Genomic DNA, 72,089 nt, shown 5'->3' on the forward strand with positions numbered 1-72,089 from the left:
GAATTATTATACATAGGTCATGCTCAGCATAGCTTATTCTTATGCTTTTGCTTCTTTTTTTATTTCTCCAAAATTACTTCATGGGGAAGTCTCTTTTTACTGCTTTGGTTAGAAGTACTTTTTAGAGGTCAAAAGCATTTTTTTTAACATTTTCCAAACACTTTTTGAAGAAGTTTTTGAGACTTAAAATCTGGTATTGACGCTCAAAATCCATTTTTGATTTTTTAAAAACTATGCCAAACAGGACTGTAATCTTATATTGCATATATTATAAGAAATGAAAACTAAATAAATTATAATTTTTCAGATTTCTTTATTATGCTTTTTTATAATGTTAAATGAGTTTGGTTTAGTGGATATACATTTTAAACCCACACCCACCCATAAAATCATGGGACACCTTACCTCCCTCCTTTTTAAATTAAAAAATGTTATAATAATTAAAAAAACAAAAAAATTGCATGTAATTTGTGTATATATATATATATATATAAAATATGATATATGAGAAAATAATGGATTTTACTAATGAACTATCCCAACTAAGCGGATTTTAATGATAGAAGTTAGTAGAAGATATTGATTAATTGCCAATGCAGGTGAACAATACAGGAATCGGAATACTAATACTGGATTCTGATGCTTTTGCTAGAGCTTGTGAGGATGCTGGTGGCTATGTTCGTAATTATAACTATTCTTCAAATTCTTAGCTTTAACCGCTAGTTATTTGTTACACGAAGTCATTAATTTTTTAGACAATTTATTACAAGTAAATTAAAGATTTCAACAATGTTATGCACAAAAAAGATTGGTCAAATATATTGCAATATCTCTTATTAACAAAATTACGAAAATACCCTTTTTCAATTTATTTTTATTGTAATGTCATCCATTTTTAACATGTATACGAATATTATTATTATTTTTGGTTACTAGTTAATTAGTATGGGAAAACAAATTAATCAATCAGTATTTAAATTTGTTTTTTGCTTCTTTTTAAATAATATTTTTGCAGCCAATGGGAGGCGAATATTGGGATAAAATAGCAGTTCGAACGTATATATGGACGGAAGAATGCCTATAAATAAACAATTGTGGTGCAAGAAGAATGAATGGTTGAAGCTCTTCTTCCTTTGTTGCAATTATCTCATTCAACAAGTATGGTTAATGTTACCTCGTTTCTAGGATTGTTGGAGGTATGGATTTTTATTATTTTTAATTGATCTTCCTCCTGTATATTAGCAACAAAATCAACACCATACATACTTAATTATTAAATTATTTTGAGAGATTATTACAAATTAATTTAAGTTGTTATTGAAAATTTTTCTCAACTTTGCTCCAGATTAATAGGGCATTATATTAGCAATAATATTAAAGTCATCAAAATGTTTACTAAACAATGTAGTATATGATGTAGTAATATTTATGTGGTTTATTTTTTAATTTATTTATCCATTTAAATGTTTATTTTTGCATATTTAGATTATAAAAGTATACCAGTTAATAATATTTTATCATGTGTTAATTAATAAATAAATTTGATGAACATTTTTATACTTAATCCTACTAAAAGTTTTGAGTTCAACACTAACGAGAAAATCACTTTCTAAAATACCGTTTCCTCTCAAATATTCATATAAAAAAAGAAATTACAACTATATTTTTTTTTTATGAATTTAACCTATTCCCAAATATAAAAAAAAAGCCCTTTTTTCCCCATGAATTTTGCTATTTTTCTTCTTTAATAATCATCATGACGAACATCATTGCATATGATAATTGATAATTTGGTTTTATTTATTTTTATTTTACTTTTTAAAATTAAAAATTTAATATGTAAAAATGCACCTAAATAAATATTTAATTAAATTCTCATGAGCACACTTATGGATGCCATAATTATTAATATTGTTATATTTATTACTTATTAATTTTCATTCAAAAATATTACTTAATTTGATTAATGATTTTTTTTTCATTTCTTTTATCATTGTTTCTTTTAATTTGATGGTATTTTTGTACTTATATTTGATTAGTTGATTAAAAAAAAAAAAACTCATATGATTGCTAAAATACATAAAAATAGATCCCATCTAAATGATATTTTGGTATTTGTCTTGCTTGTAATCATCATAAGTCAAAATTATTACAAATGATAATTGATAATTAGATTCGTTTATTTTTATTTTTAATTTTTTCTTAAAATTAAAAATTAAATATAAAAAAATAAATTCAAAATATAGTCAATTCAATTATCCATGTGACAAAAGCATTTTTCTTTGTTTCTTCTTTAGCAAATAGAAGGTTTTATTTATTTATTTGGGTGAAAATAGAAGATTGATTACAAAAGTAATCAATTATTGTATATGCTTGTTTGGATTTTATTGGCTTTACCAGATTATGCCCACTGAATGGCAAAGAAAATACTCAACGGTGTTAAAAGGCTGACAGAAAGAGAGGCTCGATGAGGTATTAAATGAGTATGTGAAAGATTTCAAACAAGTAAAAGGGATGGCCAACACATATCTCAGCCTAAGTGCTCTCAAAAGCTGCTATAGATACCCAAACAGGGAATTTGGCCAAAAAGTTCCCAAATTTCTGTATCTATAGCATTTACCCCGGATACGTCAAAACTGATATGACTTGCAATGCTGGCCTATTGACTGTTTCACAAGGAGCTCAAATTATTGCCACTACAGCACTCCGGCCTCTCAACGACAAGTCGCCTGGCCTTGTTATTTCTTGTCGAGTAGTCTGGCCTGAAAATTACGGCCTCAAAATTATCTTAGCTTAAAGCGAACTTGCTAATAATTGCAGCCTAAACTATATCCATTTTAAAATTTTACATTTGAAATTTCTTTTTATTTTTTTGGACATTGTGCATTCTAAATTTTACTTTTTTTTTTTTTGCATTTTACACTTTCTTCATTTTTATTTTAACTTTTTAGCAGCATGGCTGATAGTAAAAAATGAAAGTACAAGATGCAATTTTGTATAGTTTGGGTGCAACAAGCAAAAATTTTCAAATAAAAAAAATAAATTAAATATAAAAAAATTATTAACTAATGCTATTATATTTTAAAGAAGTTTGTAAAAAAAAAAATTAAAAGAAAAATTTAAAGCGTGATTTTTGAAAAATAAAAATAAAAATCTTTAGACGTAATATATTTCCTAAAATAATAAATAAATAAAAACCAATAAAAAATTTAAACAAGCATTAAAATTTTTTTTTGCAAAAGAAAATATTTTATATAATAATAAAAAATATTAAAAGTTTTTTTTAAAATAATAAATATAAATATAAACAATACATAAATAAATAAATAACATATTTTGAAAAAGTAATCTTTCAAAGTTTTCTTTTAGATTTTATAATACTTAGATTAAATCTTTTTATAAGTCTTTTTTAATCTCTATAATATATACATATTAATATTTTTTTCAAAAGTTACATTTGTATTCCTTTAAAACTTTACTAATTTATTAGGAGAGTAATAATTCTTTTTAATTAAAAAAATTTATTAATTTTTTATTTAAAATTTTTTGCATTTTGCACTCTAAACTATATAGAATTACACTTAAAATTCTTATTTTTGTCCCATGTACCGGTTGTATGACAAATTAATTAAAAAGTTAACTAAAAAAAAGAAAAAAAAAAAAAAAAAAAACAAAACAGAGAAGGGGGAAAGGTGCCAAAAAAAGTGAAATTTAGAATGCACAACGACAAAAAAAATAAAATTTAGATTGCGAAGTACAAAAATAAATATAATTTAGGATGCATTAGTGCAAATATCTCTTTTTTTCAATTAAAAGAAATAGCATCATGCATAAATATTTTCTCCATATCATTTTTAAGGCTCTTCACAACCATAAAAGTACTTGGGAAAGAAAGAAAAAGTTAAAAGGGTGAAATAGCAATAATGAAAAGGTAGTTAGTATATATGAAAGATAATATTTCTATATATATGTGCTTTTTTTTTTCTCAAAATACATATTAAATTAGTTGATATGGTTATGCAAAGTTGCAATATGCATTTATATTTTTAAAATAACAAAAACACCCCCTTACAATTTATTTTTTTAATTAACATATCACCCATTTAAACATAGTTTTGTGACCGAAGTATTTTTTGTTTTTTTTTTTTCTCCTGCTTCATATATATATATATATAGATATATAATATTTATGTATTTTGCTTCATATATTTTGTGTGTGTATATATACATATATATATATATATATATATATATTTGCAGCCAGGGGGAGCCAAATATTGGGATAAAATATGCATTCGAACATATATGAATTGGCAGAAGAATGCCTGCAAATAAACTATTATGGTGCAAAAAGAAAGGTTGAAGCTCTTCTTCCTTTGTAGCAAATATCGGATTCACCGAGTATCCTTACTGTTTCCTCATTTCAAGGAAAGTTGGAGGTAATATTTATATGAATCATCTTTTAAATTAAATTAAGTAAGCTCTGATAGTATTTGCAAATACACACACACACACACACACACACATATATATATATATATATATATTTTTGTAGCTTACTTTCTCAACCGTGCTCAAAAAGGTAAAGGTAATCTATTTTAATCTAGTAAAAGTTTTTGAGTTTTGTTAATTTTTAGTTTACTAAGAAATAGTGACCTTTTAACTTATAAACTTTTTATTATCCCCTTCAATTGATGAAATAATTAAATATCATGAAATATATGAATGAAATAAAATTTTGTTGATGCTAATGCTGCATGCATTTTCTGTTTTGCTTTTTTTTTTTTTTTTTTTTTTGGGGTGAATGTTAATGGTCTATCGATATATATTGCATATATATTCCTTGGGCCATCTAAGTATATTAGGTTCCATTTTCTATATATAGATTTGAATATATATTGCATATATTTTCCTTGGGCCATATAAGTATATTGGCTAGCTTCCATTTTCTATATATAGATTTGAATTAAATATTATTTTTAAACTATAAGTAGGAGAAATTTTTCCTAGGAATAAAACCCTAAAACCACCTTATATCTTTAACATATATAAAGTATTTTTCTTATCAATATTTGAGGATTGGGGGACTCAAACTGGAATTATTGCCGAAGAAACTGATAAGTTAGCTACTGAAGCTTGTCTTAAAGCAGCCATGTCAGCAGAGTCTTCACAAGGTCAAATGCAACAGAGGATTACTTCTCCGCGTCTCCTACTCCAATGTGATAAGAAGTATCCTCGTGATATACAAACTGGTGAAGGATAGGCATTATCCAGTGTTAAAGCTTTGGTGAAGCTGTTATACTTATAAGATATTCTTCTTGTAACCAACGTGTATTCGTAATGTTCTGCAAGTATTGTATAAATTAATGATTTTGAAAAAGAAAGCAATGAAGAAAAAAGAAAGCAATGAAGTGAAGAAAATTCTTATTCACTCTTTCTTGACTTAACAAGATGTTCAACCAAGTCTTTATACAAAAGGTCAATCTTCGTAAAAGGAAAGAAACAAAGCAACAGTATAAAATAATAAAGGGAGCTATAAACATGCAGTCCCATGAAAGATGTTTCCAGAATATATATTGCCATATGTAACCTTAACAGCTAGCTAGAATGGTTGACTTCCTCTGTTTCCTTTTTGTTGCCGTCATGATTGATGGTTGATTGGATATGTGCTTCATTAGGCCCCCTCAAGCTAGCGAGGGAAAGATTGTAAACTCCCAGCTTGATTCTAAAGTTTTGGAAAGAATGTTTTGGCAGTGGTTTTGTAAGCACGTCTGCAACTTGCTGCAATGATGATATGAATTTAGTTTCAAGTGCACCAATTATAAGCACGTCTGCACCAATTATGTTTCATTTGAGCATGGAAAACAGGGTTTTTAGTCATGTGGAGAGCACTTATATTGTCATTAAATAGTTGAGGGGGATGCAATAAGCTGGCACCAATATCACAAAGCAAATAACTAATCCAAGTTAATGCAGTTGCAGTTGAGGCAAGAGCACGATATTCAGCTTCGGCACTTGAGCGAGCAACTGTGGGTTGTTTTTTTTAATACCATGATACACAATTTGAGCCAAGATAAATGTAAAACCCTGTTGTACTTCGTCGAGTGAGAGAACATCCAGCCCAGTCAGCATCACAGAAACCATTGAGAGTTAAAGCACTTTGGGAGATAATACGAAGGCCATATGTAATTGTGCCTTTGAGGTAGCGAAGTATGCATTTGATAGCACAAAAGTGAGCAAGAGTTGGCTGGTGAAGATGCTGGCATACTTTGTTGACAGCATGAGTAATATCCAGCGTAGTGAAAGTGAGGTATTGGAGAGCCCGACAATACTACGAAAATCCTTTTCATTGACTAGAGTGTGATCATCGGCTAATGCAGGCGACTTGACAGCTATAGGTGTGGACAGAGGAGATGAGTGCATCATTTGTGTTCGAGAGAGAAGATCCCAAGTGTATTTTTGTTGGCAAAGAAAGATACCACTAGAAAAGTACTTGACCTCAATTCTTAGAAAGTAATGGAGAGGACCAAGATCTTTTAGTGCGAACTCACTGCTTAGTTTGTTAATGAGACATTGGATAAGTCTTGAACTACTTCCTGTAAGAAGTACATCATCAACATAAACAAGAAGTAAAATAATATCGTTGTTTTCCTTATAAATAAATAAAGATGGATCAGTTTTGTTGCATAAAAAACCAAGAGTAAGTAAGTATTGAGATAATCTATCAAATCAAGCACGAGGTGCTTGTTTTAAATCATAAAGAGACTTACGTAATAAACAAACATGGTCTGGAACTTTTGGATTGATAAAACTTGGTGGCTGTTCCATATAGACTCTTTCTTTAAGAAAACCATGAAGAAATGCATCCTTGACATCTAGTTGTCTAATAGACCAATTAGATGTTACAGCAAAGGAAAAAATAAGTCATATGGTAGTCGGCTTTATCACGAGGCTAAAAGTTTCTTCATAATCAAGGCCAGGAACTCGAGTAAAACCTTTGGCTACAAGACGTGCCTTGTAGCGATCAATAGAACCATCTTCTTTATATTTAATTTGGTATACCCATTTTGATCCAACTATATTTGTATGTTGAGGACATGGAACAAGACTCCAAGTATGGTTTTGACGAGGAGTTAATAATTCTTCCAATGAGGAAATTTGAGTGCTGTTTTCAAGGTTTTGGGTTCTTGAATGGGGTAGTTTTGTGTCATGACAAGAGCAGTATTGGAGGGAGAAATATGTTGGCAGACATAGTCACTCAAATAACTAGGAGGTCGCCGATTACGTGAGGATCTAGATGTACACGGTAGCTGGTTATGATGTGCTATTTCTTGAAGATTATTATTGTCTATGGTGGCATCTTCATGGCTTGACTTAAGGGGTTGCTCCTGAGATGAAGTGGTGATGACATCATGATTTATAGTAGTGGGAATGTCAGGAGGATTGATTTGTTCAGGACAGAAAGTAAAGGACTTTGGTTGTGAGGCACCAATAGGACCATTGTATGAGGTCTCCTTGTGAGATATAATTGAGCTACTTGATGGAGAGAAGGAGGTATTTGATTTGATGTACCACTCATCTTGATTAGGAAAGGTAGTGACAGTAAGTTCCTGCACATTATTACTTGGAGCAGAGTTAGTAGAATAAGGAAAAATATTTTCATCAAAAACTACATGGCGAGAGATGTAAACTCTATTAGTGGTGGGATCAATACACCTATAGCATTTGTGATTGGGACTGTATCCCAAAAACACACATGGAAAGGTTTTCTTTAAAAAACTTATTTTGGTTTTGATATCTCAAGTAAGGAAAACACTTGCAGCCCAAAACTTTTAAACCATTATAATTTGGGTGCTTTTTATATAATTTAAAAAAAGGAGTTTTCATGTGAAGTGATGAAGAAGGTAGTCTATTAATTAAAAAGGTTGCTGTAAGAAAAGCATCAACCCAAAATTTAAAAGGTAAATTTGCAGGGAAAATCATAGTGAGGCCAGTTTCTACAATGTGACAATGTTTTTTTTTTAGAGATCCCATTTTGGTCTGGTGTACGTGGACATGATAATTGATGAACTATTCCACATTGAGTAAGATGGTTAGTGAAAATAGAATTTGTAAATTCCCTTCCTCCATCACTTTGAAAAAAATTAATTTTTCTATCAAATTAGTTTTCTACCAATTTTTGAAATTTTAAAAAGCATTCATAAAAATCTGATTTATACTTAAGAGGATATAGCCAAGTGTAATGAGTGCAATCATCAATAAAAATAACATAATAATGAAAATTCTGTATAGAAGAAATAGGAGCAGGTCCCCATAAATCACAATGAATTTTTTTCTAAAAGAAATTGACAAATTTTATTAGAATCAAAGAATGGTAGTTTGTACCATTTGCCTAATTGACAACTAGTACAAACTAAATTTTTATTAAGCCATTTAGAGATGCCAATGACATTATGTATTTTTTAAGGACTTGTAAAAGTTTTGAATGAGGATGTCTCGATCTTTGGTGCCAGAGATTTGATGGAGCGTCTGTATGTGTTTTGATAGTAGCAAGGGCCTCCACTTGTGGTTCTTCAAGGGCATATAACTGTCCTTGTTTACTCTCTCTCTCTATAATCTTTTGGTTTTGGTCCTTTATCACAAAGTCGTTTGCATCAAATTCAAAAATGGAAGCATTATCATGTGTCAATCGACTAACTGATAAAAGATTTTTCTTTCGCTTAGGAACAACGACCACATCTTTTATTTTTAGATTACCATCATATGTTTTTAAGGGTGCATTTCCTGTGTGTGAGATAGGCAGTTTTGTTCCATTACCAACATAGACAGCATCATAACCATGATAAGAATGTGCAGAGACTAGCTTACCAACATCATTGGTCATATGTGTTGTTGCTCCGGAGTCAGCATAGAAGGTTGGATCATTACCATCTTGAATGGTGAAGGCAGCAAGAGCTTCAGGTATGTTTTCTTCTTGGTAGGCGTAGTCAAATCTATGAAAAAATTTGAGTGCAGTATGATTGTTTAGTCCACAAATTTGACATCGTACCTATCCTAAATTTCCTCTAAAAAAGCCTTGTCTGCTGACTTGTGGGTTCTGCCAGTTGTTATTAGAGCTTCCATATCCCTGTGTGCCTTTGTGTGGATGAGGATTGGAGTTCTCAGACCGTCCAGTGGGAGGAAATCCTCGTCCTCTTGAGTTGAATCGACCACCTCTATTATTTCTTCCTCGTCCTCTTTGCCCAAAAAAGGCTTGGTTATGATCAATCTCTTTCTTTTCTTCCTCATTTTGTGTAGCAAATATTTGATCATGGTTCTGTAAGGAGAGAACAAACTGATTAAGTGAGGGATATGGCGGTTTACATAGCATTGCAATTCGAAAATTTTGATATTTGACACCCAATCCACGAGCAAATTGAAAGACTTTTTCAGTTTTTGAGATTGGTTTGTTGATGGCAGCAGGACTATCACAGATTCCTTTAAATTTCCGCACATATTCATCAGTAGAGAGAGAGCTTTTCTTCAAGGCAAAAAGAGTCTCTTAATAGTGCTTCCTTTTCAATGGTGTTAGTGTAACGGCCTAGTCCACATGCATCAAGATATTGTCCTCTTTGGCGCAGGGTTCACTCCTTCTCTCCCCCCTGTCCTCAAGGTTTTGTCAAAATGCGTCTTAATGGTTAGAGGTCCCACCTCTTTAACCTGCCAGTCCCACTGGTCCGGGCCTCCCAGGCCCAATCAAGATATTGTCCGCTTTGGAGTATTCCAGGCTGTAGCCCCCCTCACGGTTTTACTTTCCCTCCCAGGAACGCGTCTTGAAGGGAGAGTTGTCCACAGCCTTATAAAGACCGCTTCGTGCCCCTCTCCAACCGATGTGGGATGTTACAATCCTCCCCTCTTGGGGCCCAGCGTCCTCGCTGGCACACCGATCCGGGTACTGGCTCTGATACCACTGTAACGGTCCAGTCCACCCGCATCAAGATATTGTCCTCTTTGGTCCAGGGTTCACTCCCTCTCTCCCCCCTGTTCTCAAGGTTTTGTCAAAACGCGTCTTAATGGTTAGAGGTCCCACCTCTTTAACCTGTCAGTCCCACTGGCCTGGGCCTCCCAGGCCCAATCAAGATATTGTCCGCTTTGGGGTATTCCAGACTGTAGCCCCCCTCACGGTTTTACTTTCCCTCCCAGGAATGCGTCTTGAAGGGAGAGGTGTCCACAGCCTTATAAAGACCGCTTCGTGCCCCTCTCCAACCGATGTAGGATGTTACAGTTAGGGAGCAATTGCTCCTCTAGACTTGTCCAGATTTGTTTTACTGTGTCTTCTCCATTGATCATAGTAAGTGTCTTCAGAGTCATTATACCAAGAAGCCATGTTACAAGTAAACCGTCATTGTTTATCCATATCTCATATTGTGGATTTTCCTTGTTCATGCCATCTTTTTCCAAGATTTCTATTGCTGGTTTCCCGTGTGTGAGATGATGGGCTATTCCAAGACTTCTAATCAAGGGCAAAACCTGTGATCTCCATAATAAAAAATTAGAGGGGTTAAGTTTGATAGAAATAAGGCTAGCACATTGATGGAAGGATTGGATTGTAAGCTTTGGTTCATCATGGCAGCTCATTTCAGAAACAGTGGAGGAAGGCTCTGATACCATAATGATTTTAGAAAAGAAAGCAATGAAGAAAAAAGAAAGCAATGAAGTGAAGAAAATTCTTATTCACTCTTTTTTGACTTAACAAGATGTTCAACCAAGTCTTTATACAAAAGGTCAATCTTTGTAAAAGGAAAGAAACAAAGCAACGGTATAAAATAATAAAGGGAGCTATAAACATGCAGTCCCGTGAAAGGTGTTTCCAGAATATATATTGCCATATGTAACCTTAACGGCTAGCTAGAATGGTTAACTTCCTCTGTTTCCTTTTTGTTGCTGTCATGATTGATGGTTGATTGGATATCTGCTTCATTATAAATTGCATCATGTGAAATATGGTACAGGAAGTGAAAAATATCTGTAACGAAAGACAGAAAATATTTTTAACATATTTTTAACCATTTTTCATCAGAAACAATGACTTTCACAATTGAGCAAGTGTTTAAATATTAAAAAAAAAAAAAACAATTTACAGTTTAATGATTTCCACCATATTTTTTGAATAATGATTCTGAATTCGAATCCATATATTATATGTTGAATGGATTAATAATTATTATTGATTTGCAGTTTTATATAATATATATAGGTACGTATTTTTTGATTGTGGAATTTAAGTAGTATATATATATATATATATATATGTTTGGATGTGATTGGCTCAGAGCATACCAATAAATGGGCAAAGGAAATACTAAGTGATGTTGAAAACTATCAGAAGAGAGGGTGGATGAGGCATTAAGTAAGTTTCTTAAAGATTTCAAACAAGGCAACTCAGAAGTAAAAGGATGGCCAACATATCTCTCAGCGTGTAAACTTTCAAAACCTTCCATGACTGCCTACACAAGGATTTTGGCCAACAAGTTCCCAGATTTCCGTGTTAATAGCATTTCCCCTGGATATGTTAAGACTGATATGACTTGCAATACTGGCCTCTTGACTGTTGAACAAGGGACTCAAATTGTTGTCACAATAGCTCTCCACCCGACGACAAGTCGTGTAGCCTTTTCATTTCTCATCAAGGAGTCTCAAATTTTTGAATTTGTTGTAACATGTATTCTGATTGGTCTCATATCGGCAGACAAATATTTTTGGAACCAAAGCCTTAATCAGGGGATTTTAATATCAAGCCTATAACTCAAGATCTGTACGTTTGCATGATTGATCACTGTTATATAGACTGTTCTAATGGAATTTTAATGAAGTAGTTTTTCATTAATTAACTAGGGTCATAAAAAATCAATAAATAAATAAATAAATAATAGATAATATCTATATTTGAATTAATTTGCGTTACTAAGTGATTAATTATAATTTATATAAGACAAAAAAAAGTTAATGATCAAAAAATAAGATTTGCAAGTGAACAAATTTGTCTCTTGAAGTAAAAGAGATTGAACATCTTTTTCCTTTTATTTTTTTCTTTTTTTAAATCTTTGGTGCTGTAATTAAGTTACCTATGTGTCTAGCAATAAATGAATTTCTAATTGATAGTAACATTTATCAAGTGAGATTAATACAGTCATATATCTTATGCCTTTCACGTTCATATTATGAGATCATAATTCGAAACATACCTTCTTCCCTTTTAGAATGTATATTATTATAATATTATAAAAAAAGAAAAGAAAAGAAAAGATAGTAGCATCAAAGACAACAGAAAAAATAAATAGGATTATAGAGTTTACCTTCTATTCTATGAGAATGTTTTAAATGATCTAATTTAAAAGTTATGATGACATTTTCAATATTTTCAAAAAAGCAAAATGAAACATTTAAATATATGGGGCAAAACAATATATTATAAAAGAGTTTTGCTATTTTTGTCACCATTAAGACCATTGCTAATTTGTTGCATTTAATTTGTATTGAGTTTTTGTTATTAAAAAAACTAATTTAGAAAAGTGAACAGTTTTGAATATTAATTTAAATTGTCAAATAGAATATAGATTCTAATGGTTACTAATGTAAAATAATATTTTTCTATAATAAATTATATATATATTGCCGCAAATGCAATGGAGATAAATCCACCACTAAAATTAGACGAAAAAGTTGACCATCCATAAGTCAATGACATATGGTGGACCCTATTTATAAAAAAATATCATATTATTTACATATAAGGATCATTCTATAAATTATATATAAGAGAATTTTTCTATTATAATATTATAATATTTTGATGGATTCTTTCTTAATATTTGAATTGTGAGAAAAAAATTATTTTTGAAATTTAAATAGGCCTAAACAAAGTTTATTTTACCTTTCGAATTTTAGTATATCACCTAATTTATTCCATAAAAATATTTTTAAATCTTAATTTTTAAAATAATTCAAAAATTTATTATAAAAATTTTAATAGTTTTTCATCAAAACATCCTCATAAAAGCTGATATATATATATATATAGAGCTACTGCTATGGATGAAATCGGATATCACATAGTGGGTGACATCTATTCAAAACTATTTGTGCTATCTGATAACTGTGAAAGTCTATTATCCACTAAATGATGGTTTTTTTTCTTCTTTTTTTTGGGTATATTCTACCAAGTGATGGGTTGACTCCTCTGCATTGTATGTATATATATATATATATATAAAAGATTCACTTCGGCATCATTTGGTAAGATTTTTGTGAAGCCAAAAACAATTTTGGAAGTTCAAAAATCGCTTTTAAAAGTATTTAGGCAATTTTCAAATATTTAGGCTTTTAGTTTTTAAATATACTTCTATACAGAATAAATAAAAAATGACTTGTTAAAAAAAATAAAAACAAAAGTAAAAATAAAAGCCATGTGAAGCAAAATGTGCTAACGGCTGACCGCGTAACATTGCAATTTTTTTAATTAATTTATAAGACATTCAACTTGACACGTAACATTTGATGGTTGCACAAACTTGTTTTCGGTGAGAGTTTAAAACGACAAAGTCGTCAAAATTGACTAGAAAAATTATAAGGACCTTACAATTATTCAAAACATCTTATCATATAAATCAGTATTCAGGAAAATCATTCAATTTTTACATTTCTAGATTTGAAAGTTAAAATTTGAATTTTGATAAGTTTCATTATTGTCTCAGATGATCCCATGCTACAATGCTGCAAGACACAAAAATACGATCTGATACTTATAATATTATTAAAAAATATTTTTTTTGTTTCACTAAAAAAAAAAAAAAAACTTCTTATCATATGCATATAAGAATTTTATAGTATAATTGGTGGCATATTTTATCATATAAATATTCATAAAAATGATGATTTGTATAGTACACACGGTGACATATTTTATCATACATATATTTATAAAAATAATAATTTTTAAAAAAATTATTATTTTTATATAAAATATTGACGATCATTTTTTAAAAAAATGTCTTCTTTATAAATATCTGTACAATAAAAACTATGAGGATATCTACATTGTAGAAACACCTTATATATATAAATATTATAAATAAAGAGAGAGGAAGAGAAGTTTTTCACAGAAAAAAAAGAAAGAAAAGAAAAAGTAGTCTCTTTTTCCTATAAAAGGCCATATAATAAATATATATAATACCCGCTACTAACTAATATTCTAGCACATTTTCTTGTTCTCAATAGCCAAAATCATCCATGATGTCAGGAGCTAAAGATAGCCGGAGGTATGCATAGCTACGATATACTTGCTTCCTCCATGGTTAAATTTTCTAAACACTTTTAAGAGTTAAAAAACCATAACCCTTTAGCCATATTTACATGTATAAACACTATGGTTGATTGCTTCTTTCTTATTTTTTCTTTTTTTTTTTTTTTTGCTTATAATTTGTTTTTATTTTGGTCTCTCAGGTGTGCAGTAGTAACGGGGGCAAACAAGGGGATTGGGTTGGAAGCTGTGAAGCAGTTGGCCTCCAATGGAATCAATGTGGTTTTAACAGCTAGAGATGAAAATAGAGGTCTTGAAGCTGTTGAGAAGTTGAAAGAGTTCGAGCTTTCTGGTGAAGTGCTTTTTCATCAACTTGATGTGGCTGATCCTGCTTCCATTGCTTATTTGGCAGATTTTATCAAAACCCAGTTTGGGAAACTTGATATCTTGGTACGTTTAAGTATGATATTAATTTGAATTCATTTCTAAATTTGGAAATTGGAAAATCTTATTTGATTTTTTCTTGACATATACACAAAAACGAGTATGAAAACAAGCACAAAATTAGGTGATTCGAACATGTAAAACAAAGCGCAAAAGATGTAGCTAGCCAGTCTATCCTGTTTGTGTTTCTTCGGTTTTTTTTTTAATTTTTTAATTTTTTAATTTTATTTTTTTATAAATTTTTTGATAGCTCATGGTCTATCTGGTAGATAATTCATGATGATAATGATGTTAAGCTCTACTTTCTATAAGTTGGATTAAGCCTCCAACTAAAAGTTCCTCTTCTCCCTAGTAAATAATCATATTGTCCAAGAAAACACATAAGTCTGCTTCTAGTTAGTACATATGAAGTTTATCACATCCACATGAAGTGCAAGTAGCCAATTTCTTTTTTTTTTTTTTTTTTTCGCGTGGAGACAAAAAAGAAATCAAGTGTGGGCCACCCACTCCTTCCAAACTGTTATCTCCTCCCCTTTTAGGGCACTTCCAAATATTTTAAAATAAAAATAAAAAATAAACCGAGTATTGGGCCACCGACAATAAGATACCATATCATATATATTTTCATGAAATCAATTGTCAACATATGTAAATACTTTGCAAATGGATCCACTGTATGCAATTTGTCTAATATTATATATATTTACCCTTTTTCTTTGTATTGAATTTTTCTTCCTGTTGTTCACCCTTTTTTTTTTTTTCTCCTTTTTATTTTAATAATTATTATCTATATGACATAAAAAAAAGTTTTATATTTTAAATTATTATATATAATCTGTATCGCATATTTTATAAGAAATGAAACCTACATTAATTATAATTTTCAAGATTTCTTTTATTTTACATTTTTTGGCCCATTAAACTAAACTTCCTGATTCCGACTGCGCAGAGAGACAGCATGTAATCAGTATATATTTATTATGGGGGCCTTTATACTGAGAAAAATACTATAATTTGACAAATAATCGCATATAGATACTCTTCACTTTCTATGATTTCTACTGAAAAGAAAAATCTATTAATTTATCATGAGTCATATGGTACTATGTATATTTGCATAAGTTCAAGGGACGGTTAATTTGCATTTTGGTTTTCATATAATATTTTCTATACATCGAGTATTTCGTTAGAAAAATAAAAGAAATATAAAATAAAATTATTTGATGAGAGAAGTTATATATATATATATATATATATATTGAGAAGCAAGAATTCATATTCAAATAATTATCTGATGAAACACTGGATTTTGCTGTTGGACTATCCTTGATAATGGATTTTAATAAAAGAGGTTAATTGAAGAAATTAATTAATTGCGCATGCAGGTAAACAATGCAGGAATCGGGGGATTAATATTGGATTCTGATGCTTTTGCCAGAGCTTGCCATGACGCTGGTGGCTTTGTTCGTATTATAACCATTCTTATTTGCTTGCCTTCAAACTTTTAACCTTAACGGCTAGTTATTGGTTACAAAAAGTCATTTTTCAACTTAACAATTTATTACAAGTAAATTGAAGATTTCAACAATATTGTGTACGAAAAAGATTTGTGAAATATATTACGTATATCCTTTTAATAAAATTACAAAAATAACTTACAATTTATTTTTATTGTAATGTTACCCATTTATAATATGTATACTTTTTATTTGTTTATTTTTTTGTTTCTTTTTTTTATGGTTATAGTTAATTAGTATGGAAAACAAATTAATCAATCAATATTTAAATTTATTTTCTACTTCTTTTTTATATAATATTTTGCAGCCAATGGGAGGCAAATATTGGGATAAAATAGCAGTTCAAACGGATGAATTGACAAAAGCATGCCTGGAAATAAACTATTATGGTGCAAGAAGAATGGTCGAAGCTCTTCTTCCTTTATTGCAATTATCTCAATCACCAAGCATCGTTAACGTTTCCTCCTTTCTAGGATTGTTAGAGGTACGCATTTTAAGTATTTTTTATTGATCTTCCTCCTCCATCATTCATATTAACAACAAAATCAATGCTACTATATATACTTAATTATTAAATCAGTTTTGAGAGATGGATTATTGCATAATATTTTAAGTTGTTCTTGAAAAATTTTCTAAACTTTGCTCTAATTAATAGGGCATTCTATGCATCCTACTAAAGAGCTTTAAGTTGGCAAGTTTTTAGTCAAACACTATTGAGAAACACCTCTAAAATAGTACCTTTTCCTCTGTAATCTTCACATAGAAAAATGAAAATAAAAATATACTTATGTGCCACATGCATTGCTTATAATAAGATGAGCAACAGCAGTTTTTTCTCTTATGAATTCACCCTTTACCCCCAAAAAAAAAAAAAAAAAAAAAAGAAAGTCATTTTTTTAATAAATTTTGCTCTTTACCTTCCCTAGTAATCATCATAACTGAAAATTATTGCCCATGATAATTGATAATTGATTTTTATTTTTATTTTTAACTTTTCAAAATTAAAAATTTAATATGAAAAAAATGAACCAGATAGAATGCCAATTATAATTTCATGAGGATATGTATGGATGCCATAAGTATTCTTATTTTATATTTATTACTTAATATTTCCATAAAAAAATTATTACTTAATTTGATTAATAATTTATTTATTTATTTTATTATTGTACTCTTTTAATTTATTTGTATCTTTGTACATCTAATATTGTTACTTATATTTGAATAATTGATAAAAAAGAAAGAAAAAAGAAAAAAAGAAAAGAATTCATATGATTTTCAAAATACATAAAAATAGATCCTACTATTGTCCTAGTAAGAACCATTAAACGAAAATTATTGTACATAATAATTGATAAATTAAAAATTTAATATGGAAAAGTAAATATAAACAGCAGCCAATTAAATTGCATGTGTGACCATTATTGATGATGTGACAAAAGCATTTTTGTTTGTTTCTTATTTGGCAAATAGAATCTTGATCACGAAAGTAACTAATTATTGTCTCTGTGTTTGGATTTTTGGGGCTTTATCAGAATATACCCAATGAATGGGCAAAGGGTGTACTAAATGACGTAGAAAGACTGACCGAGGAGAGGGTAAATGAGGTATTAAATGAATTTGTGAAAGATTTCAAGCAAGGCAATTTAGAAGCAAAAGGATGGCCAACACATATCGCAGCCTATATACTCTCAAAAGCTGCCATGAATGCCTACACAAGGATTTTGGCCAAAAAGTTCCCAAATTTCTATGTCAATAGCGTTTGCCCTGGATATGTTAAAACTGATATGACTTGCAATACTGGCCTCTTAACTGTTTCACAAGGAGCTCAAATTATTGTCACTACGGCACTCCTGCCTCCCAATGACAAGTCATCTGGCCTATTCATTTCTCACCAAGGAGTTTTAAGCTTCTGAATTATAATATAATATCCATATTTATATTTATTGATGATTAGTTTCATTTTATATATATATATATATATATATGGAACTACAAAGCATTAATCAATATGGATTTCTTGTAATTTAATAAAACATCCTAAGGTTATATCCTTCCCAAAAATATGAGTGCTATGTTCTGTTTGTCGTGTCCAATGTGCAAGGAATTGAAATTGAAAATGATGAATTTTTGTAACAACAAGATCTCAGTCAGCCATTTCAGTATTAACAGGGAAAAAAAAACAAAAAAAGAAAAGAAAGAACGATGATCGCTACATAACCATTGTTTTTAAATTTTAATTGGGCTAAAACCTCTGCTTTTAAAAGAAAACTACCAAAAACAGAGAAATTATAGCAAAAGTCCTCATAATTTTTGTAGCAAGTATTTTTACCATTAGTAAATATGTATATCAAATTTTGAATATTACTTGATGTGGTAATATTATATTAGTCGACAAATTGATATAACCGAATTATTAATTTTGCTGTGATTGGTTTTTTAACTAGATGACATCGTAGATTAGTAAATACAACAAAATATTGGCATGTATATTGGCACATAAAATTTAGCAAACTGAGTTGATGACTCTAATAAATGCTAGAATGATTTAATAATATTGCTACCAAAATTAATATTTTGATTATATTAAAATAAAATAAAATAATCACATGTATGTTGGCACATAAAATTTAGCAAATAGAGTTGATGATTCTAGTAAATGCTAGATTGATTTAATAGTAATGCTACGAAACTAAAAGAGAAAAAATCATGTGGACATGGCATCAACTATTTCTACAAAGTTTGTTCACTAAAAGTTTTGATAAGTGATAAAATAGATTATGGGATTTCAAAATATCTAAATAATTTTTCTCCGATTTATAGTTTTAATTTAAAAGTTCCGGCCGTTAAAAATTTTCCCCAGTTACATGTTCGATTTTTTTTTTTTTTTTTCATTTTTGGACGTAAGACTTTATCCGTTTGATTTTTTTTCCCCAGTTAAATGTTTGAATTTTTTTTTTCATTTAAAAAATAAATGTGTAAATTTGTTTCCAATTTTTGCCATGTTAAAATTGCTCTACATTCAATTTTTTTTTCCCAATTTAGTTTTTTTTTTTTAATTTTTTCCATTCTTACTACGTCAAAATATTGTTTTTCCCAATTTAATAGATGATTCTTATATTTTATTTTTGCCTAGTCAAATGTTCAATTTTTTATTTTTTATTTTGCATTTTTGCCACGTATTCATATTACTTAATTTGAATAAGTATTCATATTTTCATATTTATAATTTGAATAAGTATTCATATTTTCATATTTATTGCATAATATTTCTCATTCAAAAATATTACTTAACTTGTTTAATGATTTTTTTATTTCTTTTATCATTGTACTCTTTTAATTTGATGGTATTTTTGTGCTTATATCTGAATAGATATTATGACGGGGCCCGTCCCAGGGATCCTACCAGGATCTCCCATATGGTCCGGCCTAGTGGAATCCTACTGGACAACTTCCAGAGAATATCCAATAAAATCTTACTTCAAAACATAGACAATGAACACAAGCAATATCAATAATACCTTAAGATATATATATATATATATATATAATAAATCCACAGCAGTACAAAGTCCATAATCGGTCTATTGTACCACAGGTCATATCTACACGCATAAGTAATATGGTCTCTAATGAGTCCAATAGTTAGATTAGAGCATTCTAAAAGTGTTAATAAAGTTTAGAAGTACAAATAAGTAACAAACGATGTCTGGAAAGATAAAGATAAGATAAAGAAAAGCTAATACTGCTGTTGCTGTGAAAAGAACGAAGTAACAAGCTGTACACACGGTAGACTGCTACTGACTACCTGGACCTAGGGGAACAAATTTAAAACAATAAAACGTGAGATAAAAAAATCTCAATGAGTAACATAGTATAATATTAAAATAACAATTTATTTCCGTAAAGCTTTCTTTCAAGACCTCTCGTTCTACTCGTTTGAAAAATTTTCCGTTTAAAAATCATTTTGTAAAATCCAACTTTTACCCCAATTTAATCTTATAAAAATCCATGCTCAAAAGTATAGTGTGAACGATCAATATAATATTACAAAACATCTTAATAAAGATATAAATATTGATCATAAAATATTATAAACACAATTGCATGAAATAAGTGCGAAAGTGCAGTAATAGTCAGAACATTTGAAAACCAATAATATAATCGAAACATATACAATATACCAATCGATGTACCAAAGTGTAAACCGTGGGATATACCCATCTCATGATCCTTAATATACGAAGGGCATCGTGGAAAATAATAAACCGTTGAAACGTACCCAACCTCATAGTCCATGACAATAAATAACCTATAGGATGAACCCAACCTCGCGGTACCGTGGCAACAATAAACCTATGGGATAAATCCAACCTCACGGTCTATGGCAATAAATAACTTGTGAGATGAACCCAACCTCATGGTACTGTGGCAATAATAAACCTATAGAATAAACCCAACCTCACGGTCCATGGTAATAAATAACCTGTGGGATGAACCCAAATTCACTGAATCGTGGCAAACCCAATGTGCTGTAATATAATACTGAATCAAAACTCTGGTACTATATAGTACATCAATTAAAAATAACCAATACAGTATTCTTAAAACAATCTTGTAAGATCATATATACTTTCTCAACAATACTGTATCATAAATCATAATTTAATATTTAAATTCCACCGCTTATTTAATATTTCAAAATTTTCAAATCATCATTTCATACGAAAACTAGAAATATTACAGTTAAATATATTCACCATAAACCGATTATAAGCATCTTAAAATTTATAAAATATGTGAACATGCTTAAAATCATATAATTTTTAATCTGCTTTATCAAATCAATTAATTTTCAAAATGACTTAAAATCTCAATTCAAATACCAAGATATTTAAATACTACAAGTTCATTTATGAACTCATTAGAATTAGAAACCATTTAAAATATTGTAAAACATCACATAAAATGATAACATATATATAAAAAAATAGATATTTACATATGCATAAACCAAACATTTCAATCAATGGTATTTACGTAAAATATTCAAAGCACATATATATTATACTATATACTCAAAACATTTTAAAATGATATAACCACTCACAGTACTGCAGATGCTCACTCATGCTCCTTTGCAGAATAGCCTTCAGGCTCAACTCGAGTGTCTGTAATATAATAAAATATTTTTCAGGCTCTAAATAACTAAACCAAAGACATTTGTAGGGCTTAAATTTCTTAAATTGATTTATACTACTATAAAGTTACGTAAATTGGACATTGAACGGTCCAATTATATCGCGTATTCTTAGGATCCAATACCCAAAATTGGAAAATTTTGCCTCAAGACTAATCTTTCGAAATTGAACCTCCTAATAGGTCCTACTAATATTCAATTTCACTAATCCAACTTCAATTTTAACAATTTGACCAATTTTGTCCAAACACAATTCGAATTTATCTAATAATTAACTAATTGACCCAAAATGGAAAATTATCAAACGACCTACAAAATTCAAAACATTTATATCAACGGAAAGCCCAAGAGATAAGGAACCCAGCAGTATGCTCACCTCAGTCCAAAAGTTCCTCCGTTGACCAAAAAACTTGGTTGAAGCTTTAGCCGAACTTCCCGTTCTTGTATCTCTCAACCTGTAACAACCCAGTCCACCCACATGTGATATTGTTTGCTTTGGGCCCTGCCCTCATGGTTTTAAAAGGCTTCACAAGGGAAAGGTATCCACACCCTTATAAGGCATGCTTCATTCCCCTTTCTAACCAATGTGGGATCTCACAATCCATCCTCCTTGGGGCCCAACATCCTCGCTAGCACACCAATTCGAGTACTGGTTCTGATACCAACTGTAATAGCTCAGTCTACTCGCATGTAATATTGTCCACTTTGGAAGCTTGCCTTATAAGGAGTGTGGATACCTTTCCCTTGGGACACATTACCGTCTCTAAGAGACGTGTAGAAAACCGCTTCCCGTTCTTGTATCTCTCAAACTGTAATAACCAGTCTACCCGCATGTGATATTGTTCGCTTTGGGCCCCGCTCGCACGGTTTTAAAAGGCCTCACAAGGGAAAGGTATCCACACCCTTATAAGGCATGCTTCGTTTCCCTTTCCAACTAATGTGGGATCTCACAATCCATCCCCCTTGGGGCCCAGCGTCCTCGCTAGCGCACCAATCCGGGTACTAGCTCTGATACCAACTGTAACAGCTCAGTCTACCCGCATGTGATATTGTCCACTTTGGAAGAAAGGCGGTGAGCCCAAACCTTCCCCTCATGGTTTTCTACACGTCTCTTAGAGACGGTAACGCTTCTCAAGAGAAAGGTATCCACACTCCTTATAAGGCAAGCTTCATTCTCCTTTCCAACCAATGTACAAGGGAGAGACGCATTTTAAACTGTGCAGGCGATGCCTAAAGTGGACAATATCACATGCGGGTGGACTGGGCTGTTACAGTTGGTATCAGAGCCAGTACCCGAATCGATGTGCCAACGAGGATGTTAGGCCGCAAAGGAGGTGGATTGTGAGATCCCACATCTGTTGGAAAGGGGAACAAAGTATGCCTTATAAAGGTGTGGATACATTTTCCTTGTGATGCGTTTTCAACCCATATGGGTGGGGCTCAAAGCGGACAATATCACAAGCAGGTGGGCTGGGCTGTTAAATAAACAGTGAGGAATCGGGGCAAAAGAATAACGGAAATGAGTTCAAAGGGTCTAAAAATGGTAGGATAAGTGTATGGGTTGGTTTGAAAAGGCTGGAAAACACAAAAATCCAGCAACCCACCTCACCGGCCGTCGCCAATTTAGTCTACCATATCCTGGCTCATGTAGCCGCCGATTTCACAGTGAGCTCACCTTCATGTGGGTTTCTTCCCTGGCTGGCGCATGTAAGAGATTGGTGGCTGGAATGGACAAAAACGGCTGTGACCCAATTCGATGTTAAACAGGTTCGAAATGACCTAGTTTGGACACACGAGTTTGGGGAGGAATTTCTCAGATTTTGGGGATGAAATTGATATTATGGGATTCGTTTCTTGTTTGGAAAGCTTACTGAGGTTTATATAGATCATTGGGTCACTAACATACAAACTGGAACTGGTTTGGATACTGATATAAAACTTATGCTTAAAATTTCTCAGAACCATAACTTTTTATCCGTAACTTGAAATTTGACGTGCTGCCAGTCTAAGAACTCGTATCGATGAGATCTACACAATGGTACCTTAGTCAAACTAAAAATATTGACCATTGAAAAAGTCAATTTGGATCCATATATTGTTCACTTGGTCAAACCTAGTCAAATTTAGTTAAACTTGTAAAAACGTGTGTATTTTGGTACAGGTTGTTACATATTACTTATATTTGAATAATTGATAAAAAAATATAAAAATATAAACAAAAAACAAATCATATGATTTCCAAAATACATAAAAATAGATGTCATCTGAATGATTTATCTTCCTTGTAATTGATGAAAAACAAATTTTTAAGAAATTAGCTTGTAAAAGAAAAATCCCTCTGTTTTTATGATGCAAAATAGAGGTGAAGAATCTATTTATGTAATATAAAAAAAAAAAAATTCTTTGGTTTTATTCAGTCACACCACGTAAACATGCACACTTACTCTCTCACTTTTTACAAGCTGTGATAGACACATTTATATACACGTCCACAATGTTACTGATAAAAGGAAAATAACAAAAAATAAAATAACAACATCTATAAACCAAATCCCTATCTAACTACAAGCCTATCAAGATATAAACCCTTGGATATGGCTTTACAAGTGATTAGTCCTTGTAGAACAACATTTGTCTTGTGCTCATCTTTTACTAACATATTTGACTTGTTTCTAGATGATGATAACTTGGCCGATTCTGCTTGCTGAGGTGGCTATCCATGTGTTTGTTGAGTTGGTTGTCCACATATTCTATCAGGCCCCCTCAAGTTGGAAAGTGAAATGGGATGAACTCCCATCTTGAACCAAAGGGAACAATAGAGCTGACGAGACAGAGCTTTAGTAAATATATCTATTGTTTGATGTGAAGAAGGAATGTGTTGTGTAACCAATGTTCCATTAGCTACTTTTTCTCTCACAAAATGATAGTCACTGCAATGTGTTTTGTCCTCTTGTGAAAAACTAGATTGATAGTCATGTAAAAAGGCACTAATATTGTCATAAAGAAGCTGAATGGGTTTCGTATATAAAAACCAATCTCGTGTAAGATATAAGACAACCATGTTAACTCTACAGTTGTTGCAGCCATAGCATGATACTCGGACTCAACACTTGATCGAGCTACTGTGGTCTATTTCTTTGAAGCCTAGGAGATGCAATTTGCTTCCAAGTAAACACAATACCCTGATGTGCTCCTTCAGGTAACAGGACATCCGGCCTAATCTGCATCTGAAAAACCAATTAAAGTAGATGAGCTTTGTCCTAAGAGACAAAATCCATAGTCTAATGTTCCACGAAGATACCGCAATATAAGCTTGACAACTTGAAGGTGGAGCTTGGTTGGACTTTGAAAGTGTTGGCATACTTGATTTGTAGCAAATTGAATATCAGGCCTTGTAAAAGTTAGATACTAAATAGCTCCCACAATACTTCGATCCTTTGTATCATTGATTGGTTCCTTAGCATCATAAGAAATTGGTGGCTTGACAAATACTGGTGTAGTCATAGAAGTTGCTTCAAGCATGTAAGCATGGCTTAGGAGATCCTTAGTGTATTTAGCTTGAGATAAAAAGAGTCCTCCCTTAAAGAATTTTACTTCAATACCTAGAAAATAATGAAGAAGCCTAAGATCCTTTAATGCAAATTGGCTTCTTAACTAATCAATAAACGTTTGGCATAACTACTGTATCTGATCTAGTAATAATTACATTATCAACATAGACTAAGATATTGATTAAGTGCTTACCATTATTATAAACAAACATACAAGATTCGTCTTGGCTGCAGAGAAATCCAATTTGCGTTAAGCAATTGGAAAGTTTATCAAACCATGCTCATGGGGCTTGCTTTAAGCCATATAAGGACTGTTTAAGATGACAAACATGATTATGATTGTTTGCATCTTGAAAACCCAATGGTTGCTCCATATATATTGTCTCCTTCAAGTCACCATGAAGAAAGACACTCTTTACATCCAATTACTTAATTTCCCAGCTTGAAATTAGAGCAATAGATAAAACAAGATGTATAGTTGGTGGTTTAACTACAGGGCTAAAAGTCTCATCATAGTCAAGACCTTCAATTTGAGTAAAACCTTTGGCAACTAACCTTGCTTTGTAATGATCCAAGCTTCCATCCTTTTTGAATTTTGTATTGTAAACCCACTTTGAACCAACCACATTTGCATTTGTTGGTCGTGGAACCAGCACTCATGTATTATTTTTATGCAAAGTCGAGGGTTCTTCTTTCATTGTCGTGACCCATTCATTTGATTTCAATGCTAATTTCAAGGATTTTGGTTCAGGAACTATTGCAGTGTTGGGTTTGTAGACAAGGATGAGTCCAATTCATTTGCACAATTTGGATGCAATCATAATTGATGTCTAGTTAACATAGAATGTATATGGGCTTGAGTTGTGGAGGTTGCTAGGTCGTTTGATATAGGTAGATCTATAAATAGATGAGATGAGATGTCAGGTAGGTTTGGTGAGGTTGAGTTGGACACTATTTCATGATATTTTGGTGAGGTTGAAGTGGACACTTCGGGTGAGCTTATGGATGAGGTTTAGATGGTTTCTTCTTGTGTTAGTGGCATTGGAAAATGGGATTCTATTGATAATGGGGCTCCTTCAATTGATGGCATGCAACAATCAACGTTAATACATTGAGACATTGCTATTGCTTGTATCAACTCATCAACATCTAGAAACTTAGTTCGAGAAAGTGAGTCATGCACATTATTACAAAGAGGTTCTTTAGTTGATGCAAAAGGAAAAACATTTTCATTAAAAACCACATGTCGGGATATATAGATTCTGTGTAATGGGATCAAGACATCAGTAGCCTTTATGTAGAAAACTATACCCAATAAATACACAAGGATAGGTTTTCTTAGTGAATTTCTGATCACATTGTCTTCTCAAATGAGGATAACATAAGCAACGAGAAACTCTAATGCCATTATAATCTGGAAACCATCTATATGATTTGAAAAAGGGTTTTTGCATTTTTAAAAACACTTGATGGCCATGAAAATCTAGTGCAACCATCTATAAAAATTGCATAATAATTAAAACCTTGATTAAAAGATATTAGAGCTGGCCCTCATAAGTCACAATGGATTTTTTCTAAGGGAAAATCCATTACATTATTTGAAATATTAAAAGGGAATTTGCATTGTTTCCTGAACTGCAACTACTATAAAGTGAGTATTTTACCCATTAGAAATTGAAATAACTTGGCTTTTATTTAAAACTTGCAATAGTCTGGAGTTTGGATGCCCTAACCGCTCGTGCCATAGTCTTGGAGAAGCTTTTCCACTTTATATTGCATTTAACTCATCAAGATGTCCATTATCCAGTGCATATAAGCTGCCTTTTCGAATCCTTTTTGCCACTATCTGCTGATTTTGATCCTTTATCAAGAGAGTTAAACTCAACAGTATTTTCATTGTTGGAAGTTAACTTGCTCATTGACAACAAATTCTTTTTCAATTGAGGAACCACTAAAGCATTATTTAAATGTAGCTTAGATGGTTTTGTATGAATAATGGCTTCTCCCGTACGAGTAATTGGCAAAGAGTCTCCATTACCAACAAAAATTCTATCATGTCTAATATTAAAGCCTTTTTTTAAATAAGATTACCTTATTCTATTATCATATGTGCATTACCTCCTAAATCTGCATATATGGAGTTGTCCTATGTATTTTCTTGGAAAGTAGTGAAGGCTTCTTGTGGTTATCTAGATTTATCAAAGACAACATACTGATTCCAACATTTGTTTGCTGTTTGGTATGACCTGGTACATATTTGACAATAAATAATATTGTCAATACCTGCTTTTGAATCAGAATGATTATCTTTTGCTTGACGATTTTGAGGACTAGTATGAGGCTTCCAAGTATTTGGACAAGACATTGCAGTGAAACGTCCAACAGGTGTAAATCCTCTACCCCGAGAAGTGAAATTGTTTAGTCCTTATATGTGTTTCTATTTTATTTTATTTTTTGGATGGAGTTGTTGAGTTTTTGAACTTAGGACTTCTTGGATATCTAGCTTTGATAACAAATTGAAAAACAAAGCCTTAAGAAATTAGTATGTAAAACAAAAATTCATTCATTTTTATGATGCAAAACAGAGGTGAAGAAACTATTTATGTAATATAAAAAAAAAACTTTCTTTGGTCTTATTCACTCACACTACGTAAACATGCACACTTACTCTCTCACTTTTTACAAGCTGTTATAGACATGTATATATAAACGTCCACAACGTTACTGATTAAAGAAAATTGACAAAAAGTAAAATAACATCTATAAATCAAATCCTTATTTTGCTACAAGCCTATCAGGACATAAACCCTCGGAGATAGCTTTACCAGTGGTCAGTCCTTGTAGAACAACATCTGTCTTGTGCTCATCTTTTACTAACAAATTTGACTTGTTTCTAGATGATGATAGCTTGGCCGATTGTGCTTGCTGAGATGGTTGTCCATGTGTTTGCGGAGTTGGCTATCTTGGTGGCTGTCCACATATTCTATCAGCATTCATCATAAGTCGAAATTGTTGCACATAATAATTAATAACTAGCTTTGTTATTTTATTTTTTTAACTTTTTGAAATTAAGATTTTAATATAAAAAAATAAATTCAAAAAAAGTCAATTAAATTGGCATGTGCGATGCCATTATTGATGATGTGACAAGCAATTTTCTTTTGTTTCTTATCTAGCATAGAAGGTTTTTATTTTTATTTTTTGTTTTTTTTTTGTGAAAATAGAACATGATCACAAAAGTAGTCAATTACTGTATATGTTTGTTTGGATCTTATTGGCGTTATCAAAATATGCCTACCAAATGGCAAAGGAAATGCTTAATGGTGGTGAAAGACTGACAAAAATGAGGGTAGATGAAGTATTAAGAGTCCGATTGATTTGAGTTTTTTTTTTTTTTTTTGTCTTAAAGCTTTACTTAATAGCTAAATTATTTTTTGTTTGAAAATGAAAATATTTGATAAGAATAGATAAGTACTTGTTGGTCAAAAAACAGTTTTTTTAAGTTGTTAAAAAAATTATTTTAAAAAAGTCTAAATTTTTAATTTTTAAATTTTTTTTTTTAATTTATGTAGGAAACTCAATAAGTATTTAATGCAGTTTTTTTATTTACAATCAAATACTTATTAAACTTTTAACAAAATTTTTAAAAAAAAAAATGCAAAACTCTACAGTTAAAAACTTTACTTTCTTCAAATATATAACCGGATACTAAGTGAATTTGTGAAGATTTCAAACAAGACAACTTAGAAGCAAAAGGATGGCCAACACATATCTCAGCCTATGTACTCTCATTATCGATCTTTTAGGAGTGAAATTCTATTATTTCGAGAGTTTGTACTCTCTTCTCTGATACATACAAGAAATCCACGCGTATTAAAGAAGAGAATACATACTCCTATTTGTATAGTAATTTTTTTTTTTTTAATCTTTTAGATAACTTAAGAAAATAATAATCACTATCATCGATTTTATGCTTTAATTAGATTTTAAGGTCCATAGGTGCCAAACTGAAATTCCCCCTCACCGTAATTATAATATGGACGCGAAAAAAGAAAAAAAATGCAAAGAGAAAAAAATTCAACTTCTGCTTTATATATAAATTTTATCACATCCAGAGACCCAAAGTAGCCAATCTTTTTCGATGTCGAGACAGAAATGGGCTGCCTGAGGAACCATGTTTCCCCGCTCCTTCCAAACCTTTTATTATGTTGGCCCCTTTTATGGTACTATTAAATATTTTATTTTTACTTTTTACTTTTTAATCTAATATTTATTTTGGTATTTTATATTTTTATTTATTTTAAGTTTGGGTATAAAAAGTATTTTTAATTTTTGATCGATTAAAATTATTTTTATTAGATCAAAATTCTAATTTTAATTTTTGTCCGATTCAGATAAAAAATATTTAATTATGTTTGTAGGTATTTTAAATTAAATAAAAAATAATTATACAAATTTTCAAATAAAAAATCATAAATATAAAATGGAAAAATAATAAATGTATTCTTTTCAATTTTTTAAAAAAATATTTTTTTATTATTTCTAAAAAATGAATTACGATGTTAGCATAATATCAGCACATTAACTTTAACAATATTGTTAGAAATTGAACCAATTTGCATTGAATTTTAAACTTGAAGGTTAAAGTACTTAAATCGAAAAATTAAAGTTTAAATCTTGTCAACTCTAAACTCTATGAAACTAAAATACAATTTTCCCTGTTTAGAAACAAAGAAAAAAAAAAAAGTGTTGGATGTAATATCATATATATATATTTTCATGAAATCAATTGCTAGTGTATATAAAGATTTTGCAAAATGGATAAACTATATATATATATACATAGTCAGTCTTAAGTAAAATTCACCTTATTTTATTAAATTAAGATTTACCCTTGATAACTATTAGATCAAATTAAGGGCAATAATTTAAAATTTAAAAATTTTAAAAATAATCAAATATGATTTTAGTGACATATTAAAAATCCCATTTACAGAAAGTGAACCATGTTGAAATTCAATAATTAATAAATATAATTTTTAATCTCAACCCTTGATGCAATTCAATGATTAAGAAAGGAAGACCTCGTTTAATCCTCATATTAAGTACCTTATTTGAGCTCGGGTATATATATATATATATACATGATTAACATCAATTCAAGTATTCAATATCAAAACTAACGTAAGAGTTTCCTTTTTCAGTCTTGGATCACATCAAATGTTTAAATTTAAAATTATACTTATTAATCATCAAGTCCGAATAAAATTCATTTTTTCTAAATAAAGTTTTAGTATGTTAAATAAATCTATATTTTACCATTGTTAAATTTTAAATTCTATCTTGAATATGATTTAAAAGCTAATAAAGGAATACTTGATATTAAAACTATCAGGTTGTCATGATTTGAGCCTTAAATCGTATATTTTATGTATTTTTTTCAAATTTTCTTTATGTTGAATTTTTTTCCTTCCTGATTTGTACCCTTTTTGTCCATTTTATTGTGATAATGATTATTTATACAACATAAAAAATTTTATATTTTGAATTATTATATATAGGTCATGTTTAGCATAGATCATACTTATGCTTTTGCTTTTTCTTTTATTTCTCCTAAAATGATTCAGGAGGAAGCTTTTTTTTACTGCTTTGGTTATAAGTATTTTTGGAGACTAAAAACATTTTTTGAACATTGTCCAAACACTTCTAGAAGAAGTTTTTGAAGCTCCAAACTTGATTTTGAGGCTCAAGCTGTTTTTGACTTTTTAAAAATATGCCAAACACAACTATAATTTTGTATTGCATATTTCATAAGAAATGAATACTAAATAAATTATAATTTTTTAGATTTTTTTTCTTTTATGTTTTTTATAATATTAAATGAGTTTAGTTTAGTTGATATATATTTTACACACACACCCACCCATAAAGTTGTGGCACACTTTATGTCCTTTTATTTTAAATTAGAAATTGTTATCATAATTTAAAAAAGAAATTGCATGTAATTTGTGTAATGGATTTTACTAATGAACTATCCCTGTTAAGTGGATTTTAAAGATAGAAGTTAATAGAAGATATTGATTAAGTGCGAATGCAGGTGAACAATACAAAAATCGGGAGACTAAGGACTCGTTTGGTATAACTGATGAAAGTAGAACTTCAACCTATAAAGCTTTGTATAATAGATCTTTTTAAAAAAGAAATTTTATTAAAAAGCTAATGAGTATTTGGTTGTAAATAAAAAACTGTATTAAATGTTTATTAAATTGCATTAAATGCTTATCGAGTTTCCGTATAAGTTTTTTTTAAAAAAAAAAAGAAGAGTTAAATCACAAAATTTAGATTTATCTAAAACAGCTTAAAAAAGCTGTTTTTTTTTTTTTTTTTTTTTTTTCTCAAGAAGGCTTGTTGACTTTTGTAAAACATCCTTATTTTTTAACAAAATAGTCTTTAGCCTTCAAATAGACCTTTTGGCCCTTCAAAAAAACCTCAACCAAACAGACATTAAGATTGGATTCTATTGCTTTTGCTAGAGCTTCTGAGGACGGACGCTGCGGGCTGTGTTCGTAATTATAACTATTCTTCAAATTTTTAGCTTTAACTGCTAGTTATTCGTTACAAGAAGTCATTTTTTAGACAATTTATTACAAGTAAATTAAAGATTTCAACAATGTTATGCACAAAAAGATTGGTCAAATATATTACAATATCTCTTATTAATAAAATTTTAAAAATACCTTTTTCAATTTATTTTTATTGTAATTTCATCCATTTTTAACATGTATACCTTTTATTATTATTATTATTATTATTTTGGTTACTAGTTAACTAGTATGGGAAAACAAATTAATCAAGCAGTATTTAAATTTGTTTTTCGCTTCTTTTATATAATATTTGTGCCGTCAATGGAGGCAAATACTGGAATAAAATAGCCGTTCAAACATATATATTGACAGAAAGATGCCTAGAAATAAACTATTATGGTGCAAGAAGAATGGTTGAAGCTCTTCTTCCTTTGTTGCAATTATCTTATTCACCAAGCATGGTTAATGTTTCCTCCTTTTTAGGATTGTTGGAGGTATGAATTTTAATTATTTTTGATTGATCATTCTTCTCTATATTAACAACAAAATCAATACTATACCCAATTATTAAATCAGTTTGAGAGATTATTGCAAATTAATTTAAATTGTTTTTGAAAATTTTTCTCAACTTTGCTCAAAATTAATAGATCATTCTATTAACAGTAATACTAAAGTTACCAAAATCTTCACTAAATGATGTGGTAACATTTATTTGGTTTATTTTTTTAATTTATTTATTCATTTAAGGGTTCACTTTTATATATTTATGTTATATAAATGTACCAATTAATAATATTTTATCACATGCCAATTGATAAATAAATTTTGATAACATTTTGATATTTAATCCTACTAAAAGTTTTGAGTTGGTAAATTTTTAGTCAACACGAATGAGAAAATCACCTTGTAAAATACTTTTTCATCTCTAAAGTTGATACAGAAAATTAAATTACAACTATAATTATGTTCCACATGCATTGCTCAAAATAAAATGGGTAAAAGCTGGTTTTTTTTTTTTTTTAATTTATCCTTTTCCCAAAAATTTTTTAAAAAAATCCTTTTTTTTTTTTACTGAATTTTGCTATTTTTCTTCTTTAATAATCATCATAATCATAACTGGACATTACTGCACATGATAATTGTAACTTGGTTTTATTTATTTTTATTTTTAACTTTTTAAAATTAAATATTTAATATGCAAAAATAAACTTAAATAAGTAGTCAATTAAATTGTCATGAGCACACTTATGGATGCCACAGGTATTCATATTTTTATATTTATTACTTATTATTTCTCACTAAATAATATTACTTAATTTGATTAATGATTTTTTATTTCTTTTATCATCGTACTCTTTTAATTTGATGGTATTTTTGTACTTATATTTGAATAGTTGATTAAAAAAAAAAAAACTTATATGTTTGCCAAAATATATATAAATAGATCCCATCTAAATGATATTTTGTTATTTGTCTTACTTGTAATCATCATAAGCCCAAAACATTACAAATCATAATTGATAACTGGATTCGTTTATTTTTTTTTTCTAAAATTAAAATTTAAATATGAAAAAATAAATTGAAAAAATAATGAATTAAATTGGGTTATTGATGATGTGATAAAAGCACTTTTCTTTGTTTCTTATTTAGCAGATAGTAGTTTTTTTTTTTTTTTTTTTTGGGTGAAAATAGAAGACTGATCACAAAAGTAATCAATTATTGTACATGCATGTTTGGATTTTATTGGCTTTATCAAAATATGTCCATTTAATGGGAAAGGAAATACTTAATGACGTTAAAAGGCTGACAGAAGAGAGGGTTGATGAGATATTAAATGAGTTTGTGAAAGATTTCAAACAAGGGAATTTTGAAGTATGGCCAACATATATCTCAGCCTACGCACTCTCAAAAGCTGCCATAAACGCCCACACAAGCACTCTGGCCAAAAAGTTCCCAAATTTCTGTAGCAATAGTATTTGCTCTGGATATGTCAAAACTAATATGACTTGCAACGATGGCCTATTGACTGTTTCACAAGGAGCTCAACTTATTGTCACTATGGCACTCCTGCCTCCCAAAGATACGTCGTCTGGGCTTGTTATTTCTCATCGTGTATCTTTTTTTAAAAAAAAACAAAAAAAAATTAATAACAACTATAAATATAAAAAATACATGAAATAAATAAAATAACATATTTTGAAAAAGTAATCTTTAGATTTTATAATACTTAGATTTTTTTTAATCTCTATAATATTTGCATATTATTATTATTTTTTCAAATATTACATTTGTATTCCTATAAAACTTACTAATTTATTAGAAAATAATAATTCTTTTTAATGAAAAATGTTGATTAATTTTTTATTTAATTTTTTTTACATTTTATACTTTAAACTATGTAGAATTACACTTTACATCTTTATTTTTGCCCCATGTGTCAGATATATGATAAATTAGTTAAAAAGTTATGCAAAGAAAAGTAAAATTTAGAATGCATAATGACAAAAAAAAAAATATTTAAAAAAAAAGTGCTAAATACAAAGTGCTAAAATAAGTATAATTGAGAATATATTGGTACCAATATCCATTTTTCCAATTAAAAGAAATAGCATCGTGCATAAATATTTGCTCCATATCATTTTTAAAGCTCTTTACAACCGTAGAAGTACTTGGAAAAGAAAGATAAAGTTAGATATAACAAGGGTGAAATAGCAATTAATAAAAAAGTAGTTAATGTATATGTAGGACAATATATATATATACATTTAAAAAAAATACAAATTAGAGAATATGTATATATATATATATATATACATTTTTTTTAAAAAAATACAAATTAAATTAGTTGATATGGTTATGCAAAGTTGCAAACTATATGCCTTTGTATTTTTAAAATAATAAAAACTCCCCTTTACAATTTTTTTTTTCAATTAATGTATCACGCATTTAAACATAATTTTGTGACCGAGTATTTTTTTTTTAACTAATTTATTATATACGAGAAAAAAAATTAATAATTGTTGTTTCATTCTGCTTATGGCTCACAAGGAGAACATTAACAATATTTTGTTTTCTTCTGCTTCATATATATATATATATATATATATATAATATTTATATATTTTGCTTTATATATTTTGTGTGTGTATGTCTATATATATACATATATATGCAGCCAGGGAGAGCCAAATACTAAGATAAAATATCCATCCAAACATATAATTTGGCAGAAGAATGCCTGGAAATTAATTATTGTGGTGCAAAAAGAATAGTTGAAGCTCTTCTTCCTTTGTTGCAATTATCGGATTCACCAAGTATCTTTACTGTTTCCTCATTTCTAGGAAAGTTGGAGATAATATTTATATGAATCATCTTTTAAATTAATTAAGCTGTGATAGGATTTGCAAATACACACACACACACACACACACACACACACACACACACACACACACACACACACACACACAGATATATATATATATATATATTGTTCTTTGAAACTTACTTTCTCAACCTTGCTCAAAAAGGTAATCTATTTTAATCTAGTAAAAGTTTTTGAGTTTTGTTAAGTTTTTAGTTTACTAAGATATAGTGACCTTTTAAACTTATAAACTTTTTTCTTACCCCTTCAATGGATGAAATGAATTAAATGTCATAAAATATATGAATGAAATAAAATTTTGTTGATGCTAATGCTCCATGCATTTTTTGTTTTGCTCTTTTTTTTGTTTTGTTTTTTTGGGTGAATGTTAATGGTCCATCCATATATATTGCATATATATTCCTTGGGCCCTACAAGTATATTAGCTAGCTTCCCTTTTCTATATATAGATTTGAATTAAATATTAATTTTAAACTATACATAGGAGAAATTTTTGCAAGGGAATAAAGCCCTAAAACCATCTTATATCTTCAATATATATAAAGTATTTTCTTTCTTATTAATATTACTTGAGGATTGGGGAATTCAAACTAGAATTATTGTCAAAGAAACAATAACTTTCACAACTGAGCAAGTGGTTAAATCCGAAACCAAAAAACAATTTACAGCCTAATGATCTCTACCATATTTTTGGGGTAATGATTCTGAACTTAAATCCATATATTATATATTGGATAGATTAATAATTGTTATTGATTTGCATTTTTATATAATATATATAGGTATGTATTTTTCGATTGTGGAATTTAATTCGTACATATATATATATATATGTGTGTGTGTGTTTGGATGTGATTGGCTCAGAGCATACCCAATGAATGGCAAAGTAAATACTGATTGATGTTGAAAACTAACAGAAGAGAGGATGGATGAGGTATTAAATTTCTTAAAGATTTCAAACAAGGCAACTCAGCAGTAAAAGGATGGCCAACATATCTCTCAGCGTATAGCATGTCTCTCAACTTTCAAAAGCTTCCATGAATGCCTACAGAAGGATTTTGGCCAACAAGTTCCCAAATATCGGTGTTAAAAATAAAACTGATATGCCTTGCAATACCGGACTCTTGACTGTTGAACAAGGGACTCAAATTATTGTCACTACAGCACACCTGCCACCCGACGACAAGTCGTCTAGCCTTTTCATTTCTCACCAAGGAGTCTCAAATTTCTTTATTTGTTGCAATATGTATTCTGATTGGTCTCATATCATATGTAGGCAGACAAATATTTTTGGACCCAAAGCCTTAATCATAAGAATTTAACATCAAGCCTATAACTGAAGATCTGGACGTTTGCATCATTGATCATTGCCATATGGACCGTTCTAATGGAGTTTTAATGAAGTGGTTTTTCATTAATTAATTAGGATCATGAAAAAAAAAAAAAAAACCTAGTTAATATCTATATTTAAATTAATTTTCGTTAGCAAGTAATTAATTATAATTTATATGAGATAAAAAAAAACCTTAATAATTGAAAAGCAAGATATGCAAGTGAATTATTTTGCCTCTTGAAGTAAAAAGAGATTGAACATTATTTTTATTTTTATTATTGTATTTTTTTAAAATTTTCAATGGTGTAACTGAGTTAGCTATTCGTCTTGTAATAAACAAGCACTACTAGAATCGCATTATAAATGATGCAATAAATGCGTCGCACAAAATAAACAATGACGTATCGCACGACGTCTCCTAATGTTCTGTGGCTAAATCCATAAGACAACAAGCGATGCAGTATGAGAGTCGCCTATCTTTTAGTTTTTAGCGACACATATTGACTTTTAGCGACGCATTCTATCAATCCACTTATAGCGACGCATTATTTAGTTACGCTTCACAACGATGTCGCTAAAAATATATTAGCGACCGTTTCATATAGCGTTGCTAAATATATTAGTCGCCTATCTAGCGACGCATTAATAGAGTCACCGCCTATTTAACGACACATTAATAGAGTCGCCTATTTAGCGACGTATTATTTGTTAATGCGTCGCCCTTTCTTTTCTTTTTTTAATTTTTTTAAATTTTGTGAAAAGTTATTAAAATAGTAAAAGTATAAAAATAGTTAAAATACAAAAAAACAAAAACTAGCTTCATTCAAAATAATTAGAATACAAAAATTTAAAATAATTATTTTATCATAACAAATTAATTATCAAATAAATTAGATATCATCTCATTGACATATTTTTACATAATTTGTAAGCTATTATATTTTTCATAACAAATTTAATATTAATTAAACTTCCATAAATGCATACTCATTGAGATGGAAGTTGTCGTCCTCTTGTTGACGATATTACACCCTCATACTGCATATGGAAAAATTAAAAAAGTTATTAACACTTATGTAAAATAAATAAAATATTAATCATTATTAAATTTGATATTTAGTAAATGAAAATTTAAAGAATATTACCATTGTTTTTAAGATTTGACGAGGCATATTGCTCCCTTCTCCCTTCACTCTCATATTCATCCTTATTATCATTTTCATCGATACTTGGCAACTATATGATAAATGTATTGTGAGCCATCGTAGTATTTCCAAGAACATGTTCTTCAACAAAAGTACGATGTTGTGGTGAAGTTAAAATAATAGACCATCTTGAATCAAGTTGATCTTCAACATAAAATACTTGTTGAACTTAGCAAAACAATGTCAAGCAATATCACAAACAAAATTTCTACAAAGCAAGATTAATAAAACCCAACGAACCTAACCTGCCGTTAAAATGAAAAAAAAAAAAAAAAAAAAAAAACCCAACCCACCTCATGTCTCTGCCCACCACGAAGAAAAAAGAAACTCACCTAAACGATGAAGATAAAGAAAGAAGAAACCCAGAAAATCACGAGGGTGACACAGAGAAATCTAGCTTCCCGGCCGATGACAACGTAGACAAATGAAAAATGAAACCCGAAGTATTTCACTCTTCAAGTCTCTCTTAGATTGCTTCCGAATCTAATATTTATTAGGTAGAGTATTTGATATAGCTTTAAAAAAGAAAAAAGAGGTTCAAAGGAGCGCGTAAAAATTTTAAAATGCGCCAAAAATTTTCAAAAAATGGCAAAAACGCGCCTTTTCTCCCAATTGCATTTTTTTTCTTTGATTAATTTTTTATTTTTCATCTACAAATAAAAACTGAAAATATTTCTCAAAAATGCGAAGCAAAATATCGAAGATTGCTGTTTATTTTTCTGTTTTTCAAGTACACCTTTATTCTTTATAAAATTTGCATGTCTTTTAAAATTTTTGTTTTTTTTTAATTGAGAGAATAGGTGATGCATTCTCTTCAAGAAAGGTTGCCTGTTCTTGAATTTTGAGATCAAGCGACGCATTATGGTCGAAAAGCATCGCCTGTTTCATTTTTTATATTTTCTTTATAATTTTTAAATAATTTTTTAATTATTCATCCACAAATATATTCACGTAGCAATCCAATAAACATAAATTCCATTGATCTAAAAATAAAAAATAGTTTTGTCAATGCTCTTCTCAGTTATTCACATATATGTGTATAGACGAGACACAAAATATCTCAAGATCTAATTTGAGATAGGGTACCAAATATAGAATTCTAATTCAACAAGCATTTATTGACCAATTTATCTACATAAGTATGTTAAATGAGCTTAACTTTCATGTGTTTGTAGTCAATGATAGTTTACTTGTTTTTAAAAATTGAAAGTCTATTAAGTTGGTGTTTTTAAAATAAAAAATAAAAAAATAATTGAAGGAACAGATGACACAATTCCGTTAAAACACATCACCTATTCCATGTTTTTTTTTAATCTTTAATTAGTTTTGTTTATTGCTCATCTACAAATTAAAAAAAAAAACCATATTTGCAAAATTAAAAAATTACCAAAAACAACTTTCAAATTGAAAAAAAAGTTAAAAATTGGTTGGGCGAAACGGCGACGCAGTTGTTGACAAATGCGTCACCTTTTTATCTATTTAGCGACTCTTTCTTAAAAGACTGCGTCGCCTAAAATTATATTAGCTAGTTTTTGTTGTATTATTACATCTAAGTGATTTGGCTTGATGGTGTGGTGATTTCTTAAGAGTGTAGGAGGTTTTGGGTTCAATTCTTATTATGGCCCTATTTTGATTTTATTTTTTTTATATGTTTCTAAATGTTTAAACAAAAAAATTGAAAAAAAAAGAAAGAAAAGGCGATGCATTTGTTGAAGAATGCATCGCCTGTTCATCTATTTGGCGACGCATTCTTTAAATAATGCGTCGTCTAATACTATATTAGCATTGTATTACTACATACAAGTCATTTGGCCTAGTGGTGTAGTGATTTTTTGAGAGTGTAGGAGGTCCTGGGTTTAATCCTTATTATGGCCCTATTTTGATTTTATTTTTTTTTATGGGTTTCTAAATGTTTAAACAAAAAAATTGAAAAAAAAAAAAAAGCGATGCATTTGTTGAAGAATGCATCGCTTGTTCATCTATTTGGCGATGCATTCTTTAAATAATGCGTCGCCTAACAATATATTAGATAGTTTTTATTATATTATTACATCCAAGTCATTTGACCTGGTGGTATAATGATTTCTTGAGTGTGTAGGAGGCCCGGGGTTCAATTCTTGTCATGACCCTACTTTGATTTTATTTTTTTTATGGATTTCTAAATGTTTAAACAAAAAAATGTCGCCTTTTCATCTATTTGGCCACGCATTCTTTAAATAATGCGTTGCCTAACACTATATTAACTAGTTTTTGTTATATTTGTACATACAAGTTATTTGGCCTGGTGGTGTGGTGATTTCTTGAGAATGTAGGAGTTCCTAAGTTCAATTCCTGTCATGGCCCTATTTTGATTTTTTTTTTATGGGTTTCTAAATGTTTAAAAAAAATTGAAAAAAGAAAAGAAAAGGCGACACATTTGTTGAAGAATGGTGTGTCGTCTGTTAAAAAAAAAAAAAAAAAGCTTAGTTTTGGCGCTCTAATATTTTTACTGGTTATTTGTTGTTGAAATAAAATTAGATTTAATAAAAGAACTATAAAAAAGAAAAGGTGAGGAGAGAATAGGTGATGCACAATCTAAATAGTGCATTGCCTGTTAACTATATATTAAAAAAAAAAACTCAGTTTTGGCGCACTAATATTTTTACTGGTTATTTATTATTGAAATAAAATTAGATTGATTAAAAGATCTAAAAAAAAAAGTGAAGAGAGAACAAACGACGCACAATCTTATTGGTGCGTCGCTTGTTACACATATAACCCAAAAAAAAAAGAAAAAAAAAAAGCTCAGTTATGTTACTCTAATATTTTTATGGGTTATTTGTTGTTGAATTAAAATTAGATTAATTAAAAGAACTAAAAAAAAAAAAGGGCAGGAGAGAACAGGCGACGCACAATCTATATAGTGCGTCGCCTGTTAACTATATAAAAAAAAAAGGCTCGTTTTTGTCGGTCTAATATTTTTACTGGTTATTTGTTGTTGAAATAAAATTAGATTGTTTAAAAAAACTAAAAAAAATTAGAAAGTAAAGGGAAGAGAACAGGTGAGGCACAATCTAATTAGTGCGTCGCCTATAACATATATAATAAAAAATAAATAAAAAAACAGCTCGGTTATGTTACTCTAATATTTTTACTGCTTATTTGTTGTTGAAATAAAACTAGATTGATTAAAAGAACTAAAAAAAAAAAAAAAGGTAGGAGTGAATAGGCGACGCACAATCTAAATAGTGCATCGCCTGTTAACTATATATTAAAAAAAAAACTCTCAGTTTTGTTACTCTAATATTTTTACTGGTTATTTATTGTTGAAATAAAATTAAATTGTTTAAAAGAACTTAAAAAATAAATTAAAAAGTAAAGGGAAGGTAATAGGCGACACACAATCTAAATAGTGCATCACCTGTTACCTGTATTAAAAAAAACAAAAAACAAAAAAACCACCCCAGTTATGTTGCTCTAATATTTTTACTGATTATTTGTAGTTGAAATAAAAGAATACTATTTAAGAGATTTGCAAGAATAAGCTATACAAGAAAAATTATATAATTGAGCAACAATCTTGTATAATTAAATTTTATTATTATGTAAACATAGATTAGTGGTTGGTATTCATTTTTTATGAGTAGCATTTAAACATACAATACAATTCAGATAAAATATACACGCAGTATTAATGGCGACTCTTAACGGATGTGTCGCGTGTTTTTTGTTTTTAGCGACCTTTTGAGGTCGACAGTTTTTAGATACGTCATATATTTATTGAATTTTTACTGACTCATTAACCTCAGAGTTGCGGTTTTGTTTTTTCAGACACGTTTATTTCGTAGGGTCGCTAAATGAGTATTGCTAGATATCAATTTTCGCATAGTGGAGTTTCTAAATGATAATAGCATTTATCATTCAATAGGATGTTCTATGCCTTTTGTACCCACATTATGAGATCATATTTGGAAACGCACCCTTTTCCTTTTAAAGTAGATATTACTATACAAAAAAAATATTAAAATTTTAAAATGAAAAGATAGTAGCATCAAAGATCAACCGAAAAAATAAATCGGATTATAAAGTTTACCTCATATACCATGAGAATGTGTTAAATGATCTAATTTAAATACCATGAGAATGTGTTACATAATCTAATTTAAAAGTTATGATGATGCTTTCTATTTTTTCAAAAAAAAGCAAAACAAAACATTTAAATATGGGGCAAAACAATATATCATAAAAGAGTTTTACTATTTTTGTCACCAGTAAGATCTTTGCAATTTAACAATTGTTAATTTGTTACATTTGATTTTGTATTGAGCTTTTATTATAAAAAAAAAAAAACTAATTTTAAAAAGTGAATAATTTTGAACATTAATTTAAATTATCAAATGGTATAAAGATTTTATTTGTGATGGTAACCAATGATGAAAAACTAACAATTTTTTTATAATAAATTATATATATTGCCGCAAATGCAATAGAGATAATTAGACAAAAAAAGTTGACCATCCCATAAGTCAATGATAGTGGAACTTATTAAAAAAATGTCGTCATATTATTTATTATATTATATATATATATATAAGGACCATCTTATAATTTATATATATAAGAAAATTCTCTTGTTATGATGTTTTGACAGAAAAAGAATCAAGACCTTATTTTTTATTTTTTGAATTATTTTAAAAGTTGAAAAATAAAATTATTTTTACAGTTTAAAAGAGCCTAAATAAAAGTATTTCCAATGGTTCTTTCTATTAAAGTTTATATGGCATTGACTTTGGAAAATGTCCATGTTTATGTGGCATTCTTTTTATTTAATAAATAATGTTTTGGACAATTTTTCTCCATAAAGAAGGAAGAGAAGACGTATAGAGGTGAGGTAACTAGAGATGGTTTAGCAAAAGAAGGACCAACGACAATCCGATCCTAAAGGAGAAGGAGGAGTAGGAGGAGTCAGTCTTCTTTGAAGATCGAGGAAAAAATAGAAAAAATATGCCATTCAGAAGAAGTCTTCTACAGAGGAAACGCCTGTTACGAGTAAGTGGAGAGGAAAGATCTCCAAAGATTCAAAGAGTTTTGTTTAAATGTTATGGAATGCTAATGTGTAATTTTTCATTTTAAAATTATATCTAATTGAAAAAATCAAAAGCTAGTGCAGGAGTTATTTTTCTTTTAACAAAAATCAATAACATTTTTGTTGACTTAGCTTATTAACAGAGCTTCCAGAAGTAGATAATGTCCTTCATAGCTTTAATTTCTTTTGTTGCCGTATCAGCTTGACAAAGCTAATGCACATAACCATTGGAGAGGATTTTTTTAAAACCCTATCTATTTATCTAATGTGGCAAAGGATTTTTAAATGGATAGAATCAATATACAAAGTCATTGGAGATGCTCTAAGGTTCACTTTATCCTTCGGATTTTGATATATCACCTATCTCATTTAGACTACTAAGATATTTTAAATTCATAGATTTTAAAACAATCCAAATGCTAATATAAAAATTCTAATAATTTTATCATCATAACATCCTAATAAGAGAATAACTAATATATATATATATAGAGCAAAGTTTGGTGCACCACATTGTGTATCACAACCATTTAAAGTTATCAAATCTACATGCTATATATGTTTTGACAACTGTATATAGTTGTTACTCACCAAGTGATTGGTTGACTTCCCACTATACATAAGATTCATTTAAGTGTTGTTTGGCAAGTTTTTACAAAGTTAAATGTAATTTTTAAGGTTCAAAAGTCACTTTTAAAAATGTTTAAATAATTTTTAAGAAGTATTTCTAGCTTTAAAAATACTTTTAATTAACATCAATAAAATCAACATCAATAAAAAATAACTCCTCAAAAAAAAAAAAAAAACCAAAAGTAAAAACAAAATCTATGTGGAACAAAATGAGCTAATGGCTGATGGCGCCACATGCAATTTTTTAATTAATTTATATGACATGCAACTTGCACGTAACCTTGGATGGTTCCACAGTCTTGTTCTTGGTAAAAGCTTACAATTACAAAGTCATCAAAATTGACTAGTAGAAAAATTATAAGGACCTTTGTCAGGACCTGTCCAAAATTTCTTCCCAGAACCCTAGATAAGCCCTGATCCCAGGGAAACCCTACCGGATCCTCCAATGGAAAATCTGGCAGAACCTCCCCTAAGGGTTGGACTTACCACAAATTTCCTGTACTGGAAATACACTTCTATATACATCACCTTATTCCTCCCACAGTACTACAATTTAATTTCCACAAATTTGCAGTACTCCAAATGAATAACAGGACATCAGTGCATAATAAATAACTAATGTCTAATACAGTATACAGAGCATTATACAAATAAATGTGGAATTAATACAATGACAGATGAAGCAATACAAGATGAAGAGGAAAAAGGGAGAAAATGCTTCTTGGACTTTCAGCAATGAACTGAGACGTCGGACTCGTCCCGGACGATCGACGTCTCCCAATACTTGGACCTGGGGGAACGGAATTTAAAAATATGAGATGCTAATCATCTCAGTGAGTGATCCTATCTACTGTACAGTTATAAAGCAACAATAATTATATTACACTTGATTAATTAACAATAAATAAGTAAATAAATAATAATTAATCATTTGAAAATAATAATTTCTTTCAAAACTCTCACCATTCCCTCGGTTGGAAAAGTTCCCATTTTAAAACATTTTCGCAAAACCCGTTATTTCTATTTCCCGAAAACCAAGGAATCAATTGGACAACTAAATATCAAATAAAATATAATAAATCAAGCATCCAAAATTTATAATGAATAAATTGAAATAAAATAACTTATAACAGTTATTAAATAATTAGTCCATGTCATAATAATTAATATCGAAATATTAATAAAACTCACATTAAACAATTCATGAAATAATTGTTTGATTAAAATAAATCAATTTATTGAACAATTAAGCAAAGAAAAAATTAAATCAATTTAAAACCTCCATTTGAAATAAATAATAAAAACAACATTAAATATATTCTTAATTTAAATACAATTTCAAAAGATTTATTTTGAAATCCAAGTTCTGAAAATCACTTGATGCACCCACTATCTACCAGTGGCGCCAACAGTACCCAGCGTCCCAAGGTACCGCCAAACAAGAGGTTAAAGAGAGAAACCGGCATACGGTCGCGTGGCGTCCCACCGTGCCGCTGCAAACAGGTGTCCCGGCCATGGAGGGGCGGTCTACCCTCATCCGATGGCAAACACAGGACAACCCCATAAATCACCTGCGTGCTACTCACACCCACCTGTGCGTTAATCACATCCATGTGCGCACTAATCACATCCATATACACAGAACACCAGTACATGTATGGTGCATCTAAAAATCATAAATCCATACATCTCAAAATCTCAAAATTCTATAAATATCATCGGGTTTATCCCATCAAATTAAACCCGTAAATTTTCCACAATTCCTTTATAAATCATCAACATAAATTTATCGCATAAATTTCATCAAATTTCAAATCCACCAGCTCTCAATTCCATCAATTTAAATATCCAAATCTTCCAATGGCATAAGATCAAGCCATTAATATTCCCAGCATAAATATTTTTAAAACATAATAATTTAAATCCATATTTTTCTCAAATTCTCAAAAATCAATTTAAATCAGTACTATGAAAACCATATAAATTCCATCAATATATAATAAATTTAAAATAAATAATTTCCTTCAAATCCATACAATCAATCCATACCCAAGTAAATATTAAATCACATAAATTCATAAGGTATTAAAATCATATAATTATGCACAATAAATCTAATGATAAACATAACCATAAATTAAAGGAATTAAAACCACAATTCCTTTAAATTCACAAATATATAATTAATCACCCAAAATAATTTTGAAGGTGGGTCACTCACCTCGAGCACGCAATTAATCCAAGATCCTCTATGGGATAAATTTTACGACGTACACATGCTCCTAGAACAACAATATTACACATCTCAAATAAATTAATATTTTATTCGGATAAATAATACCCTGTACCCGGGGGGACTAACACAAACGTTAACCAAAATTAACGAGTAACTTACCGAATTGAAGCTTGAGTGACGAGAATTACGAATCTGGTCTTACTTCCAGGAGATCGGACCGGTGGTGGCCGGAATCTCGCCGAAAAACTCTCGGCCTTTAGAGCCTCGATTCTCCCAAACCGTCATGAATTGGAGGAAAAGGACACCGGATTTGGATTCAGGGGGTCGGATTTAGTGGGGAGGGACCGGCGGTGCAACTAGAAACCATCACCATCGGTGGGGTGTCCGGTGGCTGGTAGCCGAGATTTTTAGGGGTTTTGTAGATCGAGGGGAGAGGGTTCCAATGGGACCGGCGATGAGGCAAACGGAGGCTGGACGGCGAAGAGATCTGGGTTTGAAGATTTTCGGCCCCTCACCGGAAAATACTCCGATCCGGGTGCGTCGGAGGTCCGGTAGCTGTGAAATTTGGTGGGCTGGTTAGAAATGAGGAGGTGGTGAGGGGTGGCTGGTGCGTGTGGCCTGAAAATGGGTCAAACGGCGGTGGCCGGTGGTGGAGAGGAAAAATGGCCGTCTCCGAAAAACGCTCCGATCCCAGCACGTTACCGGCCGGTTGGCCATGAGATTGGGTGGCCGGTCGAAATTGAGGAGGTGGAGGCAGTGGGGTGGCGCGTGTGGCCCTCCGGTGGCCGGACGATGGCCAACCGGTGGTGGCCGATTTTTCTCCCCCTCTCTTTCTCTCTCCTCCTTCTCTCTCCTCTCCCCTCTTCCTCTCATCTCTCCCACCTCACCTAAGAAAAACCATGTGGGTGCCACTGTGCACTCACAGGAACGGCTGAGATCGCGACACGTGGTGTTTCACTGTTCACCGATTCAAAAATATTAAAATATTATGGTATTCGAAAAACTTCGCATATCCATAACTTTCAACCCACATGTCCAAATCGGATGTACCGCTAGTCTACAGAGTCGTATCGACGAGTACTTCACAATCATGCATGACCAAAAAGTCAACTCCGGCACCCCTTGGACAGTTTGGACCTCAACTTGTTTTGCTCATAACTTTTAAATTGTAGCTCCGTTTTCGACGTGCTACTAGTCTATGAACTCGTGACAACGTGTATTTTTTAACGGTACCTCGGTCAATATGAGATTCCATCAGGAGCAAAAAGTCAACATTTCACCCCTTCTCGGTCAACGACGATCAAACCCTGTCAACCTTAATCAAATTTGAAAAATTTCCGGTATATTTCGGGACGGGATGTTCCAACCTTATAGTCGTCAAAATTGACTAGTAGAAAAATTATAACGACCATATAATTGTCCAAAACTCCTTATCATATATATATATATATAGTATACAATTATTTTGTCGTGAATATATATATTTATATATATATATATATATACACATATAGTAGTTTTTCACAAAAAAATAAAAAATAAAAAAACATATAGTAGTTTCGTTTTGCTTTCATTTTCACATTCTCAGTGGTCAATACCATCCATAATGGCAGAAGCTAAAGCTAGCCGGAGGTATGCAAAGCTGCGATATACTTGCTTCCTCCATGGTTAAATTTCCTAAACTCCTAAACAGTTTTTAGAGTTAAAAGACCTTAACGCTTTAGTCATATTTACATGTATCAACACCATGGTTAATTGTTTTTTTTTTTTTTTTTTGGTTTATAATTTGTTATTATTTTGGTCTCTCAGGTGTGCAGTAGTAACAGGGGCAAACAAGGGGATTGGATTGGAAGCAGTGAAGCAGTTGGCCTCCAATGGAATCACTGTGGTCTTAACGGCTAGAGATGAAAATAAAGGTCTTGAAGCTGTTGAGAAGTTGAAAGAGTTTGAGCTCTCTGGTGAAGTGCTTTTTCATCGACTTGATGTGGCTGATCCTGCTTCTATTGCTTCTTTGGCCGATTTTATCAAAACACAGTTTGGGAAACTTGATATCTTGGTATGTATAAGTATAATATTAATTTGAATTGATTTCTATATTCGGAATTGGAAAATCTTATTTGATTTTTGATAAAACGAGTATGAAAACAAGCATAAAGATGAGATGATTCGAACATGTAAAACAAAGAGCAAAAGATGTAGCTAGCTAGTCTATCCTGTTTGCGTTTCTTTCCCTTTTTTTTTTTTTTTTTTTTTGTGGTTGATAGCTCATGGTCTATCTTATAGATAATTCAAGATGACAATGATCGTTGGTGTTAAGCTCTACATTCTATAAGTTGGATTAAGCCCCGAACTAAAAATTCCTCTTCTCCCCACTAATTAATCATATTGTCCAAAAAGAATAAAATTTTACTTCTAGGTAATATATATAAAGTTCATCACATCCACATACAGTGCAAGTAGCCAATTTTTTTCCGCGTGGAGACACATAAGAAGCCAAGTATGCGCCCCCCACTCCTTCCTAACTTTTATATCTTTCCCTTTAATGGCACTTCTAAATGTTTTAAAATAAAAATAAAAAATAAACTGAGCATTGGGCCCCCGACAATAAGATATAATATCATATATATTTTCATGAAATCAATTGTCAATATATATAAAGACTTTGCAAATAGATCCATATATGCAAATTGTCTAATATTATATATATATATATATATAAATATTTACCCATTTTCTTTTTATTGAATTTTTCTTCTGTTTTGCACCCTTTTTTTCTCCTTTTTATTTTAATAATTATTATTTTTACAGCATAGAAAACGTTTTATGTTTTAAATTATTATATATAAGCTGTATCGCATACTTTATAAGAAATGAAAGCTACATAGAATATAATTTTCTAGATTATTTTTTTTCATTTTACATTTGTCCCCTTAAGCTAAACTTCCTGATTCCGACTGCGCAGAGACACTGCATGTAATCGGTATATATTTATTATGGGGCCTCTATATAGAGAAAAATACTATAATTTGACAAATAATTATATCTAGATACTCTTAACTTTCTATGATTTCTACTGGGGGAAATAGGAAAAAAAAAAAAAAAACTCTATTAACTTATCATGAGTCATACTGTACTAAGTATATTTGCATAAGTTCAAGGGTCAGTGAAGTTGCATTTTGGTTTCCATAAAATATTTTCTATACATCGAGTATTTTCAGTAGCAAAAAAAAAAAAAAAAAAAAAAAAAAAAAAAAAAAACAGAAAATAAAATTATTTGATAAGAGATTTTTTTTTATATATATTAAAATGAAAGAATTCGAATTGAAATAATTATATGATAAAAGACTGGATTTTACTATTGGACTATTCTCGTTGATGAATTTTAATAAAAGAAGTTAATGGAAGATATTAATTAATTGCTCATGCAGGTGAACAATGCAGGAATCGCGGGATTAATAGTGGATTCTGATGCTTTTGCCAGAGCTTCCGAGGATGCTGGTGGCTTTGTTCGTATTATAACCATTCTTCTTTGCTTGCCTTCAAATTTTTAACGGCTAGTTTTTTGTTACAAAATGTCATTTTTTTAATTTAACAATCTATCAGAAGTTAATTGAGGATTTCAACAATATTGTGCACAAAAAATGATTTGTGAAGTATATTGCATATATCCTTTTAATAAAATTATAAAAATACCCTTTTACAATTTATTTTTATTGTAATATTATGTTAGCCATTTATAACACGTATACTTTTTATACTTTTTTTTCTTTCTTTTTTTTTTTTTTTTTTGGCTATAGTTAATTTGTGCGGGAAACAAATTAATCAATCAATATTTAAATGTTTTCTGCTTTTCTGCTTCTTTTTAATTAGTGTGGGAAACAAATTAATCAAGCAATATTTAAATTTGCTTTCTGCTTCCTTTTTATATACTATTTTGCAGCCAATGGGACGCAAATATTGGGATAAGATAGCAGTTCAAACGAATGAATTGACAAAAAAATGCCTGGAAATAAACTATTATGGTGCAAGAAGAATGATCGAAGCTCTTCTTCCTTTGTTGCAATTATCTCAATCGCCAAGCATCGTTAATGTTTCCTCCCTTCTGGGATCGTTGGAGGTAAGAATTTTAAGTATTTTAATGATCTTCCTCCTCCATCATTCATATTAACAACAAAATTGATGCTACTATAGATACTTAATTATTAAATCAGTTTGGAGAGATGGATTATTGCAAAATAATTTAAATTGTTCTTTAAAATTTTCTAAACTTTGCTCCTAATTGATGGGGCATTCTATTAATCCTGTAAAAAAGCTTTAAGTTGGCAAGTCTTTAGTCAAACACTAACGAGAATCACCTCTAAAATAGTAATTTTTTTCCCCCCCCTCTGCAATGTTCACATAGAAAAAAGAAATTAAAAATATAAATTTGTGCCACATGCATTGCTTAGAATAAGATGAGTAACAGCCATTTTTTATGAATTCACCCTTTACCGAAAAAATTAAAAAACAAAACTAAAGTTAATTTTTTAATGAATTTTGCTGTTTGTCTTCTCTAATAAAATAATCATCATAACTGAAAATTATTGCTCATGACAATTGATAATTATTTTTTTTAACTTTTCAAAATTAAAAATTTAATATCAAAAAAAGGAACGAAATAGAATGCCATTTATATTTTGGCGAGGATATGTATGGATGCCATAAGTATTCATATTTTTATATTTATTACTTAATATTTTCATAAAAAATTTATTACTTAATTTGATTAATGATTTTTTATTTCTTTTACTAGTGTACTCTTTTAATTAATTTGATTGTATCTTTGTACATCTAACATTGTTAATTATATTATTTACCAAAACATTGTTAATTATATTTGAATAATTAATAAAAAAGAAAAAAGGAGAAAAAAAAGAAAAAAAGAGCTCATGTGATTTTCAAAATACATAAAAATAGATACCATCTAATTGTTTCAGCAAAAAAAAGATACCATCTAATTGATGTTTTGCTGAAAAATTGAATACAAACAGTAGCCAATTAAATTCGCTTGTTTGACCATTATTGATGATGTGACAGAAGCATTTTTGTTTGTTTCTTATTTAGCAAATAGAATCTTGATCATGAAAGTAATTAATTATTGTGTATGTGTTTGGATTTTATGGGCTTTATCAGAATATACCCAATGAATGGGCAAAGGATATACTAAATGATGTAGAAAGACTGACAGAAGAGAGGGTAGACGAGGTATTAAATGAATTTGTGAAAGATTTCAAACAAGGCAATTTAGAAGCAAAAGGATGGCCAACACATAACTCAGCCTACATACTCTCAAAAGCTGCCATGAATGCCTACACAAGAATTTTGGCCAAAAGGTTTCCAAATTTCCATGTCAATAGCGTTTGCCCTGGATTTGTCAAAACCGATATGACTTGCAATACTGGCCTCTTGACTGTTTCACAAGGAGCTCACATTATTGTCACTACGGCACTCTTGCCTCTCAATGACAAGTCATCTGGCCTATTCATTTCTCATCAAGGAGTCGTGAGCTTCTGAATTATAATATAATATATACCCATATTTATATTTATTGGTGATTAGTTTTACATTATATATATATATATATATATATGGAACTACGAAGCATTAATCAATTTGGATTTCTTGTACTTTAATAAAACTTCCTGAGGTTATATCCTTTCCAAAAATTGAGTGCCACGTTCTGTTTGTTGTGTCCAATGTGCAAGGAATTGAAATTGAAAGTGATGATTTTTTGAAATAACAAGATCTCAGTCAGCCATTTTAGTATTAACTGGAAAAAAAAAAACAAAAAAGAAAAGAAAAGAAAGAACGATTATCTCTATATAATCATTAATTTTTAAATTTTAATTGGCTGATAAGCTCTGCTTTTTAAAGAAAACTATCAAAAACAGAGAATCACAGCAGAAGTCCTTATATTATTAAATTTTGGACACTACTTGATGTGGTAATATTATATTAGTTGACAAATTGATATAATCAAAATACTAATTTTGCTACGGTTGATATTTTAAGTAGATGACATCGTCTAACATAGATTTCTAATACAGATTATTAAATACATGCCATAAGTATTCATATTTTTATAGTTATTACTTAATATTTCCGTAAAAAATTATTACTAAATTTGATTAATGATTTTTTTATTCTTTTACTAGTGTACTCTTTTAATTTGATTGTATATTTGTACATCTAACATTGTTAATTATATTTGAATAATTGATAAAAAAAGAAAAAAGAAAAAGAAAAAAAAATGAAAAATGAAAAGAACTCATGTGATGTTAAAAATACATGAAAATAAATCCCATCTAAAGGGGCATGAGATGAAAATTATTGCGCATGATAATTAATAAATTAAAATTTTAATACGAAAAATAAGTTAGCCAATTAAATTATAGGTGGATGCCATTATAGATGATGTGACAAAAGCATAGTTGTTTTTTTTTTTGGGTGAAGGTGACAAAAGCATTGTTGTTTGTTGCTTATTTAGCAGATAGAATATTAATCACAAAAGTTATTGCCTAAGTTTGTTTGGATTTCTTTGACTTTATCAGAATATAACCAATGAATGGGCAAAGGACTTACTAACCGATGTAGAAAGGCTGACAGAAGAAAAGGTACATGAGGTATTAAATGAATTTCAGAAGGATTTCAAACAAAAAAAATTAGAAGAAAAAGGATGGCCAACGCATATCTGAGCCTACATACTCTCAAAAGCTGCAATGAATGCGTACACAAGGATTTTGGCCAAAAAGTTCCCAAACTTCTGTGTCAATAGCGTTTGCCCTGGATATGTCAAAACTGATATGACTTGCAATGCTGGCCTCTTGACTGTTTCAGAAGGAGCTCAAATTATTGTCACAACGGCACTCTTGCCCCACAACGACAAGTCGTCTGGCCTTTTCATTTCTCATCAAGGAGTCTCAAGCTTCTGAAATATAATATAATATATATCCATATTTATAGCTATTGGTGACTGGTTTCACATTATATATATATATATATATATATATGAAACTACAAAGCGTTAATTACTCATGGATTTCTTGGAATTTAATAAAACTTCTTAAAGGTTATATCCTTCCCAAAAATTGAGTGCTATGTTTTGTTTTTGTATCCTGTTTGCAAGGAATTGAAATTGAAAATGATGATTTTTTGAAACAACAAAATCTCAGTGTGCAGCTCACATTAAGTGTGCAGCTCACATGACCATTTATAAGGGCATTTGATCGAAATAAAAAGAATTGAATCACACGTGTACAGGAGAAAACCCCATACCAAAGCTTCCATTAGATTATCTTCTTCTGTTCTTAACCTCTACGACATAGGAGGTTGCAAACTCTCCACATATACACTTAGTTGCAAGAGAGACCAAATTTATAATAAAGCAGTAAACTGAGGACAGTAATTCATGCCTTCAGCTTGGAGTGTGTTTACTGTTTATTTATTTATTTTTTTTAATTGTCGATATTACCGTCTTTTCACACATTCGAACCTAAATAAGAAAATATAAAAAAATATGATATTTGCCAACTCGGCTGCGACCTCAACCGTGTGTTTGCTGCTTTTCTAATCTTAATTCGTATGACTTCCACATGTTGGCCAATTTTACCAAGCTGTGAACCTTTGATTTCGCTCAAATACCCACAAATATATCTTTTATATAGTTTATTGGGCTTCTTAATAAGACACGGTTGGTGCTCCATTGGATTCCATGACTGCGAAGGAGAGTAATTCATGATATACGAGTTCTTTAAAGAGGTCAATTCTTAGATCTCCCTATCCAAAACTCCAAATCAAACAATGTATTTTTCAATTTTTTCAATTCCTTGAAATACCCTTAAGAAGGGGTCATATGTGCTGCATATATAAATCTCTTTTATAATACCTCATTTACAAAATACAATCCAGACCGTCCATATGCGATATTGTCTTCTTTGGATTTGAAGAATACTCTTACTAGACCATCCGTATACGATATTGTTTTCTTTGGGTTTGGAGAATCCTCTTACAATATCTACATTCACTTATAAGAAGTATTTCGTTCCCTTTTCCAACTGATGTGGGACTTCACAATCCTTCCCCCTTGGGGCCCACTTATAAGGAGTATTTCGTTTCCTTTTCCAACCGATGTGGGACTTCACAATCCTTTTCCCTTTCCAACCGATGTGGGACTTCACAATCCTTCCCCTTTGGGGCCCACTTATAAGGAGTATTTCGTTCTCCTCTCCAACCGATGTGGGACTTCACAATCCTTCCCTCTTGGGACCCAGCATCCTCGCTGGCACATCGATCCGGGTACTGGCTCTGATACCAATTGTAACAGCCCAGACCATCCGCATGCAATATTGTCCTTTTTGGGTCTTGTGAATACTCTTACAACCTATAACTCAAGGTTTTAAAAGACCTTGCAAAGGAAAGATATCCACAATCACGTATAAAGAGTGTTTCGTTCTCGTTTCCAACCGAAGTGGAACTTCACAATAAATTGCATTTTATACATTTTTAAATTTTAATTTGGCCATAAGCTCTGCTTTAAAACACTATCAAAAACAGAGAAATTATAGCAAAGGTCCTTATTTGTAGCAAGTACTCTAGCCATTACTAAATATGTATATCAAATTTTGGATATTAACTGATGTGGTAATATTATATTACTTGACAAATTAATATAATCAAAATACTAATTTTGTTATTATTGACATCTTAGCTAGATGACATCGCTTAACATAGATTAGTAAATACAATAAAACAATGATATGTATATTGGCACATAAAATTAGCAAATAGAGTTTATGACTCTAGCAAATGCTAGAATGATTTAATAATAATGCTAGCAAAATTTATATTTTAATTATATTAAAAGAATTAATATTTTGATTATATTAGCATAAAATAAATTATTCACCTGTATATTAGCACATAAAATTTAGCAAACAGAATTGAAGTAAATGCTAGATTGATTTAATAGTAATGCTACGAAACCGAAAGAGAAAAAATCATGTAGACATGGTATCACCTATTTCTACAAAGTATTTATAAGTGACAAAATAGCTTATTGGGATTTCAAAATGGCTAAATAAAATTTTCCCAGTTTAATGCTTTAATTTTCATTTTTGCCACACAAAAGTTCTTGCCATTAAAAATTTTTCCCCAATTAAATATTGGGCTTTTTTTTTTTTTCATTTTTTCCATGTAAAACTTTATCTCCGTTTATTTTTTTTTCAGTAATATTTGAATTTTTTTCCTTTAAAAAATAAATGTTTGAATTTGTTTCCAATTTTTGCCACGTTAAAATTGCTCAAAGTTTAGTTTTTTTTTTTTTTTCCCCAGTGTAGTCTTTTTTTTTTTTTTTTTTTGAATTTTGTCCATTCTTACCATGTTAAAATATTTTTCCCAATATAATATATGTTTCTTCTATTTTGTTTTTTCCCAGTTAAATGTTTGATTTTTTTTTTCCATTTTTGTCACATATTCATATTAAATAATTTGAATTAGGCCTTACAACGTGCCGTGTTAAATCATATTCGTGTCGTGTTGTGCCATATTCTTATGAAATTAAGTTAATCCAAATACGGTCCGTTAAGCTTTCATGTGAAAATAGATAAACTCGAATCCATTCGATAAATTATTGTGTAACCAGTCATCTAACCCGTTAACTCATTAACGATAAATACAAATTTAAAAATTTAAATTTCACTTAACTTTGAAATAATACAATAATATTTTTAAAAAAAAAATTCAAAAATTCTTGTTTGTTTTAGATTTTTTAAAAATTAAACTAAAAAAGAATAAATTAATACATGTTTAAAAATAAATTAAATAATTTTAATATATAAAGTTTATATAATTACCAAAATATCCCTCTTTAATAGGTCTAATGGATTTGTCGTTTTTATCATGTTTCACCCGTTAAAATCTGTTAATTTATTAGATCTTATAGGGTGATTCTGATACGGACCCGATACAATCATCAACCCAAATCAGTAAATTATCGTGTGGGTTCGTATCGTGTTATCGTGTTGTATGGGATTTCGCCTGACCTAATTTGAATAAGCATTCATATTTGTATATTTATTACATAATATTTCACATTCCAACATATTACTTAAGTTGATTAATGATTTTCGTGCTTGTATCTGAATAGTTATTACTCATATTTGAATTGTTGATAAAAAAAAAATTAAATAAATAAAAAACAAATTCATATTATTTCCAAAACAGATAAAAATAGATCCCATCTAAATGATATTTTGATATTTATCTTACTTGTAATCATCATAAACAGAAATTATTACACATGATAATCAATAACCGGCTTCATTTATTTTTATTTTTAACTTTTTGAAATTAAAAATTGAATATGGAACAAAAGCATTTTTCTTTGTTTCTTATTTAGCAAATAGAAGATTTCATTTTTTTGTTTTTTTTTTTTTTTTTTTTTGTTTTTGTTGTTGTTGTTGTCGTCGTCGAAAATAGGAGATTGATCACAAAAGTAATTAATTATTGTATATGTATGTTTAGATTTTATTGGCTTTATCAGAACATACCCAATGAATGGGCAAGGAAATTACTAAATGTAGAAACGCTGACAAATGAGAGGGTAGATGAGGTATTAATGGAGTTTGTGAAAGATTTCAAGGAAGGCAGCATAAGGATGGCTGAACATATCTCAGCCTGTATACTCTCATAAGCTACCATGAATGCCCACACAAGGATTTTGGCCAAAAAGTTCCCAAATTTATGTGTCAATAGCGTTTATCTTAGATGTATCAAAATGAACATGACTTGCAATGCTGGCCTCTTGACTATGTTATTGTCACTATGGCTCTCTAACCTCCCAACGACAAGTCGTTTGGCCTTTTTATTTCTCATTAAGTAATCTTAAGCTTTTGAACTATAATATAATATAACACATATTTATATTTATTGGTGATTGGTTTCGTATAATATATGTACATTTATGTTCATATCCGAATGATCTAATATTTTAAATATCAAATTTTCTTTTATAAGCACTTGTATCACATCAAAGACTAGTATTTAAATTTCAAAAATGGTAAAATGTAAATTTAGTGACATATAAAAATCCTATTTAAGAAAAATAATCTCTGTTGGAATCTATTGACTAATAAATGTAATTTTCCATTTCAACCTTTAATACGATTAGACTGAAAAAAAAAATTTGATATTAAAGACCTGATTTAGTTCTGGTTGTGTGTATATGTGTGTGTGTGTGGAACTATAAAGCATTAATTAATCATAGATTTCTTAATGGGAAAACAATATATAATTGATTCATTATAACATTATAAGCAATTACACAAAACCAATTAAATAATACTTATCTAAAACAATATATATATATATATATAATCTCAATTGTAAGATTTCCATATACGTAAAACATGACGACCAGTGTGAGCAAGTGCAGAACACTGCTAGGTTATTTGGTATCATATCATCCGATATAAATTAGGGGATGATTCAAATGTAATAATATTAACTTTCATAACACCAAGGTCTTTTCACAATGGTTGGCTTCAGAGTTCGAAAGAATTTTGAAGTTAAGTATGCTTAGCCGAGAGTGATTCTAGGATGGGTGATTTTTTGGGAAGCTTTAAACAAAAAATCTCACATGAGTGCGATGACTAAATTGGGGACAATATCAATAGAGAGTAACAGATCCGCCAATGGAAGCAGGATGTTAAAAATGGTATCAAAGCTTGTACCCAGCCAGAAATATGCCAACAAGGATGCTGGACCCAAGGGGTGGATTGTGACAACCAGTGTGGATGGGTGTGAGGTACTAATAGGCTATCTGATGTCTAATTCCACATCACCTAGTTGTAGATCAAAGGATGATTCAAAGGTAATAATAATCACTCTTATAATGCCGAGGCTTTTTCAGAGTAGTAAGCTTCAGGATTTAAAAAAATTCTGAAGTTAAATGTGTTCAGGTGAGAGTAATATTAGGATGGGTGACCTCTTAGAAAATTCTGAACAAAAATTCACGTACCATACCAAGTGCGGTGGCTAAATTGTGAAGATCTATTCCCATATAAAGTTTGCAAAATAAAACATTTATAGATACAAGATATAGTCCCATACAAAATTTGCAAAATAAAACATCCATAGATACAAGATCAAAAATCAGACTATGTGTTATAAAACAACTTAATTTTACCATTATAAGAAATTTATTTTCTATGACAAACTTAGTAACAAAATTTTATAGTATGCAAAAGAAAATCATGCACAATACTATATGAAAAACCTAATCATATATATATATATATGAAAAATGTTCCTCAACACAAACAAGTTGATATAGATTTATCTCAATAGTAACAAATTGATAATGTTACCTTTATCAAAATTAATTTGGTAGAAATAAAAACTAATCATATATATATATATATATGTATGTATATGAAAAATGTTCCTCAACACAAACAAGTTGATATAGTTTACCTCAATAGTAACAACTTGATAATGTTACTGTAATAAAAAAATTAAATTGGTAGAAATTCATATTATTAAACTAACTGAGGATTAATAATAACAAGAACAATATAAAACAAAATATAGAACATAAGAGAGTAGAGAAATGGTGGAGAGAATTCTATATTATTGTGTACCTCACTTCATGTTTCAAAGCCTTTATTTATAGGCTTATTCACAGGACCGCTCTTGGGATCACTCTCGGATGCCCAAAGTGGTCACGTCTAAGGAAATTTAGTTAACAAAAAGTTAGTAAAAGCTCCCAATAATTTGGATATTACTCAACCATGTAGATAAAATATTATACTCATTTTTAATAGAATTTTAACAAAATCATTAGTCAAAGATAATATAAAAGTCATACATATTAGGCTAATCTACCAGAATAATCCAAGAAGTACAAATAAACAAATATAAAAAATCAAAAGTGCTCAATATAATGTATGTATAAGAATTAACGAAAAAAAGAATATTTATTATCATTAGAGTCAAAGGAAAGAATAATAAATCAATAGTCGAATAACATACGAACAGCGAAGATGACTGGACATGACGTATGTAACTTATCAGCTAAGGCTTATAAGAAAATAATAGTATGTCAGGACTCGTCCAAAATTTCTCACTGGAACCCTAGACAAGCCTTGATCCCAGGAAAACCCTACCGGACTTTCCAATGAAAAATCCAGCAGCACCTCCCGTAAGGGTTGGACTTACCATAAATTTCCTGTACTGAAAACACACTTCTATATACACCACCTTATTCCTCCCATATTACTACAATATAATTCCACAATTTGTAGCACTCCAAAATAATAATAAGGAATTAATGCAGTATTTAATAAAATGTGTCCAATACAGTATACAGAGCATTATGCAAGTAAATATGAAATTGATTCAATGTCGGATAAGGAAGCAATACAGATAAAGAGGAAAAAGGGAGAAAATGCTTATTGGACTCTTGGCAATGAACTGAGATGTCGGGCTCGCCCTGTACGATCAACGTCTCCCAAACCTGGTATCTAGGGGAACGGAATTTAGAAATATGAGATGCTAATCATCTCAGTGAGTGACCCTATCTACTGTACAATTATAACAGTAATAATAATTATAGTACACTTGATTAATTTAGAATAAATAAATAAATAATAATTAATTGAAAAAAATATTTTCTCTCAAAACCCTCACCATTCACTCCGTTGGAAAAGTTCCCCTTTTTAAAAATTATTTCACAAAAACCCAAACTTGTACCCCAATTAATATCATGAAGACCGACGCTCAAAAGTATGAATGAACGATCATTGTAATATTATGAAATGTCTCAAATCAAGATATAAACATCTGAGCATACACTATAATAAATACAGTTCCTCCAAATAAATATGAAAATGCAGAAATTAACACAATATTTGTAAATCAACAATATATACAAACATATACAATGTACCATACGATGTACCAATATACAAACCGTGGGATACACCCACCTCACGACCCTCAATATATGAAAGGTGTCGTGGAAATAATAAATAACCGTCGGGACGTACCCAACCTCACGGTCCGTGGCAATAATAAACCATTGAATGATACCAACCTCACGGCACCGTGGTAATAATAATAACCCATAAGATAAAATTGACCTCACAGTCCGTGGTAATAATAGATAATCGTTGGATGAAACCAACCTCACGGCACCGTGGTAAACCCAGCACGCTGTAATATAATACTGAACTAAACTCTAGTACTATATGGTACATCAATTAAAAATAACAGATACAGTATCCTACTGTATCATAATCATAATTTAATTGTCAAGTTCAACCGCTTGTTTAAATATTTCAAAATTTTCAAATCATTATTTCATACGAAAATCAGAAATACCAGAGTGAAATATATTCACCATAAATCAATTTTTAAACCCGTAAAATTCGTAAAATATTTGAACATGCTTAAAATCATAAAATTTTCCATCTGCTTCTCAAATAAATCATTTCCGAAATGATTTAAAACCCCAAATTAAATACCAAAATATTTAACTACTCCAAGTTCACTTATGAACCCATTAGAATTTAAAACCATTTAATATATTGTCAAACCTTACGTAAAATGACAACTCATATTTAATAAGGCAAATATTTTTATATGCATAATCCAAACATTCAATCCAATGGTATGTAAGCCAAATTATTCGAACACATATATTATATTATACCCCAAAACAATTTTTAAAACTAATAACCATAGCAATAATTAAAATAAATCAAACCACAATTTTTTTAAATTTCCAAATATATTCCTTTGGTACCAAAACATATACTAAAAACATTATAAATTAGCAATACAATTTATATGAAAATTCTCTTAATATCAGATACATAAAACATTATTTATCAAATATTTAATTATGAAATATTTCAACAATAAAATTTGATAAAATTTATCAAAATCTCAAAACCAACATATTTTATAATGCCCAAATATTTAATTCCATTCAATTTTGGCATCAAAAATTCCAAATATAACTTTACTAAATATTCAACACATCAAACATATTTTCAAATAACCAATTAACACAAAATATATATATTTTAACATCCCAAAATAATTTTGAAGGTGGATCACTCACCTCGAATACGCAATTAAACCACGATCCACCATGGGATCGATTCGTCAATCCACACGTGCTCCTAAAATAACAATTTACACATAGTCAAATAAAATAATATTTTATTCGGATAATTAATACTCGGTACCGGGGGCCCAACATGAACGTTGACCAAAGTTGACAAATTATAAGTCTATGGAAAGCTTGTGAGATGAGGATCACATTACCGACCTCCATTGAGCTCAATTCAACCGGCGGTAGCTAGAATTTGGCCGGAAAGCTTCGACCGATCTTGATCTCGTCGTATCTCGCAAATCAATGGGAGTTGAGTTAATCGGAGCCCAGAATCGGAATTAGCGGGTCCAAATTAGTGGAAAGGACCGGTTGCACGACCGGTGGCTGCCGGAAAACCGGCAAACCAGCGACACACCGGCTGCCGGCATTGGAGGCCAATCCTGGCGTGTCCGCTGGCCATTCAGCAAAAGATTTGGCCGCCGGTGTCGCCTAGCTGCAGGCTTTCATGTCGGCCGGTGAGTGGGTCCTTCCGGTGGCCGGTGAGAACGAAAAGCGGTGAGGCTGAGAAAGAGAGGAGGAGAGAGAGAGAGAGGAAGAAGAAGAAGCTGCCCCTCATGGGCTTTTCCCCATGTGGGAAAAAGAAAGAAAAAGAAAAAGAAAAGAAAAGAAAATGGAAGAAAAGAAAATAAAATAAAATAATTAAATAATATTATTATATAAAATAACAATAATAAAATAATATGGTATTAAGCATGGTTGACATGTGGCATCTCATCATGGTGACACATGGTCACATTTATTAAGTCACATGTGGCACATTGTTACACGTTTAAAAATAATATTAAAATAATACGATATTTTAAAATTTTGCAGGTCCATAACTTTTTAACGGGATGTCCAAATCAGGCGTGCCGCTAGTCTGTGGACTCGTATCGACGAGCACTTCACAACCATATATGAGTCAAAGCTCATTTCCCCATAAATAAAAAGTCAACTCGGGCACCCTTCGAGAGTTTGGATCCCAATCTTGTTTTGCTTATATTTCAAACCGTAGCTCCGTTTTCAACGTGCTACTAGTCTACGAACTCGTGCCAACGTGTACTTCATAACAGTACCTCAGTCAACCTAGATATCCATCCGAGTCAAAAAGTCAACTTTCGACCCCTTTGGTCAATGGTCAATGGTCAAAGTCAACTGTCAACCTCGGTCAAAGTTGGAAATTTTCCATTATACTTTGGGACGGGGTGTTACAAGTATGAAAGTAATCATTTATCTTTAAAATATTTCTCTCAAAACCTCACTTTCACTCTTTCAAAAGTTCCTCTATTTTAGAAATTTTTTTTCACAAACCCATGAATTTTTCCAAATAATATGGCAAATTTCATATTTCATATCAAAATATTTGTAAATATAATACCAGTCATAACCTCCTATACTTGAATTAATAAATTATATTTTCCAAAACAACTCATAAGTAAAAATACTAGACTGTAATCCATAATATACTAGAAATTGTGTGTCATATGCTCAATACCAAGTCCCGTCTTATGACTCTTAGCATCTTAAGGCATTGTAGAAACAATGGGGGAGGGAAAAATTGTCAAACGACCCTCAATGTCCTAGAGGCGTGGTAGAGTTGGGACCTCTCAGCCAGCCTTTACACATGTGATAATAATTAGGTGATATATATATATATATATATAATCGTAACTATATTGATAAACGAGTTAATATATGTATCTGTAACTTTTGTATTGCTTAGCATACAATATTGTGTATCTATATTTCATATATATATATATATATCCCATAACAAAATATTACTTATTTATTTATATCCATATCCAAAACTTAATATAACTATTTGACATATCATATGCAAATAATATATAAATAAGTTAAATAAAGTAATCAAATCATAAGTATTTTTTTATGCCAAAAATAATATCATGTAAAGATATATAGCAATAATCAATCTGACTTCCAAAAGATTTTAAATATCAAGATTCACAATTCATCATGTGCATATTAAAATTATGAAACATTTAAGAATTTGCCAAAAATTATTTGAAATGATAACTTATATATAAATATATTTATGAATAAGGAAATTCTACAGTGCGGATGGTTCGCACCATGTTGTGGTGCGGACCTCAGTATTAACGATGGTTTTGGAAGAAACCATTGTCAATACTCATCTCTGTGTGATAGTATTAACCACGATTTCTTCCAAAATAGTCATCAATATTGAGATCCACATGATAAAAACATGCAGACATCCGCACCATCAATGGACTCTTAATGAATATATACATATATAATTATGTTATCATAATTTATCAAATTTTTCATAAAACTTCAAAATCAGGAATTTATAAATTTAACATGCCAAAAATATTTATGAAAATAAAAATCCATTCACAGATCATAGCTCAATCTTGATAATTATTGGATCATCTCTAATCTTAGTCCCAAAGCCTAAAGTATAACAAGAACACTTCTTAAGCTTTCAAAAATTAAGTTAGAGACATTCAACTTCAATTTGGTTCTAGATTACTAAACTAATTAATCCAAAAATGAAAAATTTATCAAACAACATCCAAAACTCATAAACTTTATATTAATGGAAAGCTCAAGGGATGGGTAACATAATGGTTTGCTCACCTTGGTCAATCGTTGACGGTGGTGATTGGATTCTACTTGGAAAATTTTTGTCAAACTTCAAGTTATTAGATCTCTCAAATAGTGAGGAATTAAGCTTAAAGGAGGCCATATTTGAACTCAAAGGGCTAAAATAAAGGGCTAGACTTATGGTACAACCTAGGACTGCCAAAATCGGGTAAATATCCAATGAACTAGAACTTGTGATACTGTTAAAAAATTCCTCCTATCCGAGTGTATCGGGAGCCATCTTGAGGTGAAATTTTGTGGGATGCAGGAAATTTCATGCATAATTCAAGTACCAAGCGCATAAAGGTTAATTTAAAGGAATTGGGGGGTGAATTTGATGGTTTTCTGATGAACAATGGTGGTGGTTTGTTGTGGCCTGTGGGTGGGAGGGCTGATGGGTGGTTTTTAGCGTATTTAGAGGGTATTTTGGGTATTTTAGGTATTTTTGAATTTGTTTAACCCATGGCATGTTTTTCCATATATATAGAGGCTCATGGTCCACTAGTAAACAAAAATTCAAGATTGATTTAGACACAGATAAAATACTAATACTTAAAATTATCCAAAAGCATAATTTTTAACCGTAAATCAGAATTAAATGTGTTGACTGTTTATGAACTCATATTGATGAGCTGCAAGCTATGGTGTAAGGCTCATATCAAAAATTTTTTAACAAAGAAAAAATCAAACTTGGTCCCACTTAAAAGTTAAATTTGATCAAATCATTCAAAATTTCAGATTTTAGGTATTTTCTCGAAATGGATCATCACAACCTATACCCTGTATGAAAATTTTATTCTTGAAATTTCATACCTTGCTAGTGGAACAAATAAATATGATGACTCCGTGTGATTCTCTCATTTGCAATCAAACACAGCTCCTACTTTATAAAAATCCATAAAAATTCCATTAGCAGAAACTATTTGTCCGCAAGACCTCACTCAATCAACCAAGCTCACACTTACAAAACACTAATGCCACATTGCAAACCACTAGCACTTACTTTCCAACATTAAATGGATAATACTTTTAACTTCAAAAAATAAAAGTCGACCCCCCAATTACCACAACCACAATATTGAACAAACTATAATATCCCAACAAATAGTCCAAAAGCAAGAACCAGCCTAAAGTGACTAACAACAAATCCATAAAAACACAACAATAACAAGAGATCTCTATTAACTCCGAAAACAAATTCACACAAGAATCTATCTTCTAGCGATTAATTCTAAAGTCATCTTAAAACCATTAATATCACTCTTATAAATATCATATCTTTTACCAGTTATATCTAACTCTAATTATCCATCTATCATCCAAAGAAAATTTGTAACTTAAGTATAATTTCTTAAACTAAATACTAATGACCTAAAAGTAAAATTAAGATTGTTCTTTTTAACTTTCCTTTCAACCTCTAAACTTTTTACCTTGTTTATCCCTACTCTTCAATGATTCTTTGATCCTCCAATCCTCAAATGAAAGAGTCTTACTAATTACTTTACTAGAGTCACGAAAGAAAATCTTCAAACTTATTCTAAAAAAAAAAGCCTCAAATCTCTCATAAAGCATAGTCTAATCCTTAAAATTATCGATGTGATAGCCCAAACCATCTGCATGCGATATTGTCCTCTTTGGGCCTGGGAAATCCTCTTACAACCCAGCCTTCAAGGTTTTAAAAGGCCTCGTAAGGGAAAGGTATCCACACCCACTTATATGGAGTGTTTCGTTCTCCTTTCCAACCGATGTGGGACTTCACAATCCTCCCCCTTTGGGGCCCAGCATCCTCGCTGGCACACCAATCTGGGTCCGGCTTTGATACCATCTGTAACAGCCCAGTCTACCCGCATGAGATATTGTCCGCTTTGGGCCCCAAAGGGGGTGAATTGTGAGATCCCACATCAGTTGGAAAGGGGAACGAAGCATGCCTTATAAGAAGGTGTGGATAACTTTCCCTTTAGAGGCCTTTAAAAACCGTGCGGGCTAGGTCTAAAGCGGACAATATCTCATGCGGGTGGACTGGGCTGTTACAATCGACCCACAAGTAGCGAAAGATACTAATGACAACCAAAATAAGATGAACAAAATCCAAAAGACCAGAGCCAAGCTCTCCTATAAACCCAAAATATAATTCTTGAGAAACCTTCACTTTCTTCTAATTTTCGAGCAAATTCTAAGAATTCATCCCTCAAATCACAAAGAAATTTAAGTCATAAATTCTAACATCGTAACCTAATAATACTAAGTACTAAATATTAGTTCCTCAAGCTATTGAAAAGTATCCATCTTACTTCTTATAGTCTTCTTGTACCCTTCAAAACAATAATACCTTAAAAGATGAAAAAATACCAAACAATATCAACACCAAGATTAAAGTTTTCAGTACACCCTTTAAGAAGTAAACATCTCACAATAAAAACAAAAATCAAACTTGAGTGCAGGTATTCTTGCTCCTTATAAAATATCACTCTCAAGCATCTATCTATACCATAAAAAGCCTTTTATGGGTAGGAAAACCTCTATTATGTTATCGGAATGATCTAGGTATCATGCTTGGTCATGACGAACACAGTCTCTTTCTACCTATTGTCCTTCATGATCTTCACCTCTAGCAGCAGCTATAGAATGCTGTCTAGTGCTTACGAGAACTCCTAGTCTTGTATGTGCCTTATGTAACACCCCGTCCCAAATCGCATCGGAATCCGTGCACATTGACCGAGGTTAACCGTTGACCGAGCGGGTCAAAAGTTGACTTTTTGTTCTAGTTAGAATTTCCAGTTGACCAGGGTACCGTGGCAAAGTGCATGATACCCCGAGTTCGTAGACTAGTAGCACGTCGAAAACGGAGCTACGATTTGAAAGTTATAGGCAAAACAAGTTGAAGTGCAAGGATCGAGTCGAGGTAGAGGAAGGAAACCCCAGCAGACAGGTCAAGGTCGGGTGTTTGCTATGATGCAGCAGGAGGCCAGGACTACACCTAACGTTATCACAGGTACCTTGAATATTTTTGGTAATGACGCACGTGTTCTTATAGACCCGGGAGCAACACATTCGTTCATCTCAAGAGAATTCATCGTTCGGGTCGGCATGACCCCTACTCCTTTAGAATGTCTGCTAGAAATAGCCACTCCTGCAGGAGAATCCTTGTGGCCCAGCCAGTTAATCAAGGAATGTTTCTTCTGCATCGAAGATCAAGTGATGGAAGCGGATTTGATCCTGTTGGATCTATCCGGGCTTGATGTGATCTTGGGCATGGATTGGTTGGCAAGGAACCATGCATTTGTAGATTGCTTTAACAAAGAAGTTACGTTCAGGAGGCCAGGGTTTCCAGAAGTGGTATTTCGTGGGGAAGTTGGAAGGGCCTTACCGAAGTTGATATCTACTCTCACCGCTAAGAAGCTACTGAGTAAAGGTTGTCAAAGGTATTTGGCTCATGTGATAGATACCCGAGTAAGTGGGGTCAGGTTGGAAGACATGCCCGTTGTGCGGGATTTTTCGGATGTGTTTCTTGAGGAGTTGCCAGGATTGCCTCCGGAAAGAGAAGTTGACTTTCCCATCGAATTAATTCCGGGTACTGTGCCCATTTCTCTACCACCGTATCGGATGGCTCCAGCGAAGCTAAGGGAGCTAAAGGTCCAATTGCAAGATTTGGTAGATAAGGGGTTTGTTAGATCAAGTATATCGCCGTGGGGAGCTCCAGTTTTGTTTGTAAAGAAGAAGAATGGTAGTATAAGACTGTGTATCGACTATCGACAACTTAATAAGGTCACCATCCCTAATCGCTATCCGTTGCCAAGGATAGATGATCTTTTTGACCAACTCCATGGTGCCAAAGTGTTCTCCAAGATCGACTTAAGATCTGGATACCATCAGTGAAGGATCCGAGAGTCGGACATTCCTAAGACTGCCTTTAGGACGAGGTACGGACATTATGAATTCCTAGTGATGTCATTCGGACTCACCAATGCCCCAGCAGCTTTTATGGATTTGATGAATAGGGTGTTTCGTCCGTACTTAGATCGTTTTGTCATTGTATTTATCGATGACATCCTGATTTATTCAAGGAGCCAAGATGAGCACATGAGACATTTGAAGAGAGTGCTCCAAACCCTAAGGCAGCATCAGCTATATGCTAAGTTCGACAAGTGTGAATTCTGGTTGAATCAAGTGGGTTTTCTCGGACATATCGTGTCAGCCGAAGGCATCTATGTGGACCCCGATAAAGTGAAGGCAGTGTTGAGTTGGGAGCGCCCTACTACTGTGAGGGAAGTACGAAGTTTTCTTGGATTAGCGGGTTACTACCGTCGTTTTATAGAAGGGTTTTCGAAGATCGCCGGACCGCTTCATAATTTAACCCGAAAGAATGTTGAATTTAGTTGGACGGACAGGTGTGAACAGGGTTTTCAGGAGTTGAAGCAAAAGTTGACATCCGCACCTCTTTTGACTTTACCTGATGGGAATAAAGGTTTTGAAGTCTATTGTGATGCATCCCATCAAGGGTTGGGTTGCGTGCTAATGCAGAATCAAAGGGTGGTAGTGTACGCATCACGGCAATTGAAACAGCATGAACAGAATTACCCTACGCATGACTTAGAATTGGCGGCGGTAGTCTTTGCTCTAAAGAAGTGGAGACACTACTTGTATGGGGCCACATGCCAAATTTATACCGACCACAAAAGCCTCAAGTACATTTTCACTCAGAAGGAGTTAAATATGAGGCAAAGGAGATGGATGGAGTTGTTGAAGGATTATGACTGTGTGATTGATTATCACCCAGGCAAGGTGAATGTAGTGGCAGATGCTTTGAGTAGGAAGGCTAGTGGATCTCTTGCTCACATCCAAGTCATCCAACTATCTCTCATGGTGGAATTGAAGAAGATGGGGGTGTTAATGCATATGCATTCCTCGGGAGTTCTTATGGCTAGTTTTCAGGTGCGACCGGTGTTGGTGGATCGTATATTGGAGACTCAAATGAAAGATCCTAAATTGAGAACGATTAAGGGCAAGGTACAAGAAGGTCTTGATCCGGAGTTTTCCATAAGGAGGGATGGAGCCCTCGTGTATAAAGGACGACTTTACGTTTCGGGTATCCCAGAACTCAAGAAGGAGATTTTAGAGGAGGCGCATAGCTCGATGTATGCGATGCATCCTGGGAGTACCAAGATGTACCGAACGCTTGTCAAGTATTATTGGTGGATTGGTATGAAGAGAGAAGTGGCAGACTTCGTATCAAAGTGTTTGATTTGTCAACAGGTGAAGGCAGAAAGACAGAAGCCTTCGGGACTACTCCAATCCTTACCGATTCCCGTGTGGAAGTGGGAAGAACTCAACATGGACTTCGTATTCAAGCTTCCTTCCACACCTAGAAGGTACGACGGCATTTGGGTAATCATCGACCGTCTTACCAAGTCGGCACACTTCCTACCGGTACGAGAACGTTTTCACCCGAGAAGTTAGCCCAGTTGTTCGTACAACGCATTGTAAGTCTTCATGGAGTACCGTTAGCCATCGTCTCCGATCGAGATCCGCGCTTTACTTCACGACTATGGCGGAAGTTGGCTGATGCACTAGGAGCAAGACTTAACTACAGCACCACTTTTCACCCGCAATCTGATGGACAAGCTGAGCGCACAATTCAGACATTAGAAGACATGCTGAGGTCTTGCATTATGCAATTTCGCGGTAGCTGGGATGAGCAATTGCCATTGATAGAATTTGTCTACAACAACAGTTATCAAGCGAGCATTGGGATGTCCCCGTATGAAGCTCTATATGGGAGGCAGTGTCGGACACCTTTGTGTTGGAGTGAGGTAGGAGAGGAGCGACTCCTTGCAACGAATAATGCTGTTGGATCTGAGTATTTAAGGATGACTTTGGACAAGGTGAAAGTCATTAAGGACCAACTGAAGGTTGCCCAAGATCGGCAAAAGAGTTACGCCGATGTGCGTAAGAAGGATTTGGAATTCGAAGTAGGAGATTGGGTATTCCTAAAGTTGTCTCCATGGAAAGGAGTAGTACGTTTTGGTCGACGAGGTAAGTTGGGTCCTCGTTATATTGGGCCTTATGAAGTTACGGAGAGGATTGGCCCTGTGGCTTATAGATTGGCGTTACCGGAAGAGCTAGCCAAGTACACAACGTGTTTCATGTTTCGATGCTACGGAAGTACATTGCAGACCCTTCACACGTACTCGAGAGTCCGAACATAGAGTTAAGGGAAGATCTTTTGTATGTGGAGGAGCCAGTACAGATTTTGGATCGCGAGGAATGGGCGCTACGCAACAAGACTATTCCTCTAGTTAATGTCTTATGGTGGAACCACTTAGTCGAGGAAGCAACGTGGGAGCCCGAAGCGCAGATGCGTGATCAGTACCCGTATCTGTTCCAGTGATGTGCGGCAATTTCGAGGACAAAATTTTTATAAGGGAGGAAGGTTGTAACACCCCGTCCCAAATCGCACCGGAATCCGTGCACGTTGACCGAGCGGGTCAAAAGTTGACTTTTTGTTCTAGTTGGAATTTCCAGTTGACCAGGGTACTGTGGCGAAGGGCATGATGCCCCGAGTTCGTAGACTAGTAGTACGTCGAAAACGGAGCTACGATTTGAAAGTTATGGGCAAAACAAGTTGAAGTGCAAACAGTCCAAAAGGTGCCGGGAGTTGACTTTTTCTTGAGAAGTAATTTTATTTTGACTTTAGTATGGTTGTAAAGTACTCGTCGATACGAGTTCATAGACTAGCGGCACGCTTGAATCGGACGTTTGGTTAAAAAGTTATGGACGTTTGAAATTCGCTGAATACCATATTATTTTATTATATCTGGCTTAAGTGCACAGTGATGCCACGTGTCAGCTTCTGATTGGTCCACGTGGCATGAACAGTGTCACACGGTGACTTTTATTTGATAAAATTTTCAGGGAAGAGAGAGAAAGAGATAGAGAATCCGACCGGCCACCGGAGATTTTCAAATTTTCCGGCCGATCTACTGTACACACGCTGGCCAGAAAGATTCCCCTCCCCATTTCCGGCAAAACCTCAAAGTTTCACGGCGATTGGCCGCCGAACGCGCCCGGATCGAGCGTTCGAAGATCGGCGGTGACTTTTTCCCTCCACCGCCGGCCACCGCCGATTGGCCCATTTCCGGCCATTTTCCGACCACACGAGCCAGCTAGCCATCACCACCTCCTCAAGTCCGGCCGACCCACCAAGTTTCACGGCCACCGGACCACTGACGCACCGGGATCGAAACTTTTTCCGGCGAGGGGCCGGAATTCTTCAAACCGTGATTTCTCCGCCGTCCGGCCTCCGTTTGCCTCACTGCTGGTCCCGTTGGATTGCTCTCCCCTCGATCTACAAATCTGCAAAAAATCACAGCCAACGGCCACCGCACACGCCGCCGCTGGCGATGGTTGCCGGTGACCGCGGCGGCTCGCCGGAAGTTACTGTTCCGGCGAGTACCCAGTTTCCCTGTCGGCTCCTGTCCACTATGTTCGATCTCCTGAACCCGAATCCGGCATCCGTTTCCACCAATTTGCGATGGTTTGGGAGAATTACGGAGCCGAAATCCGAAAAGCTTTCCAGCGAGATTCCGACCCCGTCGGGTCCGATCACCAGAAAGTAGGACCGAATCAGTGATCCTCATCACCCGAGCTTTGATTCGGTATATAACTCGTAACTTTTAGATATCGTTTGGTGTTCGCTCCCCGAATATCCATTTGGGAATTATCCGAATAAAATATTAATATTTTTGGTTGGTACACTGTGGTTGTTTAGGTGCGCGTACGAGTGGTGGAGTTGATCCTGAGGAGGATCTTAGTTGAGTTACGCGCTCAAGGTGAGTGACCCACCTTCAAAAATTATTTTGGGGCAATTAATTATGTTTAATTGGTATTTAAATTATGCACATGTGGTATGATTTAATTATGGTTTTATTGTGGTTTAATTTATTTATTATGCATGAGCAAAGTATGTTTCGGTATTAATTGTATGTGGTTTTAAGTAATATTTTTCGGGTATAATTGGGTTAAATATTTTACGAAAATATTTGTTTAAATTTTATAAATTATGCCCGCGGTATTTTTATGGTTGCATCTCGTATTTCGAGGAAATTGTGGTTTGTTGTTATCGCTGGTTCGTACCGATGTGTTAAATAAAAATATGTAGGATGGTAAGTGTGAGAATTTAATGTATTTCCCACGGTAATTTCGGAAAACGGTACGGTTGGTTAATAATGATTATTTTTAGACGCACTCATACAGTATTGGTGTTCTGGTGTATGGACACGTGGTAGCGCGCAAGTATTATGTGGTTTAGCGCGTAGGTATTATTTCTCCCGTTGTTGCCATTGGACCGTGGGCAGGCAAGTTGTTATTGGCCACAGCCGCCCCCCTCCTTGGCCGGGAGATGGTTTCAGCAGCGGTACTGTCGGGACACCGAAGTGCCGTTTGTAAGTTTCTCTCTTTAACCCCCCCGCCAGTCGGTGCTCGGGATGCTGGGTATCGGAGGGCATCACCGGTATATGGTATGGTGCGTCAGGTGTAATTTGCAAATAATGTTTTAAACCCCAAAGGTGTTCAAAAATTATTTACTATAATTTATTACATTTTAATTATATATTGGGGTATGTATTTATTTATTTATTGGTTATCAAATGGTTTAATCCCTTGGTTTTTGGGAAGTACATACATCGGGTTTTGTGAAAAGGTTTTAAAAAGGGAACATTTCAAATGGAGCGATTGGTGAGAGTTTTGAGGGAAATTATTATTTCCAACAGTTATTATTATTTATTTATTAATTGTTGGTATTTATTCAATTTCCTTAATTGTTATTATTATTATTT

The 72,089-nt window shown here is 31.7% G+C and overlaps 2 protein-coding genes across 5 annotated transcripts; both read left to right on the forward strand.

Annotated features, from left to right (window-relative positions):
- Positions 1-13,726: 13,726 nt before the first annotated feature.
- On the forward strand, positions 13,727-18,189 carry LOC107434733 ((+)-neomenthol dehydrogenase-like). 4 transcript variants are annotated; one of them, XM_025067607.3, is made up of 6 exons: positions 13,731-13,845; positions 14,272-14,297; positions 14,482-14,728; positions 16,108-16,185; positions 16,547-16,723; positions 17,775-18,189. In XM_025067607.3, the coding sequence occupies exons 1-6, from the start codon at positions 13,750-13,752 to the stop codon at positions 18,153-18,155; spliced, it is 1,005 nt and encodes a 334-aa protein (XP_024923375.3). In that variant the 5' UTR covers positions 13,731-13,749; the 3' UTR covers positions 18,156-18,189. The 4 variants fall into 4 exon arrangements, with proteins under 4 accessions (XP_060671611.1, XP_024923375.3, XP_015901707.3 ...); XM_060815628.1 differs by lacking the exon at positions 16,108-16,185 and having other exon boundaries at positions 13,727-13,845; XM_016046221.4 differs by lacking the exon at positions 13,731-13,845 and having other exon boundaries at positions 14,139-14,297.
- Positions 18,190-46,919: 28,730 nt separating this feature from the next.
- On the forward strand, positions 46,920-51,154 carry LOC107434739 ((+)-neomenthol dehydrogenase-like). Its single transcript, XM_048477886.2, has 5 exons — positions 46,920-47,060; positions 47,238-47,484; positions 48,857-48,934; positions 49,369-49,545; positions 50,601-51,154. Exons 1-5 carry the CDS (start codon positions 47,035-47,037, stop codon positions 50,979-50,981), a joined length of 909 nt encoding a protein of 302 aa, XP_048333843.1. The 5' UTR covers positions 46,920-47,034; the 3' UTR covers positions 50,982-51,154.
- The last annotated feature ends 20,935 nt before the right edge of the window (positions 51,155-72,089 follow it).

This window comes from Ziziphus jujuba, chromosome 3 (assembly GCF_031755915.1).
Source record: "Ziziphus jujuba cultivar Dongzao chromosome 3, ASM3175591v1".
Taxonomy (NCBI): domain Eukaryota; kingdom Viridiplantae; phylum Streptophyta; class Magnoliopsida; order Rosales; family Rhamnaceae; genus Ziziphus; species Ziziphus jujuba.

Bases quoted from the DNA above. Each gene is read 5' to 3' on its own strand.
- LOC107434733 (XM_025067607.3), top strand. From the start codon at position 13,750: ATGCTGCAAGACACAAAAATACGATCTGATACTTATAATATTATTAAA. The intron at 14,729-16,107 runs GTACGTTTAAGT...TTGCGCATGCAG, and splicing joins TTGGGAAACTTGATATCTTG to GTAAACAATGCAGGAATCGG. The intron at 16,186-16,546 runs GTTCGTATTATA...AATATTTTGCAG, and splicing joins GCCATGACGCTGGTGGCTTT to CCAATGGGAGGCAAATATTG.
- LOC107434739 (XM_048477886.2), top strand. From the start codon at position 47,035: ATGGCAGAAGCTAAAGCTAGCCGGAG. The intron at 47,485-48,856 runs GTATGTATAAGT...TTGCTCATGCAG, and splicing joins TTGGGAAACTTGATATCTTG to GTGAACAATGCAGGAATCGC. The intron at 48,935-49,368 runs GTTCGTATTATA...ACTATTTTGCAG, and splicing joins CCGAGGATGCTGGTGGCTTT to CCAATGGGACGCAAATATTG.